The 72089-nt window shown below is 33.6% G+C and overlaps 1 protein-coding gene across 1 annotated transcript; it reads left to right on the forward strand.

Moving 5' to 3' along the window:
* Window positions 1-707: 707 nt before the first annotated feature.
* Window positions 708-35626, forward strand: SYP52 (syntaxin of plants 52). The gene is made up of 6 exons (XM_089821000.1): window positions 708-1034; window positions 3798-3899; window positions 34356-34459; window positions 34541-34641; window positions 34776-34820; window positions 34948-35626. Exons 1-6 carry the CDS (start codon window positions 814-816, stop codon window positions 35077-35079), a joined length of 705 nt encoding a protein of 234 aa, XP_089677126.1. The 5' UTR covers window positions 708-813; the 3' UTR covers window positions 35080-35626.
* The last annotated feature ends 36463 nt before the right edge of the window (window positions 35627-72089 follow it).

The raw sequence follows: 72089 nt of genomic DNA on the forward strand, positions 1-72089 counted from the left end.
CAAATGTGGAAAAGATAAGAATGTAATTAATGCATTGATAAAATTCTTATAAACCAATGTATTTGCAAAGTGTTGAAAATTCTATATTAATATGTAATGAAAATTAATTTTCCCTTTTACTATTTTTACTCTCCACCAATCCCAATAAAGATAATTAGCTTTTTTCATATGCTAAAATCATAGAAAATAAATCAACATTACAAATTTCTGTAAAGACAAAAAAAATATTTATCTGCCATTGGTGGGATGGAAAAGGTAGTTGGCATTCATTTGCATCTGACCGATGCGTTAGTATTCTGCCAACGGCAGGAAGTAATAAATGAACGGTGAATGAAAATGAAGTTATACGTCACATCTTATTTGGAACATTCCATGAAGATATACATAGACTAAATAGAAAATAGATTATTACATATTTTGCCATTGCAATTAAAGAAAGACTTTTTTATTAACCTATTTAGCCGGCGTTTTGATTTTGGGCAAAGGAGCTGGGGCGTCTCGGAAGTTACCGAGAAAGCTCGTGGGGATCGGTATCGATCGAAGAAGAGTGAGTGGTGGTATTGAAAACGATAAAATTATAATTTAAGTTTAAGATAACTCATTCCTTCAATACAATTCCGCAATTGTTTACTTCTTATTTTACGGGTGTCATGCAGGGTCCACATCATTGCAATTTGCATAATACCTATTTCTGTCCGCGGTCTGTTGGAGGGCATGCGTGTTTGTATATGGGTATTCGTGTAGGGGAAAGAGGAAAGGGAAAATAAAGATTCAGGCGTTATTGGAGAAACACGGAGACCCGGGGGAATTGCAATGGCGTCTTCAGGAGGGGATCCATGGACGAAGGAAATGAAAGAGGCGACAGCACTTGCGGACGACATTAGTGCGAGAATTGCAGAGCGGGCATCACTGCCTGCGGCGGGGCCGGAGACCCAGCGCCATCTCTCCGCTCTCCGCCGGAAGATCACTATTCTTGCTACCAGGCTCGACTCCCTCGAATCCCTTCTCAACAAGCTTCCTTCCAGACAACCCATGTAATTCTTCATTGCCTTTCCTTTTATGCCCTTTTTTCATTACAATGTGATTAGCCGCATGCTCCCGACAGAGATCAGACAATTCCCCTTTGCTTCAAATCCAGTGTTGGTTCTACATTTGAAATCTAGAGGAAAGTTAATTCAAACAATGTAGATTTTTTTTGTTAGTTTGATGATCTTACGATAGCACGTAACCAAAGCGAATAGTAGTGGATCAACTAGTTCTTCTGATCCATATAAATATAATGTTGATACTAGAAAGAATTTGAAGATTAGTGATTTTAGTCTTGCAATGGATAATTGAGGAAAACAAGGAACGCCTTTATATAGTTTAAATTCTCTGCCATGGTATTTAAAGGTGAAATTTCTGGCATTTTATTATATACATTGCTGAGGTATAATTCGTAGCTTGTTGGGATTGCCTGGCCAACAGAAACTGGTGTCTAACCCAGGCGCAACAATTTCACCAATTATGAGTTTTGACCTTGGACATCCTGATAATTATGCGCTAGGTTTACTTCCACGGGCTTTATCATCTGACCTCACCATATCTGGAATAGCGATCATCAATTGAGTGCCAAGATAATGTTGATAATTTTTTTAATTCTATTTATTATCCCTTTCCCAGCAGTTACTCACAAAAGCTGAAAATTCCTTACAAGCAGAATTGTGAATCTGGGCATCCTAATAAAATATGCGCTAAGATTATGACCCAAGGCCTTATCATCTGGAATAGAAATTTTCATTTGAGTATCAAGATACCCTTCATTTTGATATTTTGTTGTTTGCTCATTTGATATCTCTTTCCCTAGTACTTGCTCACAAATTGAGTATCAAGATACCCTTCATTTTGATATTTTGTTGTTTGTTTGTTTGATATCTCTTTCCCTAGTACTTGCTCACAAAAGTTGCACTGTTCTTATTATTTGTTGCTTGCTGAAGGCTCAGCTCACAGATTAGCTTTCTTATCTAGTTCTTGATTTTATTCCTTTTATTCATATATCTAACGGGCCTTCTCTTTTGGTAGGAAGGTAAATTTATATTATATTCCAGCTAATAATTCTACATATACCATCAGTCTTTACTTGTTATCTTCTCAAGGAGGATGCTAGTCTGTCAGAATGGCAACCAATAAATGATATTTGAATCTTATGCAAGGACACATACACGATGAACAAAGTGTCTTATAGCAGGACTGGGTAGGAAAAGTATAACTAGGATGTTTCTGTTGGTCAGATTTAGTGTTAGATCCGTTGATTGCTGGATATTTTTATAGATTTAGCCTGCAGAAGGCTTGTTATTAACTTTTAGTTTTTCCTAAATTAGATGACACTCTTTATCCCAACGAGGAATGCGATTGCTATCTTGTACAGATTATGACTATCCCAAATATGAAAATAATTGTTGTAGAAAGGTTCAAGTTCAGTGTAAACAAATTCCTCATCCCACTGAACATCTTGCCTAGAGATTTGCCCTTGCTTTGCTAGTCATTATTGATGTTGAATCAAAATACTCTTAATTTGTTTTGTAGAGTTAATATCATCAAAGTTTACTGCACTTCCTTGGTTTCCAGAAGGATTTATTTTCATGCCTGATCCAGCTGGCCACTTCCATCGGTATAATCCCTTCTTCAATGCACTTATAACTCTTGCCATTGACCATGAATGGCTTTTAAGTTTTAACAACTACCTTTCACATAGTCCGACAACTTCATGAGCAAGGTAAGCATACCCTATATTCATGCCAATGAAGGGGTGAGTGTTGGTGGTTGTTTTAATAGGAGCGCTGCCAACAAATTAATAGTCTGTCTAGCCTGCTCCTTCTATTCGTCTTTATCTTGCATTGTATTGTTTTTGATAGTCAATCCTGACAGGCTTGTATGTGCTGCATGCAAAAGTAAGCAGCACATTACTCAACCCTCCAATTCAGTATTGTGACCTTAGATTGATTTTCCAGTATGGTCATGGTATTTTCTCCATTCCAAATATTTAGATGTTGGTCACATAATCTTTGCCTCTATCTTTTAAGGTTGACGGGACAATTAGTTATTTAACAAGTTGGGTTATTTTTAATTTTCATTCACTATTTTTTCTTTGTATATCCACACTTTTCCATACTTCCTCGTCAAATTTTTTTTTAAATTTTTGTCATGCTTCTTTACTTCAGTTGACTTTTATGAGTTTCTATTGTACCTGGTAATTGCATTATGTTCATACCACAACAATTTTTTAGATATATGATACTAACGAGCAAACATTTTGTGGTCCCATCTTCCCATGACAGATAATGTGGAAATAATATACAAAATCGTACCCGACAATCCTGACTTGTAGGCACAAATTTCTGGCTATAATGGTTGACTTACCACTTTCAGTTCACCTAAGTAAATTTCCAATAACAAAATAGGAGGATCATTAGATATATGAGTGTTACCTCCAAATTGGTTTAGCAAGTTTTGGAAGAAATTGTAGCGTCAGGTACACGTGTAAAACAAGCTATAATAAGAGCTATAGAATCTACCACTTTGAAATGTGGTCTTGATTACATTCAATTTTGAGTTTTAGTGTTAGATTGTAAAAAGTGCTATAAATCTGTTTTCTAGAGTGGGTGCCAAAATAGAATTTGGCTCAGTACCTACCACCTCCAAGCTTTTAGCCTTTTGTAAAGTTCCTTTGATACTTTTAGAATTTATATTTGTGTTTGACATTCTAAGAATATATGTATGCGAATTTTATTTGGTTGATGCTTTGTAATTTTATGCAGATCTGAAAAAGAACTACATCGACGACAAGATGCGCTTGTCAATCTTCGATCAAGAGCAAATCAGATGGCTTCTACTTTGAAAATGTCAACTTTTGCTAAAAGGTGCGGTGGGCTATTTTCTATTTTCTATTGGCAAATTGAGGGTTCTAGAAGGGACATCATGTCAAATTTAAAAGTTATTCAAAAAACATCACATTACAGAAACACAGATTTCCTGACATCATTGCCATCTGTCTGAATTATGATATTCTTTTCCAGCTTATGACACTATATTCATAGTCTGCTAAAAAAAATGGAGCTCTGTAGTCTAAATAAAACATGTTTCTAGAGCAACAGTTAAAATTAATTGTATCCTTTACTAGATTAAGTAGCTGGCTATAAGTCATGCCTTGATATTTCAAAATAGAGATTCAGAACTAGCATACAAATAAAAGGCATCATCTAAAATGCTTTTGACAATATAAACTCATAGACAATGACCAAGAAACTGTTTCTGTCAATCTTCATAAATTCAATGGGAGAGGAATTTAGAAAACAACAAGACATCTCAGTTCGTTCTGAGGGAAAGCATAGAGTCAAAACCATAGTAATACAGGGACGCATCCCCCCCCTTTTTGCCCCACGTCCTAGAGACGGGGATGCACTGGGAACTTGGGGACTCCGTCCCCCCGTCCCCAACGGCACCACCAGATTTTGCTACCTCCACTGAGGATGGGGGGACCTCCTGGTGTGGACTATTTGCAGATTCAATTATTTATGTTCAATGTTCAATGCAATGTTCAAGTATTTACTCTTTTATACCTTTATATTTTATGTTGCAATACATCTTTTCATGACTAGCATTTTAAGTACCATATGTATAGTATATACAACCCCTCCTGTCACCCGCCATCCCCCCACCGTCCCCAAATTAAGGCCCCTCTATCCCCCCATCACAGAAAATTGTCCCCTTGTTCCATCGTTCTACTGTCCCCCAAGGCAGTGTAACTATGGTCAAAACAGTAGCATGACCCTGTCTTGTTTTGTGAGGCAAGAGGATTGTTGCACCCATTTAATTATCACATAGTTTTGAAATGTAGCTCTTCTGCAATAAAAGCTCATGGAGTGTTACTATTACAATAATAGATAAGACGTCTATTATTAGTTAATGGTTATCTTGTAAATATCTTTAGCTTTAGTTTGCTTTCGTTTTTTGCTTTCTCTAGAATAGAATGTTTCTATTCTTTACGATCGTTTCCTAAGGAAACATCGTCTCTTCCTTTTGTATAAATTGACCTTTCGGTCTCTGTTATTAATAAGCAAGTATTTACCAATTACCTTGTAATATGGTATCAGAGCTAAATACTTAAATTTTTTCGGAAAAATTTATAATTTCTTCTTGAAATTATTTGTTTAAATTTTTCCAAAATTATTTCAGCTAATTTCTCCAAAACCCACCTAGGGTTTTTCTGCTTGGAGAAATTCCCGAATTACGGGTCTGCAAATCGCGTGGAAATAGTGGCCATTTTTTGGAGACTCGCGTTTTTGGGGTGAAAATCTGCATGTTTCTGTATCAAATCTTCATGCTCTTAGCCGTCTCAGTCTGTCATCGTGCTCTGGGAAGCAGATTCAACCATTTTTCATCAAGAAATCTGAAGTTTTTTCAAGCTTTTTTCAGCTAGGGCCTTTTTTTTCGAAACCCTAATTTTTGGGGTCGAATTTTTTTTTTGTTTGTAGATTCTTGGTGGGTTTTTCGAGAGCTCAACTGGGTTGTCGTCCGTTTTTTCTAGGTGCCTCGATTTTTGAGCCAGCGGATTCAGAAAACGACAGCAGATTCCTTCTGAGTTTTTCGAGCTCTCTTTTGGGTCATTCTCTGATTCTTCTGGGTCTTCCGTATTTTTGCCTCGAAGAACGTGCCTTCACAGATTTTCACAGTTTTTCATTGAAAAACGTGCCATGGCATCTCTGACAAATATTCTGCTCGAGCATAATTCCAAATTCAATGGTCGCAATTATGGAATCTGGAAGCAACGCATCATCGCAATTTTCGAATATCGAAACACTGAGCAACTTGTTCTGGGTGTTAAGCAGCGTCCGACTTCTCCGGGTCCTGATCAAGATACATGGGATTTGAACAATCGAGAAGCAGTAATGCTTCTCAAACTCTCCGTAGCTGATGACCAGCTTTCTCAGATTCCATTCGGCAAGACAGCGGCCGAAATTTGGACACATCTAAAAGGTCTTCATGAGACTTCCGACAAGAGCAGAGCCTTCTTTCTGAAAAAAACTCTGTTTTCTATTGTCATGGATGAGCGCACCTCGCTCCAGGCACACCTGAATCAGATTTAGGAAATCCGTGATCAGTTACTTGCCATCGGTCGCAAGATGGAGGAAGAGGATATTGTGGTAATCACTCTTTGGAGTTTACCAAATTCCTATGAGCATTTTATCGAGACTCTCAACATCACATCTACTGGTGTTGATCTAAAGTTCACTAATCTCTGCACCCTGCTACTTTAGCAAGATCGGTGGAAACAACAGTTCGGTAGCAGCTCCAGTTCCACCTCCACTGAGCAAGCCTTTGCTACGAAATCCTTTCAGAAGGATAAGGGCAAGTTTCAGCAACCATCTCAGCAGAAGTCTTCTGCTCCAGCATCCGATGGTACCAAAAAGAAGAACATTCAATCCAACTATTGCCACAAGTATGTTCACATGAAGGTTGCATGTCGGAAACGCTTAGCTGCCCAGTCTAAGCAATCAGGTTCGCAACCCAAAGCGAACAATGCAGAGCACACTGAGCAGGTGGAATCTGCCTTTTATGCCTTCATGGCTAAAAGACCCGCAGATCATGTACAGTCATCTGCCTGGTACATTGATTCAGGTGCCTCTCGACATTTCACTCACCGCAGAGACTGGTTTACTGACTACCAGCCTTATTCAGATTCTGTTATCTTTGGTGGTGGAGAAGAGTACACGGTTGTTGGTAAAGGCAACATTCAAATTCAGTCTGTTGGGAGGAAGCTCATATTCCTTGATGTGTACTACGTTCCAGGGATGGAACTAAATCTACTCTCGGTCAGTCAGTTGCTGCGACATTCTCTACACTTGGCAGTCACCTTCAGTTCACATCAGTGCACCATCACTGATCGGGCGACTAAGTCTACTATTGCAGTTGGTCTTGAGGATCATGGTCTTTTCAGACTTACTGATTCTGGTGATTCTCAGGACTTAGCTATGGCTGCTCGACGATCTTCCATCAACTCACTTTGGCATCAGCGATATGGGCACTTAAATGTGCATTATCTCTCACAACTTGCTCGGGATGAGCTTGTTCTTGGTTTGCCAGAGATTCAAACCCAACACCTTGGAGTTTGTGACGCATGTCAGGCTGGGAAGCAACATCGCACACCTTTCCCCAGTGGCGATTCTTGGCGAGCTTCTCAAGTACTTCAGCTTGTTCATGCTGATATCTGCGGCCCTATGGCCACTCCTTCTGTTCTTGGGTACAGGTATTTTTTGTTGTTTGTAGATGATTTCAGTAGAAAAATGTGGGTGTATTTCCTTAAAAAGAAATCCGATGCATTTATTGTATTTCAGAAGTTTAAACCCTTAGTTGAAAAAGAGTCTGGGAAATCTATTATTACTCTTAGATCAGACAATGGGGGGGAATTTTGTTCTAATGTTTTCTCTAGCTTCTTGGATACACATGGCATCCAACGCCAGTTCACCACACCCCACACGCCACAACAGAACAGTGTAGTTGAACGTCGGAACAGGACAATCACCGAGATGGCTCGTTCCATGCTCGAACACAGACATGTTCCGAAGCGTTTTTGGGCAGAAGCAGTTAACACTGCAGTTTATCTGTTGAACCGGTCACCCACAGTGGCGGTCAAAGGTAAAACTCCGGAAGAGGCCTGGTCAGGTCGCAAGCCCAGAATCAGTCACCTGAAAGTTTTTGGCTCTCTTGCTTTTGTTTGGATCCCTGATGCTTCACGCACCGAGTTGGATGCCAAGAGTCAGAAACTGATGCTTGCTGGATATAGCAGTCTTCACAAAGCCTACCGCCTTATTGATGTTGAGACATCTCGTCTCATATATAGCCGCGATGTAGTCTTTGATGAGCAGCAAGGACCATTCATGCCTGTTTCTCCTGTTCCTGATCCAGCAGACCAGCCTATGCAGGTTCATGATTTGGGAGTTCGGCTTCCATTAGGTCCACCTGATGGGAGGGCTCCAGTAGCTCCTACAGCTCCAGTCCTGCCAGTGATACCTGTACAGCCACCTTCGGCTTCTCCTGCAGGATCACCTCGTTTTGAAGATGCTTCACCTGAGTTTGATACAGATTCTTCTGATCAGGATCCTGCTGATCAAGCATCTCCTAGTACTACTGTTGGTCATTCTCCTCTCCGGCCTAAGTGGTGGGCTAAGACACTTGCTGATCTTCATGATGATGAGCTCATTGATGGGAGAACTACTCGAAAAAAGAGCAAAACTATAGATTCTGTTAACTTTGCTCTTATGGCCAACATTCATAGTGTGTTTGAACCTCAAACATATTCCGAGGCTAAAGGAATTCCAGAGTGGGAACAGGCCATGCAATCTGAACACCAGAGCCTGCTGAAGAACAACACTTGGGTCCTTTTTGATCTTCCCCCAGGGAAGAAACCCATTAGCTGCAAATGGGTCTACAAAATCAAATACAAATCAGATGGTACTTTGGATAAGTACAAAGCTCGTTTAGTGGCAAAGGGCTTTTCTCAGCGTCAGGGCATTGATTATGAGGAGACCTTTGCTCCTACTGCAAAGATGAGCACCATCAGATTAGTCTTAGCCATGGCAGCACAGTTTGGCTGGAAGGTCCATCAGATGGACGTAAAGAGTGCTTTCTTGAATGGTGATCTCCATGAAGAGGTCTACATGACGCAGCCTCCTGGTTTCAAGGTTGCTGGTAAAGACCATCAGGTTCTCAGATTGGTAAAAGCTCTCTATGGTTTGAAGCAGGCCCCTCGGGCATGGTACATCAAGATTGATACGTACCTCAGTGATCAAGGCTTCAAGAGGAGTTCTTCAGACTCAAATTTGTACATCAAGACTACTGACAGTGACATCATCCTTCTGGTTATCTATGTGGATGATCTGATCATCACTGGCAGTTTGGCATCTTTGATTCAAGGAATCAAACAACACTTATGCCAGTCTTTTGATATGACTGACCTTGGGCTCATGCATTATTGCTTAGGTGTTGAAGTTTGGCAACAGTCTTCAGGTATATTCATCTCTCAGTCCAAATATGCCAGAGCCTTGTTAGACAAATTCCGAATGCAGGATTGCAAACCTGCATCTACATCTATGGAGAAAGGTCTCAAGTTATCAGCCAAGTCTGATTCTCCTTCCGTTGATGATACTACGTATAGGCAACTAGTAGGCAGCCTCATCTACCTATCTGCTACTAGGCCTGATATCAGCTTCGCAGTCAGCTATATTTCACGCTTTATGACAGCTCCTAAGGCTGATCATTGGATGGCAGCAAAGCGTGTGCTTCGTTATGTGAAGGGCACTTCTGATTATGGACTTCTGTATTCTCGGAGTTCTAATCCTAAACTCAGTGGGTTCACAGATTCAGATTGGGCAGGCTCTGTTGGTGATAAAAAGTCAACATCTGGATATGTGTTCAGTTTGGGATCCGGTGCAGTCACATGGACCAGCAAGAAGCAGCAGGCAATTTCTCTCTCTTCTACAGAGGCTGAATATAGAGGGACTGTTAAGGCAGGATGTGAAGCTGTCTGGCTTCGTCGGATGCTTGGGGATATGCAGATGTCACCAGCAGGACCGACTACTCTGTTTGTTGATAACGAAGGCGTTATCAAGTTAGCACGGAATCCAGTCTTCCATGAACGAACCAAGCATGTGGATGTTCATTGTCATTACATACGACAGCTGGTTGAAGACAGGACTATAGATCTGCAGTATGTTCCTACCTCAGATCAGACTGCAGACATTCTTACCAAGCCTCTTGGTCCTGATAAGTTTGTCAAATTCAGAGGACAGCTTGGTGTGTTAGATAGATTAACCATTAAGGGAGGGTATTACAATAATAGATAAGACGTCTATTATTAGTTAATGGTTATCTTGTAAATATCTTTAGCTTTAGTTTGCTTTTGTTTTTTGCTTTCTCTAGAATAGAATGTTTCTATTCTTTACGATCATTTCCTAAGGAAACATCGTCTCTTCCTTTTGTATAAATTGACCTTTCGGTCTCTGTTATTAATAAGCAAGTATTTACCAATTACCTTGTAATAGTTACGCCCTAAGTCACATGATACGCCAAATTTCAACGAATTTTTACTCTTTTCAAACTTCATCCGAATTTTATGATATTTAATATAAAATTGTTTATATAATAAAATAGTTTTATTTTAAAATAATATTGATTTATTTAGTTTAATTATTTAGCAATGTCAAACTATTTTGACAATTTTGTGGATATATTACTTATATTAAAAATAAATAAATTTATATAAGTTAAATTTATTGTGGATTTTTTTTTCCGAATTTTTACCCTTTGCCAAATTTCATCCGAATTTTATGTTCGACAAACTTGAATTCAAACTCGAACCTTGTGACTTAATTGCAATCTATCAATGTTTTGATGAATTTGATCTATTGTGCTTGCCTTTGGTCTGATGAACTCTAGTCTTATTGATGTTGTGATGAATTTCATCTATTGTGCTTGCCTTTGGTCTTGGTCGATTTTATTTTCTAGCGTTGGTGTCAAAAGTCTCATCTTGATTGACTTGACCTATTTTTATATGAACTTGTATCCTCATGAGTGGATTCACGTCTACCTCACTTTTTTTCTTTTTTCTTATTTTTAGTGGTTTACTTCTTGTTTCTATTTCTTGTATGTTTATTTTTTGGTTTGGGAAGAATTGTCCTTTTCACAACTAGACATTTCATCATGTGTTACTTTTTAATTCCAAGTTTGTTTTCTAAGACGTTCTTCAAAGCTATATGATCAATTGGCTATTAGACCTGATTGGTTCGTTCAAGAAAGTCAGAAGGGTTTTCTTCCCTTTCTAAAGACATGACAAAAATGTTTTAGTTAATGCAGACTAGTCTGTTTCAACAAAATGATCTAGTGAGAGTTATATCAGCAATTAGATGGATAGAAACACACATTGATTGTAGCCAAGATTCTCCAAACATTTAATCTTGTATAATTGTAGTGTGGATAGCACATACATAAATAATTGTTCCTTTACTGTTATTTTCAACTTCAATTCTTCCATTCCATGTTCATATTTGATTTTTTTTTTTGTTATTACCTTAATGCTAAAACTGTTGAAACACTTTACTTTTCATTCTGGAAGTTTAATTGTTAAAACCTAAGTCACAGGATACACCGAATTACATCAAAGTGCGAATTTCAGCGAATTTTTACCCTTTCAAACTTCATCCGAATTTTATGATATTTAATATAATATCGTTATTTATAATAATAAAATAATATTGAGTTATTTAGTTTAATTATTTAACAACTCAAACTATTTTGACAATTTTGTGCATATATTACTTATATTTAAAAATAAATAAATTTATACAAGTTAAATTTAATGTTGATTTTTTTTCCAAATTTTTGCCCTTGCTGAATTTCATCTGAGTTTTATGATCGACGAACTCAAATTCGAATTTGAACCTTGTGATTTGGGTTAAAACACAAAGGGGTGATGGAGACATGCACTATATGGACAACCACATTAGTTTATGCTACAAATAAAAAATGAAGTTACCTTACAATAAGTAATTAAACTTTGCTTAACATGAAAAAACTGAGAGGTGAACAGCTTCCTCATGGAAAAATGAAATTATCAAATGTGAAAGGACAACTTTGTGTCGACTAACTTAAAGCAAAATAAATGTTGAAGTAGCAACAAATCACAATAGCCAATGTTTTCAACTCTCAGTGAAAGTTAACAGTTATCCATTGTTTTTATGTTCAAATTTTAAATTTGTTTAAAATGATTATTGAGCATATTCAAGCATGTTTGATTTGCTATATATTTCCTTCATACAGTGAAAAGCACAGAGAAAAATACTGGAATATCATGCACGTTAAAGTTTAGACAGTTCTCCACCTACAACAGCTATAAGTTATTTCTATCAACTTACGGGTTTAACATTTAACGAACTTCTAGAGGCAAAGGCAGTGGGTCTACCTGTAACAGTATTTAGAAAAACATCTCGGTGGATCCCCACAAAGATTGATTTCTTCACATATTTTATGTGATCACACATTTATTCAACTCCTCATTGCAGAAGCAATATCCCGAAATGAATAAAGTGCTGAGCTACACCCAAGCACAGGCTCTTACTATATTAAGAACGTTGCTAGAGGATTTAATATAAATTCAGTGGTCAGCGAAAAGGTTCCATGTTATTGAGTATGAGCAAGTCTGATAAAGATTGATAAGGATGCCTTTACTCCAACAAATTATGATTTTACATTGCCCTTGATTAGGAGTTAACTGTCTACATATCTTATCATATAATTAGGGTCAGGATCGTAGTAGAGCTGCTGTTAATGGAGGGTTTTGAATGGATTGTTAACTGATTTGGTATGTTATTTTTGTCTATAATTACACAACATTATACTATTGCTATAACTGTTCAATCATGATAACAAATTATTAAAATTATTTCTGGTTATGATTCAAAATGTGACTGGTTGAAGTTTATGATTATTTTAAAACACATAAAGAATAAATCGTAATAGCTATATCAAATGCAGGTAACTGATAACTACCAAGTGACAATTTCGAATTATTCATTGAACAATGCAAATATTTATTTGAATTTATTTAAAAAAGATAAAGAAAATGTATTTGTTCCTCTGTTGGAATTGGCTGCTCCATTCTCTTGACCAGATGCAAAGCTTATTAGGTTATGGCCACACTCCAAGAGGAAATAATATTAGTGATTCAGTACCTGTCAAGGCGAGGAGTTTCAAGATATGTGATGTATTGTTGTTCGACATGCTCTGCATGCCTCTTAACCAACATCCACTTCTGAAGCTTGATCAATCACACAATAGAATTTCCACAATGCAAAATTAGATCCAGGGTTACAAGTATATAAAATCATAGTAGTTTATCAAACAACACACCCGCTAGTTTCTATGCCGAAGGCATTTTCTACATGAAGTGAATAACCCACTTTTTGAAATCAATGTTTAGAATTCAGCAGAAGGATGCAAATACTGTAGAATTAATCTTAACTATATTATCTATATTAATTTAAAAAAAAATCATAAAAAACAAAAAATATGTAGAAAAAGAAAAATCTATTGCTTATTATTTCCTTCTTTTGATAAGAATGTATTTAATTTTTTTTTTGAGAATACTTCATTCTAATTTTTCTTTCTTTAAGGATTTACTTTTTCATTGGATTTACAATTTATTGTAGTGATTTGTCTTTTTATGAAAAAACAAATAATAATTTAAAGTTATTATAATTAATTTAATTTATAATCAATTATCATGTTAAATTTATTGTTTGAGTTCAAAATCTATCTTTTATATTATCTTGTTTCGATAAGAATATTATTGCTATATTTTTTTATTAGGACATTCTATTTTGTTTTTGATTTATTTTTATTCTTCTTATTTTGAGGACTATTTTTTATTGAGTTAAAATTTAATGCCAATTATTACGTCTATGAAATTACAAATAACTGGTCTATGAAATTACAAATAACTGGTAAAAGATATTGGAGTTATAATTTATTATTTATAATATTTTGTCTTTCATAAAATTTTATTCTAATTATATTTGAATTTTTGTTTAATTTATCTAATAGAATAAATTCTATCTTATAACCTAAATTAAACGTTTGAGAGAGAGGGAGAAATCAACTTTTGATTACTCATTTGATGCCAATAATTTAAGGAGAGGGAGAATCTAACTTTTGATTACTCATTTCATGCCAATAATTTAAGGATAGATTGCGTCCTTGTGGGTTTATGCTTAGTGTAGCATATCAATTGATTGTTCTCTCTATTTCTCTTTCTCTCTTCCCCAACTATATTTGTCTCTCACTCTCTCCCTATAGCTCCCTCTCTTATCTATCTACATTTCTATCCTCTCTCTATTTCTCTCCCTGTCCTCCTTTGCATCTGTTTACACACATACACACCTTCTGTAGCTATCTTCATATCTCTCCCAAACACACATCTTTATCTTTCTCTGCCTATCTCAATCTCTTATCTCTCTCATTCACATAAATACTTGCTTCCCATTCCTCTCTCTCTCTCTCTCTCTCTCGCACTCCTCTCCATTCATCTTTCATTTCTCTATCCTTTCTTCTTCTTTTTAGATAACACTTCCTACATTTTAATCTTTTTATCTATCTCCCACCCTTTTTTCTCTTGCACCCTGCTATATTTCGTATTTACAACACTGCACTCACCTTTCTATCCTTGTCTCTACCTCTTTCTATCCTTATCTTTCCCTCTTTCCCCATCACTCTCTTTTTGTATCTATACATTTCATCTTTTTCTAAGTCACGTACACATGCATTCCACGTTTCTCCCTCCCTATCTCTATTTCAATTCCTCTCTCTAAATCTTTCTCTCTGTTAATCATATCTGTCACCTTCTTTCTCACTTTCCCCCCATATCTTTAACTCCATGCCTCTCCTCCCCTCTCTCTAACAAGATTATTTCAAACCAGTTACCGTTTGAAAGTTTCAGGAATCGAAGCATATACAAAAAGCTGCTTTTACTGTACAATTGCAAAATACACCTTGGGGCACATACATACAAAATTTTGAAAGCAAAAACAAATTTTAAAACCATTCAGTCCAGGACATAGGCCTATCTGCCCATTTCAGTCTCTTTCCATCTTGTGTAATAATTATGTTTTAAAGATTAAACATTCAAGCCTCCCAAGGAAGAGGAGGTGCTGCAGGTGCACTGTTGGCTGGAGCAGGTAGTACTGGCTGAGGAGCAACCACTGGAACAACATGAGGTGCTGGCTGGGAGAGTTATCAGAACAACATCCACTGGAACAGACTCATGGGTGACGGGCACACAATCAGATGGAGCTACTGCTGCCCATGGTTGAACATTCTGATTCTGTTTCTTCTTCCTATCTCTGATTCGCTGCAACAGCTGGGCAAAGTTGAAGTCATAGTCAAACTCTTCATTAGATTTAGTATTAAACTCATAGGCAATCTTCTCTCTATTGTAATGTCCCCTTTTTCTGGGACATCAAAAATTGATAGGCCAATCCCATATATGACCTTTGAAGACTTAATACAGAATTATTAAGTCAAGTTTAATTGAAGGAGAGTGAATAAGAGATGAGTTCGCTTGAGGGACAGGGACGAGAATACAGAAGCTGAAGATTCACAGGCTAGGTCTTTTAAGGGAGGAGAAGCTCATTTGGATATGCTTGGTTTATGATTCAGATTTGAGTTTCTCTTTAGAGAGAGTTATTTGGACAGCTTCCGCTTTCATCCAGCTTGAGGATGTAAACCCTCATGCTGGTAGACAGTGGACGCAAACCCATTGTCCGTGGAGATGTCACATCAGGGGTCTCACATGTGCTTATAGGTTCTTTTCTTAGTATTCCAATCTGGCTGTAAAACTGTGTTTAAGATTGGATTTTTGAATACTAGTTATTGTATTGCTGATGTATAATGCAATAACATATTCTACGGTATTTTATGAGAATATTCTAGTTTACAATGTTGGTTTATATTGCATCTTCATATGTTTATGTTTTGAAAATTATATTGAGATAAAATCAGGCCAATATCCATTGGGGATATTACAGTGGTTTCAGAGTTGTGCATCTTGCCATCCTGTGAGGTTATTGATTTTATCAAATCTGGACAAACGAGAATTTTTTTTTTGTTGTTCTGAAAACAACAGGATTTTGAGGTTTCTTGAGGCAGAAGAGCTCAATCTTTGCTGGTGAATTATTAGAAGAACTAGAGGAAATTATATTCTACTGTGAGTTAAATTTGTAGAAGATTACAAAAATACTGGATAGGCAGGTTTTGAAACCAAAGATTAAGGTCAAGGTGGATGTTGAGCTTGTTCAGTTACTCAGTAAAAGTCTATCATTGCAAGAGAGAAAAGTTGCATACGAATACTTCCTTACTTTGGCAGCTTGTAATACAGTAGTCCCTACTATAATAGAAACGCCATCCACTGGAAACCATGAATTTAATGCTGTAAATTCATTTTATGAAGATTCAAGATTAATTGATTATCAGGGAAAGTCTCCAGATGAACAGGCTCTGGCTGCAGCAACAGTTGTTTATGGATATACTCTCATTGAGAGAACATCAGGGTATATAGTGATCAATGTATTGGGGTTGCATGAGTTTGATAGTGTATGCAAAGGGATGTCAGTAATAGTGCGATGTCCGGACAATACCGTAAAAGTTCTTGTATAAGGGGCAAACAGTTCAATACTTAATATTATAGCCAAAAATGTCTAGTGGTAATGAATCAACTCCATCGAATGATATATTTCGTGCCATAGAAGCCATTGACAGGAGGAACATATCCGTCTGAAGTATCAGAATTATTGTGAGATGCCCGGGGTGAGAGATATGAAGCATTGTGAGGGGTCAACAGTGTTAACCATAGGTAGCTTCGACTATTTGGTTGTGAGATCAAAGACTGCTGAGACCAGACACGAGTGAAGAATGGCGACCCATCAGAGGAGGTTAGTCTCACAACGAATGCACAGTACTTCTTCCCAAGGATATTCAAACAGGGTTGCTCGAGGTAAAGAAACAACAACTAAAGTATTGAGGTTAAACGTCGAGGTGTTCGAGAGATGGTAAATTGTGGGGGTCCGACTCAGTATGTTGGTTCCTGGCAAAAGACGCTACTCACCAGGTTCAGTTATCGATTCGAAACAAGTAGACAGGTGTCGGGCCTAAGTCATACTAAAATGCCTGTTTAGGTGTCAGGCTGTAGAAATAGCTAGTATGCCCAGCCTTAGCAAATAATGTGTATTAACGCCTCTGAATTTGTAACAACTGTGTCACTGGTATGCATTGAGTAGATTCTCAGAGAGATTGGATGAAGACGATGCATTCATCAGGTGAATAAAGAAGTGTGAGGGGACTGAGTGAATGTTTATGTTTGGGGAGTAAACAGAAATATAGTACAATTGCTATTGGTCCCAGTTTAATTTCAGTTAGCACAATACTCGATTGAATCCATCTGCAAGGTGTAGATAGAAGTTGTTTCAAATAACAGTATAGCAGGAAGTTTATTGGCGGCCTAGGCATTGGACGTGGCTGTACCAGCCAATAATGTGGGGTCAGTGGGATTTGGTGTCCATTTTCCTGAACTGCAGATAGCTACAAAGGTGTTCGGTTATCACAAGAGAAGCTTGGGCATGACATAAGTATCATATAGGGCTGCGGGTGGTACCAGTAGCAGATGCGGGAGTGTAGTTGAACTCAACCACAGGACGGAAGGAGACACGTCCGCTGAGGAGCAGGTCGTACCTTGTTCTAGTGGTCTGATCATTGCCGGTAGACAGGAACTTGAGGACATTCAATCGACTTAAACCACGGTTTTGTAAACAGCCAACACACTCACGGAAATATCAGGTATATTCTCATAATGAAGTGAATACTCAATAGAGAAGAACAGAGTGGTGTCAGATCTTGTAGAAGGTATCTTGAGGGCTGTGAGGACAAAGTTATCAAAGAAACTGAGAACAAAAAACTATCTACAGCAGCTAGAGAATCAGGTTATTATAATCAATAACAACCACAGAAAACATTATTTATGACAAGGACTTGGTTCTAGATATTGTCTGTAAGGAGAGTTTGGATCGTATCATTTGCAAAATTATATACTAAGACAACACTGGTGCAGGGAAGGAAAAAAAATAAAAAATTGGCAGATTGTTGTTTGAACTTAATAATTGGGCGTATAATTGCTGTTGGAAGAAATACTAGCAGATCTGGAGCATTCTCAGAATTAACCAGATAATCCATTTTGGTGAACAGTGGTTTTGAACCAAATCAGCAACTGAAAGGTGTGTAACCACTAAAAGTTAAGGGGACTTGCATCACCTAGATTACTATTGCTAATAGCGTGAGTCAGGAGGAGAATGGATAACTGTTGTGTAGGTCACTAGTATACTTTTGAAAAGATGTGAGAAATATTAACTGTGAGCTGCCTTGCAGCTTACCTTGTTGAAATTAAAAGCAAACTCATTACTGTCCATGTAATTTGTCTTGTTTGGGCATACCTGTGTAATCTGCTTTCGCAAGGGAAAAACTTATAATTGATCTCTCATGGCAATTTGAAACACACCAACAGTAAGCAAACAGTGTTAGCTAAATTTAAACACAGGCACTCAAACTTCAACAGTCACTACAGAGGGAAATACATTCTTTAATCAAGCAAAAGCACACGTAATTGAAGCGGTCATGGGAAGTCTGAAAAATCAAGTGTTTTCTTTAGAATTAAATAACACCTTTAATGGTGACCAGAGAAGAAACTTGCAGAAAGAAAAACAATTGGGTTGGCTATACGTACTAGGGTTGCAACTAGAACATAGAGAATCCTCAAATGATATTCTCTCCAAATTGGAAGAGATAGAAACATGACCAATGTAGAGCAGGCAGCTTGTAGGCTTGTGAATTGGGCTATACAATCTTCAATGGTTACCTTGGTCTAACCCAAGTTTATGGAACATCCACATAAAGATGTGAGGCTTGTAGTTGCCTCCTTTTTTAAGTAGGTTATGCGAATAACATCTCCTACAACAACCTACAATGATGTGGTGTTGAAGAAAGTTTTGCAGCTGATAGTGAAGAACTTGGAGGGTTTACATGATGACAAAGACCTTGCTTTTGACAAGAGGGTTCAGATTTTGAATATTATGGCAGAGATAGGGTTATTTTATATTATGATTGACCTTGAATGCAACGATTTAATTCTTGTTAGAATGCTTCTTGTTCGAAATTAGGAGCTACCATTCAAGAAGTGTAAAGACTCACATGCAGACTATTATATCATCAATTTTTGAAGTAGATGTTGAAATTTGCAAGAGGTTGCAGTCAACCTTGTTAGCCTTTTGGAGAGGGGAACATAGATATTCAAAGTCCCGTCTAAGTTGATGATCTCATCTGTAGCCTTCAAGCTTGTGGAGGAAGTAATTAAGCATAGAATCAACAAATTTCAAGATCGCATGACAGATAGTGAGCTAATCTCCATGGGTTTGCTGGTTAAAGGGATTCCTAAGAGGCTTTATGGGAATTATAATAGTGAGGAGGAAGTTAAAGTAACTCAGACCCATGATGGGAAGAATACGGGTAAGGAACATACAGGTTACTACGTTGGTGATTTGGAGGTTAGCCTTGACAAACATGTTGATGAGGTGGATTCTACTCGAAGTAAGAGCATGTTGAAATCTTTGAATGAGGAATGTTTGCATAAGAATGATGTCACAACAGTAGCTTTGTCTTTGCATTCAGATCAAAGGAGCAAGGAAATTGAGGCTTATGATTATATTCTTGAGAGGTCTGATGAAGCATGTGTTTCTTATACACATAATATAAATTTAGAGGAACAATCCAAGATGACACTGCAAGACGATGAGGTGCATCAACATGATAATAATGAGATGCATGCCTTAAAGAACCAACAAAAGGTTTGTGGAGACATGGTTGTGGCATCTTTGGTACGTTGTGAAAGCACTCACCGGATGGTTGAAGATATCCATAGGAAGGCTCAAAAGGGAGTGAAAGGAGATTTGCTTGTTGATGATTTGCAGGTAGTTGGAACAACCCTTGAATCTATGAAATCAAGCTATTTATGTTTGCTTTTCGACATGATTTATATTCTTAAGGTTGTTGGAATACATGTCGATTAGTTGAGTAAAGAAAAGAATGAGATTATGGAGCTCAACAGGGAGTTTAAGTATGCTCATGAGACATTGGATGATACACAAACGACTCTTCAGGAAGCAAAAATCAGGTTAGGATCACAAATCAATCTCGAGAGCATGAGAGTAAAGAGAGGCAGGAGTTTTTTCAAGAAGTAATTAATAAACTTGATAACATTTTGTAGACTTATGATTTGGATAGTTGTCCCAAAAGACCGAGTACCAAAACTTCAGATCACATTCAGCTTGCAGACAACCTTTTGTTTGAAGTAGATGCTGATTGGATAATGGAAAATCTGCTATTCGAGTCCGGTGATGGCACACTCTTTGATTTTGGTCAGGAGTTCCAGATTGATAATTGTTGCAACCAAGAGGTTGCTGCCTTGACAGAGGGACATAATGCTGATTACAAATCAGCCTTGGATAGAGATGTGGCGAGCAGTATAGCTAGAGTGCATATAATGAGAGGGGCAGTGTTGTGGTTGGCACTTGAGTAGCTGGAGTACTCCACCCACTATGGGCACAAAGCAGCAAGATAGTACAGATAGTTGGGAAGGTGGATGGCCCTTTTGTTTGTGGGATCCAGGAGGAACATTCACATGGTTCGTACTATTTCCAGGAATTGGTTGGCACACAGTTGAGTTCCCACAATTATTTGACCATAGTGGTGCTTGTGATCTCAATTGGCGTGAGATTCTCAGTTGGATTGAGGATCTTCTTGTATATGATGGTAGCACACATCAGGTTGTTCTGGTTGAACATGCACATGGGATGATTTGGGATCCTGGCATTAGCACACTTGATGTGTTGTTATTAGAGGAAGACGGTGACTGGTTTTGTAGATCTCAGTCTTTCATTCATAACACAGCAACACAAGTTGTTAAAGCATTATTCATGATGTTGATATCGGACCCCGATATCATGGTTGCATGCTTGCAATTGTTTGAGGGCGGGCAAACAATCTTGAGAGGGGAGGACTGTAATGTCTGCTTTTTTTGGGACATTAAAAATTGATAGGCCAATCCCATATATGACCATTGAGGTTTTAATACAGAATAATTAATTGAGGTTTTAATACAGAATAATTAAGTCAATTTTAATTAAAGGAGAGTGAATAAGAGATGAGTTGGCTCGAGGGACATGGACGAGAATACATAAGATGAAGAGTTAGAGGTTGGGTATTTTAAAGGAGGAGGAGAAGCTCATTTTGATATGCTTGGTTTATGATTTAGATTTCAGTTTCTCTCTGGAGAGAGTTATTTGGAAAGCTTCAGCTTTCGTTTAGCTTGAGGACGTAAACCCTCATGCCGGTAGACAGTGGACCCAAACCCATTGTTTGTGGAGACATTACATCAGGTTTCTCACATGTGCTTACTGGTTCTTTTCTTAGTATTCCATTCTGGTTGTAAAATTGTGTTTAAGATTGGATTTTTGAATGCTAGTTATTGTATTGCTGATGTATAATGCAATATCATAGTCTACTGTATTTTATGAGAATCGATTGGTTTACAATATTGGTTTATAATGCATCTTCATATGTTTATGTTCTGAATATCGAGAAAAAATAGGCCAATATCCATTGGGGATATTACTTCTATTTAGGACTGCACCACATTCCTTAGCATCTTCAAGAGTTTGTGCTCTTTGACTTTCATTACCACGGTAACTTGCATAGAAATGTTGCCAGATATGAGTCCCCGCAAAGACTCAGTAAGAATCCTAGCCCTACCATAGAAAATATTATAATTTCTAAGCTTCCAATGTGCCAGAGAATATGAAGAGAAAGAATAAACCACAAGATATTGCAATGTTTATCAATTCCCAAGCATTTTCTAGATATAACTTCCTAGTTTCCAACAGAGAAAAGTTTCCATTCAAGGAGAGGCCAAATATAACCCAAGTGTACCTAGCAAATACACATTCGAAGAAAACATGGGAGATGGATTCATTTCTAAAACAAAATGAACAGATATTAGGTTCCCTATTGGGCTTCTTAACTGGCAATCTATGTAGGAGGTGGCTCCACATGAAACAAATGATTTTGGGCTCAATAGGGGATTGCCCAAGTTCAACAGGTATGTGGTCCAATTAGGATACTCAATGTTGAGACTCCATTTAAAATTCAGGCGATCAAAAATCTCATTGGTACTAGCTAGAAGTTTATAAATAAATCTAGCTTTGGTGTCACAAAGGGGGGTGCCATGAGACCACTCCAGCAAGGACAACCTATCAACAATATCACTGCAAGTCCTATCAACAGTATCACTACAAGTCCTGGGTAGTTTAAGAGATTGATAGCCTTCCTTCAACACAACATAGGTTCTCGAGTGAGAGATGGGAAGGTCAAATTTACAAGATCCTGCTAACTGATCAATTCCCTATTTTGGATAATATCCTTAAAGGAGCTAGTGCTCAAAGAGTCCCACTTCCTTGCTGAGAAACCTCGGAGTATGGCAAGAGGTTTGTCTTCGTTATTGAGATTTCACCACATAGACTTCTCCCAACATATATTATTATTTTGGACAAAAATCCCATTTCCAAAAATCAAATATTTCTTTCCCAAGCCTTCCATATAGCCTGAACATTGGACCCCATGACGCTCAGCCTCAACTTTCCAGAGAGGAGATCATTCAGATGCAGCCTTTCAAAATCTTTGCTTGAGTGTGTATAATTCTGCCAATATTACTCCTAATCAGAACCTTCAAAAGTTCATTGCCCTGTGTGGCTTTTATCTACCCATTTGACTGGTAGAGAAATTCTCTGCCATTTCAAATCTTTCAGACCAATCCTCCTTGTTCCTTACTCCTAATACACCAATCCCATCTTATTGCATGCCCTTTCTTGCAAACCTTACCATTGGACCACATAAAGTCTGATAATTTTCTGAACATAATTAATTTGACGAGTAATACACTGTGCAAGATGACAAAATCTTCTTATAGACCTTTACTATCCCTGCTAAAGATAGGAATCCGTTATTCCATTTATTCAATTCCCTTCAATTTTGCTCTTGACCCACTCCTACATTGCTTTTAGATTAGGATTCATGGAGGAAGGGATGCCAAGGTATCTAGCATGGGGGGTTGGACCTCCCCAGTTAAGATCAAAGTTCTTACACCACATCAGTGGATTCTCCTCCCAACCAACAAAATGGATTTAGTTATGGACACCTTACTACCTTAGGCAGAACAAAGAAGTCCAACTTAGCCATGAGATGCTTAAGATTTCCCTCTGTCATCTCAAGAATAATAGCAATGCCATCTGCAAACTGAATATTGTACAATACCTCTATGTTGGGTCACAAGATACCTTTTGACTCTAGGAGAGATAGAGTCATCTCTGAGAATGTAGATGTAGCCTGCAACAATGACAAATAGAGCTGGGGCAAGGGGATGTCCTTGCCCGATGAATTTGGAGAGGGCAAAGGATCCAGATCTAACCATTGATTTCCACAATAGGCAAAGGATCCAGATCTAACACCATTGATTTCCACAATAGTCATTGCACCATTCATTAGTGCAAGAACCATATGAGTTTAGGAAGAATGTTTTCTAGTCTCAGAGCCAACAATTCAGCTAGGATCTTATACGAGACATAAAGTTAATAATAAGAGTCTTGTCTCCATCTTTGGAGATGAGTTTGATAAGACCCGAGTGTATTAAATGTTTCATTTATGACACAATTTAATTACATTTAATTTTTTTAATATATTGTATGCTTCATTTATCACGTATTCTAATTTTATCTTTTCTTTTGTTTTACTTTTCGTATCATTTGATTAAAATTATATTGCTTTCTTTTCATTTTTCACCTTTCAGTAGTAAGTTGTGTAACACGTGTTAATAATTGAAAGTGGTAAAAAGTAGTCCAACACAACATGTTAATAGTGTTATGGAGTGGTTACAATCAAAGTTTGGGATAATGATATTATAAGGTATTTAGGTGGATGTAGATGTTGGCATTTATATAATTAATTATACCAGGATTTGTATGTATAAAGGAGGATGATTATCATTGTAGGATATATGTGTGAAGTATGATATTGTTTATAGGAGTGGCTTCTTCCTTAAAAGAGTATTGTAAATGGTCCACTTACAACTCTTGTGTCATGTGAGATATATCTTCTGCAATATATCATTTCTATCATTATATTTAAAGTTCTTTTCAAGTTGAGTCAAAGCATGATCTTGGCGTATTGAAGGCAAGCCATTTTTCTTGAATATTGTCCTACTCCTTAGTTGTCTACCGAATTTTAAGAGTATAGCCAAGAAGACTTTAGAGTTTTTCCTTTGTGCAGAGCTAACCCTCCCTTTGAATAGTTTGTTACATGGCGTTCAGTTTTTAATAGGCCAAAGGGATCCTTGAGGCGTAAGTTGCCAATTCAAATTTATGCTCGAAATTTGTTCAATTTTTTTGCGGTTGTTTTGAATTTACTTTGATTTCATACATAAAAAAATATACATATACACACATACATATATACATACACACATACATACATACATACATACATACATACATACGTATGTGTGTGCAATAGAAAATAAGTCCATACACCACTATGCCAATGGTAAAGCAACATAGCAAATTATATTACCATATATATTAATGTTTTAGTCGAAATGACATAACAAAATGCTAAAATACACCACATATTAATGTTTCAATTCAAGAAATAATAATGTCAACATTAACAATCAGCGGCGCTGATAAAAAATCAGTAAATATGCCATCATCCTCTGGCTATGGCAAATTAGAAGCACAAAAAGTGCCACTAGCATTACTACTAGCAATGCCAGTCTCCAAAGAAACCTCAATAGCACTAGGTAGCTCATGATCATCATCATCAACTGCATTTGCATCAAGGTGGGCAATTGGATCTTCGAACTCCACACACTTCAGTTCAACATCCCAATGCCTTGCCTGTCTTTTTTGTAGGTATTGTCTTTGTGTGTTAGGAGCCTCAATTTTGAATGCATATAGACCAGGTCTTCCACCTTTTTAGAATGTAGTCTATTATCTTTTATTTAGTGGATGAAGGAGTATGTGCTCGAGTTCCTCTCGAATGATGGTGAATTAGCAACCAATCAAGATTTTCAATTTTTAAATCAGAGGGTTAAGAGTTTTGAATAATTTTTTTAACTATAAACTAAATATTCATCAACAAGAATGTAGAAATTAGAATCTTAAGAGTTAAGACTTGTGATAAAAGCTAAAACTTTGATGGCAGTGGGTTTTTCCATTTCTCCATGATTTTCTATAAATCCTTGAAGAGTGTTTCTTTAGGATCTTGCTCTTTCTCATTTATGAATTTTTAAATATCCTCAGTCATGGAGTCTATGTCATTATATACCTTACTCAATCAAGGCCCATCCAAGTCAATGTGTGGGATCATGTTCAATATAGGCTTAGTGAATCTAATGAGGTTCTCAGCACGATCCCACCAAGAGTCATGTGGGATCATGCTCAATATAGGCTTAGTGAATCTAATGAGGTTCTCAGCACGATCACCAAGAGTCATGTAGTATCATTAATACTAGATTGCCTTCATGCACTTCAATTTGATAGTCATTACCATTCTAGACAATGCCTCTTTAACCTTCACAAGACACCTCAAAACTATAATGTTGGAGGCAAAATGAGTCTTAGTGCAACCTAATTCAAAATCAAAACAATAATAAATCAAAATCAAAATTACAATCGAAAATATAGAAATTTACTAACCTAGAGTCTACAACATTTTTAAATTTTAAAATAATTTAACTTACCTTGAAGAGCTTCAATCTCGAGCATTGTCTAAATGTGGCTTGTGATCTATGGTTGTTTTTGATGGACATTTGGACCTCCTTGGCACCTTTGTATTTTTTTTGATCTACCCAATTTTCTTGCCAATTTGTTGCAGCATTAGGTTGTGTGGGTGGACAATACAAGGTATTCAAAAAATTTATTTGAAGCACTCCTCATCTAATAACCCGACAACCCTGCAATTCTTGGCAGTGTCTATTATTATCTTACCATTGTTTTGAGGGCCAACTTGCTCAATGGCTTGGATGAGAATGTTTGCAATGAGTAGATCTTCTTTCACTTCCCCTTCACACCCACTGGTCTCAAAAACATTGCACCTGTCCCAGGCATTGCAATAACATTGACCAAAAGGTGATTTCTTGCATCTTTCCATCAATTAGATACCATGGACACACCTACTTTTCGATCCATGAATCTTGAACACGCTTCAAGGAAGCCTGTACATATTTCACCTTTGTCAAATTAAGCGGTACACACCTCATAATCCAGGTCCTTGGTCCCCTTTGGATCCTCATTTATTTATCTCAACATTAAATGCCAATCCATTTGCATAGATACATCCTCACAATGCTTTGCTTGACAATGTCTCTAGCCTTATTGTGAAATGACATTTCCAAGGGCCCCTTTGCTCTCTTATTCGTCAATGGTTCTTGACAAACACACAAGATTGAATGGCCCTCTGCGGGTTGTTCACTTGACTGGAAACTGAAGCCATAGAGCTTGAGGCCTTTCGTGCTTTTTAAAAAACTTCTAGGCCTTTGGAAAGGGCAAACAATTAGATTCCCAGCTGGTTTGTCTGCTTGTTTTTGCTCTTCAATATATTTTAATATGAAATGGTTTGCAAGATTGGTTTTAGGTGGAGGCTGCCTTCAACTCTTGGCTTGCCAGGATAAAACTTGATGCCTATTTGAGTGATAAACCACAAATTTGCTTTCACTCTTCAATAAGAGTTACTATATTTCTCTTTGCAGTGGCTGCAAAGTGCAAACCCAAACGTAACCTCCTTCACTTGGCATTTTCTGAACCATTTCCACATAATTTCATAGTGGAGAGCTTGGGTCTGTTTTGGACTGCAAGCTCCCAGTGCTAGTAACACTTGCCATTCTATGAATCTATAAACAATATACAAAACAACAATTAAAAATGAAACCATTAAATAAAACTAGAGAGTTATTTTAATTTTGTAAAAAAAATGCAAATAAAAATTAAAAAACACACAAAATCAACAAAAAAACTTACCTCTTGTGTTGAAATCTTCTTCTTCAATGTCTTTGAGGAGTTCTCCAAACTTGCAACCAAGTAGGGATAGTTTGCAAACAAGCTTAGAGCATGCAACAATCTCCTTGCAATACTCCTTTAGCAATGGCAACCAAACATAAAAGTTCAGCTATGGAGGCAAGAAGTTTTCTTTTTCATTCCCAAATGATTTTTGTTTTACCTCTTTGACATTTTTAGTGGTCAATTTTAGGGTTGGAGCGTCGAATTGACTATATTAGACAAAAAAAATTGACAAAAAGTAAAAAAATGATTTTTTTGGCCAAAGTCAGCCTGGGTCTTGCAGCAGTTTTGAAACCATGAATTCTTCAAAATTCTGCCTGGGTCCGTCTGACAGACCTTGGGCTGAATTTACACCCCTGCAGTAGACTTTGGAGCGAATGGATCCAATTCAGACTCTTTGCTGGACCAGACCTGACATTGCAGCTGCTAGGAACAAATCCGGTAACATAGCTTGAGGCACAAGTTCGGGTCAGCATGGGCCAATGCTGGAGTAATACTTAATTGCTCTTGGTCCTGGTGTCATTTCCATAAAGGAATTGGAGGAATCCAATTTGGAAGTGAAATATGGACCAAGTAGTCTGTTGTCTCAATATATCTTTTGTAAACACACCAGCAGGGACTAACAAAACCTCATTTTTGTAGTTTATTTATAATGGATCAAAATTTATGGTTTGTGGCTAACCAAACAAAAACAGAGTTTAGGGGATCCAGAAGTTCATTCAAATTTTTATTACTGATCAACAAATCACAGATCAAGGGGCCTGTCGGAAGTAGAGAGAAGGGAGTTGTTGGAATTCTTAGGGTACAAGGCGCCAAGATGACTTTCTAAATGACTGTTAAAACATCTGAAAGGGAGTTTGTAGTATCACATTTGCAACCAGGTACCAAGTTTTACTAAGATGGGAGTTGGTGTAAACTACTGCCAATAATTTGGAAATAGATTAAGGATCAGTGAATGGGAGGGATGCTGTGAGATGAATCCAGATCTCTGTTATTGTAGGGCTGGAAGTAGGATAAAAATTAAGGCCTCATTCTGAATTTGAAGAAGCTGCAAAGCATGGTTTACATGCTTGGACTTGACTAAGACATTGAAGACCCCAATTTTCTTTAACTTGGTAAAAGCTTTCTTGTATACTCAGCAATTTAGAAAAAGTACTTAAATCCCTTTAAAAAACAGTTGCACATATTTGTAGGGTGTTGTAAGGGCACATTTTTGCAGTTTAGGGCATGTTTTCCAGTGGTCATGTTTCCTAACCAATGAGAATTAGGACACATGACGTGGATAGTGAAATTTCCAGTTTTTGCAGTGTTTTTGGGTTCTTTTTACCGAGATTTTCCCACATTTTGATATTGGCAAGTTTCTGCAGGAATTACTCATTTCTGGATTTTACTCCCAAATACTTGCCCAGTCTGAGTGCTCATTGCATATGCTAACAGTGCTCCAAACAATAAAAAATTCAATGATCAACCTGGACAATGGCTTGTTAGTCATATTCAGATCCGAGGGATGATAGGAAGAACCCTTTGGGAGGAAAATTGTTATTAAATTATTTGAGACTTCAAACTATGATTGTCGATCATTAGTCCAGTTAGATAGTTTCTGCACCACAGATCACCCTGGAGGAACCTTCTATATCAAGCTTGTGCACATGTTAGTTCCCATAATCCAAAAACTTGCAGGACTTGTGAGTCCAATGGTGATCCGACTTGACTCGTCATGGACTTGCGAGTCGAGTTCATCACCAGGACTTGCAAGTTGAAGGCATGGACTCATGCGAGTCCTTGCGTTGGACTCTTGCTGCTACCTGGACATGCCCAACAACTTATAATTTGATTTTTTTTCCACTTTTAGAGACATTTGAGTTCTTTTTGCTTGGTCAAAACATGGTTTTTAGAGCGACTCGATGAAATGGAGGATGACGAAGACAAGGACTTTGATGTTGAAGAAGAATCAACTCATTTAAATACCTCAAGTCCTACTAGTTAAATGGGTGAAAAAGTGAGTAATTTCAGGAGAGAAGAGGAGGATATAGTCTTTAGTTTGCTGTTTTTCACATTTGAACATATCATTATATGATCTAATTTTGTAAATTTTTGTAAACTTATGTAGCTGTTATACATTATATGTAAGTGTTTGAGATTCATATGATGTGTAATGTATCAATTATGGCTCTTATGTTCTTTAAATGCATTAATTTATTTTTGTTTTTCTGCATAGTTACACCACCTTGGGGGACAGGGGGATGGCGAAACGGGGGGGCAAGTTTCTGAGATGGGGGGACAGAGGTGCCTTAATTTGGGGACGGTGGGGGGATGGAGGGGGGACGGTGGCGGGGGATAGGAGGGGGTGTGTATATATATACATATGGTACATTAAATTGCTAGTTATCAAAAGATGTATTGCAATATAAGATGTAAAGAAGTAAAAGAGTAAATACTTGAACATTGGATGGAATTGGAACATTGAACATTGAACATAAATAGTCAAATCAACAAATAGTCAACATCGGGACGTCCCTCATCCTTGGCAGAGGTGGCGGAATCTGGTGGTGCCGCTGGGGACGGGGGGACGGAGTCCCAAAGTCCTCGGTGCGTCCAAGTCTTTGGGACGTGGGGCAAAAAGCGGGGGGGGGGGGGAGCGTCTCCATGTTACTATGTTTTTATGTGAAACTAAGGTATTTTCATTTGGCCGAGTCCTTTCGCGAGTCCAAGTCCAAGTCCAATATTTTTGGTTTGATGAGTTGTGGTGAGTCTAAGTCAAAAAAACTATGGTTCTTCTACCATTTACAGGCTATGTGGTTCTGTTCAGGGCACAGATTAACAGCCAAGAGATGATCCTCTGAGGGAGCTTGCTGTTGATTTCTGAAACTTAGACAAGGAACATCAGAAGGGAGGAGATGTTTAGTCTGACAAGGTCACTGAAGCCATTGCCCTTGTTAACAGGCAGCTTCTGGGACTCAAATTCTGGCTTCTTAATGTGCCATGGATAGGATCTTAGACTCTTAGTCTTATGATATGTGAAAATATTGATTCCCACTAATTTTGGGGTTTCTAAAGTTGACCATGCTTGTAGAACCATCTCTTTGTTGTTTTCTGTGAGCTTTTAATTTTACAAAGAGGGAAATAATGCTGCTCAGAAATAATTGCTTGCCTTTTGAAGCCTTTCAGGATCAAGATTATCTGCCTTCAAATTAGTCAAAGCCTACCAGAATTTTGTGAAGCGTCTTCCTTCATTTCTAAAGTTTGTTTCTCAACAGGCATGTGGTGTATTGTTTATACAGTGCCAGCTAAAAAATTGAATTATATCAAATCGTCAATAACCTTGATACTGATTTAATTGTAAGATATGAAACCAAAGTTACTGATTGTTTCTCATTGTCGCTGAAACCAAAATCAAATGACTTGGGCTTAGGGATTACTGAACAAAGTTCAGTATGCAACTAGTTAAGAGCATTGTATTTAAATATTTAGAGTTTGTACCTTCCAAAAAGGATGGAAGTATAATATTAAAAAGTTTCAACTCATTACTAAACAAAAATGCAACAGAATAATTCCATCATATTGAAATATGCAGAACCTTGCAATGAAATGCTTGGGATGCTCCATCACATGCCACATCCACCATCACATAATGACATAAGCTAATCTTAGTACTAAAATGTATAGCAGATAAAAGACTGCACTAGTGGGTAGCTTCCCTATAAGAAAACAAAGATGAGACAAAAATATCTCTTCCCCTGCCAACATATGAACTACAAGAAACCCACAGGTCATTTATATGGACAGTTTTAGAAGTTTGAATTTTTATTGTTTCTCCTATAAACACTTAAAAAAATTTGATAAATATGAATGGATGAATGTGGACTATAGCATAAAGAGTTTGAAACGGAGTCCATGAAACAAAGGGTGCTTATATTTTCCCCTTTTGAACTTGCGAATATCTGAGCGCATGAATTTGATCACTCAGTTTTTGACAATCTGAAGTTGTCTATTTTTTGACAGGTTTTTAGCATGATGTGAGATAGTCTCTAGGATAGATTCAATGAGCCCAGAAAAAGTTGGTTATTGTTAGCATTGATTGATGATATATTGCAATTGGATGTTTAGATGACACTTACACTCATAGTTCGCAAACTCTCCTAGTACTGCCCGAGTTGCTGAGTACTTCGTTTTTTTGCTGGGTGAGTACTCCAAGTTTAATCACGTATTTATAGACACAAAAAGTATGGGTAAAAATGTTGATGCAGGTAAAACTGTGGTTAAAATGTGTTTTCCTCATGCTTTTGCTATAAAACCGTGCATTTTCTCTTTCAATATGTCAGATTTTAATTTAATACATTGTGTAACTGAATTACAAAACAGATGTTTCTGTAAGAGATTTTGATCTTTTAGTTCTTTGTAAGGAGTTTTTCTGAGATTTTGCTGCATTGAAAATTCTGGGCTTGCCAAGTACTCTCCAAGTCAGGGTCTGTAAACTATGCTTACACTAGTTGGTTGTCCACTCCATAACGACCAAATTATGTTGAACCTACTATTTGTGTTAGGTTATCTTTCTGTTGAACACAATAACAATTATTAGTTTTAAAATGTTTTCCTTTGCATCTCCATTTGTGGTTTTAAGGGTGCATCATCCCTCGGTTGCCTCTTATTACTCAACATCCTCAGAAGTCAATGATTTTGTCACCAGGGAGTGATAGCACAAATTCCTACTTTATCCAAGACACTTCTTTGGTGTCTTATTGGTTTCTTGGTACAAGTTCATCCTTCCGCTCCTATGAGATATCATATTTTGTACAAAGAACAGAGAGGTGTCCACAAATTGCCCCTCCCTACCTTGGAGGAGAGAACAGCCTGGCACTATGCTACCTTAGATTCTGTATTCAAGGATTTTTACATACATCCTATCTGTCTTGATGGTCATCCAAGGCATTATGCAGGCTCTTTTGCAAGTTTTAGCATTATGTACTTGATTCTTAGTGTTACTGTTCACATTCACAATACAAGGCAAGAAGTTTACAGTCACATACTTAACTATGTTCTTTTTAATCCAATTCTACAGTTTTCTTTATATTTTGATTCCTCTTTAGTAATATGCTTGTGCATCACTAAAACATGTGAACACTACAATTGATCCCCTCAAATTTATCAGGTTCCAGATCAATGACATGATTCATTTTTTATCATTCTGGCATGAACGTTCTATTTATTAAGAAAATTCTCAATATTTGAGTAGAAGCAGGAGCATATTGTCATATTTTTCACATGGCTGCCCTGGCAATGATGTTGTTTGTCGCTTACGAGATAGGCTGATCACAAAGTCACTCGAGACAATGCTAGCCTATAAAACTAAATTCTAACATTTAAGAGTTGATATGAGGGTTCCAAAATAATTTTTTTGTTAAATGCATTTCTAAGATCAGTTTGTTCTTCTCCATGGACCGGCAAGTAAGTTATAAGGACAGAGGGATTAGAAGCTATATATAGATTAGTGATGCTAAAGTAGCCTTTGTTGATATTAGAATTAAGCATATTATGATTAATTACAGTCAGCATTGTAAGAAATCATAAGCACAAAAAACTTGCCCAAGACATTATCCAGACGCTTTACCAAGATATGGCATTATATACTTCACTCTATGGATTCTGTGTTTACAACAATTATAAAGAAATAAATGGATTTTAGTTACACTATCTGCTCTGTTCGTTTACAATTCAATTCTGCAACCATCTTTATATTCAATTTGTTCTTTATATATGTTTGTGAATAAATATGACATACCAATGGTATAATTGGTCGAGTCAAACCAATTGAGTTCCAGATCAATAACATGCTTCATTTTTTATTCCCTTATTCTGGCGTCAGCATCCTATTTACTGTGTAATTCTAAGATTTTGAATAGAATTATGATTGATTTCTGTCTTGACTGCCATGGCAATTATGATATCACTTATAAGATGCAGGCTGCTAACTAGGTCAACTGAGCTACACCAGCCTAAAACTCACATTTAAGAGTACTATAAGTTCTCGTAAATGACCCTTATTAAATATACATTGACAATGAGACTGTCATTCAATATGGACTAACTATGCACTTGCTGCTAGCTAGCCAGGCAGGCCACATCTCCTTTTTGCTCTCTTAACTGACAATAAAGAGGTGGGGCTAGCAATTAGCAAGCTAACCCTCTTTTTGAAAGTCAAGGACGGAGGAATAAGGAGGCAGTCTGTAATAGTGATGTTAGCACAGACTTTATTGATGTCAGTGTTAACTGCTGTTCAAATAACAATCATAAGTACAATTAACTTGACTACTAATTAAATTGAAAATTGCAACTACTTAAATAAGAACACTGTAGAGCATGACCATGCTTTGGTAAAGGTAGTAGCATTTTGTTTTGGAAAATCTTGGATAGAGGATGTGATTATGAGATTTATTCTCATTTATCTGGAGACAAAATGCACAGATACTTTCTACATGACTGTTAATTAGTTGGTATATTAGTATTGAGTCTTGACCATGACAACCATAGTGTGGTCACATGTAATATAAACTGATAATTACCAAGATTTTTAGTTCTTAATAGTCCTGCAAAATATTTATTCAGTTGAATTCACGAACATGAAACTCGTTATAATTTGTGATTGATCCAAATCAATTTGATCAATAGCTTGACAAACATTGACAGCAACGTTGACAATACTACATTTACATGAACAGTTGTGAAGCCCAGACAACTTCTTTAATGCACATACCTAATCGTCAGACATTGGTAGAGAAGTACAATCTGGGAATTTTCTACAAGTATCTACAGCCTGAATGAAGCACAATGCTTTTCCACCACAAGAATGGCGTGACACGTGATAAATTAATTTCCACATCATAGAGCTAGGATGAATGAACTAAACTAAGTACGTTGTTGAGTTACTACTTCAAATTAATTGCTTTAGTTTGTAATGGATACACAGTATATTTTTTGGTAGTCACAACTCAGGGAATATATGGTCCTTTATGAACCATGATTAGTTTGTTTGAAATGTGTAATTCTTTTTGATTATTGGAATGGTACTACTCCACTAATTCCAACATCACAAATGTTAGTGGAATGGTACTACTCCACTAATTCCAACATCACAAATGTTGAAACAGTTACACATTCATGCTCCAACAAAATCAGCTACTGCTTTGACCTAACCATTTTTATATTTGCAAATCACTATCCTACTTCTACAACTCATTTCTCTTTTCTGTTTCCTGAAACTCCTTTGATTGGAGTCCGCTGTCTTTGATGAGACACTTTGACATTTAACAAACCATCACTCTGCTGCAGGAACACATCAAAGTAAATATTAGCGGACACTACTGATTGCAATATTATAATAATGAAAACTATGAATGAGTTCACCTATATAGTATGTACCATACTGTTATTGCGTGTGGGGTAGTTGTTTCACTGAGAATGTTGGTTAATGAAGTGGCATAGAAAACCTTTGCATTTAAATATGATGGTGATTGTTGAATATAACACAGATGGTTGTGGTTTTCCTTATGAGTTTATGTTTTGCAGGGATGATTTGCTTGGCCAAGACAGTAAACAGCTTTCAGAAATAAATAGAACCTCTGGACTGGACAATTACGGTCTTGTTGGACTGCAACGACAAATTATGAAGGGTATAGGTGTTAACAACTTTTGTTTGTATTTTGTCATTAATATTGGTGATGCACCTAACACCGTACACGAATCTGGAGCAGAACAAGATGAGGGTCTTGAAAAACTGGAGGAGACTGTAATAAGCACGAAGCATATTGCATTGGCTGTGAATGAAGAGTTGGACTTGCAGACTCATCTTCTTGTATGATCTTTTTGCACTTAATTGATTTCATTTTGTGGATTTGATTGACTTGCATGTATAGAACATATTCACTAAGGGTTATAATGTTGAGTGGTATTGTTTATTTCTCATGCCACCTCTTAATTCTTGAACAGGACAGTTTAGATCAAGATGTAGATGCAACTGGCTTCCGACTGCAGGTTTGGTTGATTTTCAAAATTTGTATTAAAAATTAAAGTTCTTTTTTACTTAATAGTCTATAATCTTCAAGTTTTGTATCATTATTGTGTCTGCATAGTGTAAACTCACTTTTCTTAAATCATACAGCGTGTACAACGTAGATTGGCTGTGCTGAGTAAGAAAGCAAAGAGCAGTTGCTCATGTATGTGCTTGCTTATGATGGTTATTGCAATTGTTGTCCTCGCTGTGGTGATCTGGGCACTAATCAAGTTCTTGTAACTTGGGGAACAGCTAAACGTGTTTGTTTGTCTCCTGACAAAGTGTGTATATTGTAAGCCAGGGGGAGAGTACGTTTTTTTTTGCAATTTGCTTGATCTCATGTGTGATTAAGGTTGCCCCTTATTTGTTCAGTTGCTCGGTCTGTTAATTGTATTTATATATTATAATTTGAGAGTCCTTTAGAAACTGTTTCTATATGATTCTTACATTTGACAATGGCTCCCATAAAGCCAGTTTGCTTGTGCAATATCTGTTCATGTTTCAGCTAAGTTATTTGGTATAATTTATAATTGCGATGCTTGAAGATGCATCCATGATCCCAGGCAATTACAGCTTGAAGACTATTAAGCGTTCAAGAATAGTATCTGATAACCTCCCAGAATGCTAGGAAGTGCAGTATAGCTATAATGTTTTTGATATTCTGTCTGGTTCGTTGGACATTAACACTATCTTCGAGGCTTTAAATTGTACTTAGAATTTTACATTGGAGTTTTATGGTGTAAACGTTATGAAGCCAATAAATTTCCTTTGGCTTTTTCATGTTAAATGTATTCCTATCAGGAAATAGCCTATAAACCATCCTCTAAAACCATTTTAACCAGTCAGCCACCCTCTAGGGAAAGATGCATGATGGATTTTGTTAAAAGAAAAGTTTTCGTCGGTGAAAACTATTAGTCACATTTTTGGTCAGGCACAGGATCACTGCAATTTAGAATGATAATCTTTGGAGTGCTTATGAAAAAGACTGTTTTTTCATCAATATTTCACATCATTCCATCATACATCATCATGATAGATTTAGTATCAACTGTGGGGACTATGAGCCACTGTGAGGATGAGAAATTATATGATAACAAATGATTCTCACCTTAATGATGGTTCATGGAGTATGATCTGCAACATTGGCGCATAGAATTAACACAATTTTAAAGTCATGAATGAAGGGACAGATGAATGACTAAAGAAGGGACTGATAAATAGTAAATGATTATACCAATCATTGGGTTTGGTCATAGACGATAACTTTGAACAGTTATTTTGAAGAAAATTTTGTTGGTAATCCTCAATTTTAAAATTGTTTTCTATCATATGGTATGGCCATTAGTGGAGTCCTTGGGGAGCTAAAAGGGGCAATAGAGCTATCGTAAGTAACATATAGCCCTTAAATACAGGTTGTGGATTTGACATGAATTTTGGACAACACGTTTAATTTATTGAGGGAGTTGATTGGCTTAAGAAAACTTCATTTCGATGATGCATGAATATTTGTATTCCGGAAGTGCATTCTTATCTAATGGCATTTTGACATCAATTATTCTGGGAACCTTTTGTATTATAGTTCTTGTCAGCATAGTAATAAAAAAATTCTTTAATTGCAGCATGTGTCATGGATAGGTTTTATGGTAGAGTTATCGAAGAATCGATTGTAAGGCCAAAAAACGTTTTGAAGCTTTATGTTGTATGTGCTTGTAGAGCTTATAGCTATTCTTTGAAATTGCTTCGTTTTTCTCGTCTGTTGCTTTACTCTTGACCTTTCTCCGATGCAATGGAAATTGTTAAACGCATTCCATTTCAGACCTGGTAAACAAATCGAATTTGGTTTGTGTTTGAAGTAGCGTGTGAGCTTTGGAAAATGATCACTTTCAAGATTTGATGTGGAATTGTTAGTAAGAATTTTTTAGAATTTAGTAATATTTATCATCTCTTTTGGGTAAGGAAATAACCAAAAAAATTATCGACTTAAGCTCACGCGTGCTTTTTTATTTGGGGATAAATTGGAGTTATTTGCATGATGGCTTTACTCAAGGTTTCGAATTCTATGATGGTGACATTTATGTTTCACATGACCATTGTGTATTGACACAATAAAATATTAATTTAAATCATCATAGGTAGATGAGATTCTTTGAAGAGATTTGGTCATTCATCATCATGATGAGAAATATAAGATAAATAAAATATTTAATCTAACATTATAGATCAATTCAAGAAAACTCAAGAACAATAGTTGATATTTAAATTTTTTTCATCTTAATATGTGAATTGTTAATGCAAATTAAAATAATTTTAAGGTCCTTAAAAGAATGAGTATAATGAATTATTCACGAGTGAATGGCAAAGGTTTTTTACATGGACACAAAAGTGATTAATAATAAATAATTAGTGGTCATGTAATCATGTGATAGTTGATAATATCAAAATTTGTTTTTGTTAAACTTTTTATTTATTTATTGTAGTGCATCTTAAATGGTTTCCATTTTATGTTATGGACATTAGTGTAATGCTTGGGGAGATACTTGCTTATGATAAAGCAATTAATACATTGTTTGGTTAATATAACATCTTTACAATGTGTATGTAATCCTATATCTTGAATATCTTTTCATTTTTGGGCAACAAAGCTTTTAGGAACTTTCTTGTATTGTAATTCTTGTCAACAAATATTTAGGCAATGATTATGATGACCTAAATCCTTAATTGTAACATCCTAAAACTCGTGTAATTATTTGTTTGAATCCATTGTTAGATTGTGCTTGGAGGTGCTTAGATCCACTTGAGATTTTTAATAGTTTACTTAAACTTTTAACCATATGACGGTACTTCTTTTTGTATTTCCTTCTTTTAACCATATGACAATACTTCTTTTTGTATTTCCTTTTTATCATTGTTTAAATGTTTAAATTTGTTAGTGTATAAAAGTAATTTGTTTTTGAAAATTTGTTGGTAAGTTGTATTTTATTAATTTCGAAATATACAAGGTAAGTTTTTTAGTTTTAATTTTTACTTTTTAAGAATTATCAAACATAAGTAATGTACTCAATTTTTTTAAAGAAAAATATATCTTAATATAAGACATAGATATGTTGAAAATAACTAAAACTAGGATCATTCAATTAAAAAAAAAAACTAAAATAATAGAAAGAAAATAATATAGTATTGAATAAGTTAAAAAATTAGAGATTGATATGTAATCACCACACATGTTTAGATAGTAACAAGTCTCATCAAATTTAATTGGATTGTTGTCATTAGAATAAAAGGAAACCAATAAAGAAACGAATTGGAACACATTAAAAAAAGTAGTCTTAACAATTAGGAATATTTCACAAGAGTAATACAATACTTGCATTAAAAAATATTTATATTTTTTCAATCACATGTTACATATTTAAACATTGGTTCATTTTTTCTTTTAGGAGTTTTCTCTTGGGGGTTTATTAGTAATGTTTAATAATGCTTTATGCAAAAGCCTAACTCTTTTTCTATCAAACCTAACTATTTTTCTATCTCAAAACACTTGGATTGGGTTGCTTCAACTCCTTCAACTCCTCTGCAATGTCGCCTTAAAGACAAATTTTCAACGACGGACAAAACTTGAATTCAAAAACTTTCTATTTACATTGATTTGATAGAACATTTGATTTACTATATGAAGTTCAACTCAATTGATCTATGACATGAAATAGGGGAGCAAAATAAATTTTAAAAGTGAAATATTCATAATATTATGAAAAAGGCAAATGCCATTTTATGTTAATTATAATGAAATAGGGGAGCAAAATAAAATTTAAACGCAAAATATGCATATTATTTTGAAAATAGCTAATGCCATTTTACGTTAATTATAATGTGTAGAGAGGGACACAAATATCAAAATATAATTTATTCATCACTCAAATTTCTAATAAACTTTAATTTATCAATCGAGTACCTATTATAACTTAAAAGACATAGCAAAACTTAATGCGCAACTAGCTTAAGAGATTTCTAGTTTATGAAATAGAAATCCAATCCTTTCTTATCTTTGGTTTTTCTTTTAATCTACTCACACGATCATCAAAGGCCCCATTCAAGAAGGTCAAATCGCTATAATCAAATATTGGTTCCTCTCTAAGTCATTTAGTGTTTTTTTGTAAAGTCTTTCATTACATTCATGATATAGCATTCTAAGCGCCTATGTATGTATGTATGTATTTATGTATGTATGTATGTGCGCGCACACGCACACACGCACGCACACATGCACGCACACATGCACACACCCACACGCACACACACACACACACACACACACGCACGCACTCACGCACACACGCACGCACGCACGCACGCACACGCACACGCACACACGCGCACGCACACACGCACGCACGCACGCACACACGCACGAACACACACGCACACACACACGCACGCACACGCACACACGCACACGCACACGCACACGCACACGCACACACGCACACTCGCAGACTTGCACATGCACATGCACATGCACGCAAGCGCACACGCGCACCCACGCACCCACGCGCACGCACACGCGCACTCACACGGACACGCACAAACACGCGCACCCACGCACACGTGCACATGCACACGCACACGCACACGCACGCACCCATGCGCGCACACGCACACACGCACACACACATGCGCACCCACGCACGCACACGCACGCACGCACGCACGCACGCACACACGCACGCACACGCACACGCACCCTCACGCACCCGTGCACGCACACGCGCACGCGCACACACACGCACAACACTCACGCACACACGCACACACGCACACGCACACACGCACACACACACACGCACACATGCACACAAACACTCACACGCAAACGCACACGCACACGCACACGTGCACGCGCGCACACAGACACAGACACAAACACAAACACACGAAGTTTGTTTCTTATTTTATTACAATTCTAAATCATAATTGCATGATACTTGAATGAAAACTCATAATTGTATATATTATTCTATAATTGATTGTATCCTTGGCCAACATGAGTTGCTGTTGTTTTTTCACACTACAAAATCATTAAAAAAAAAAAACTTGTATAAGTTGGATGCATTTTTTTCTACTTTTGTATCATCTAGGTGAAATAGATCCATGTATCAAATTCTAATCTCAAATTTACTAATGACGTATTTTTTTTTCTACAATCATTTGTAGCATCTACGATTTGGCCAAGTCCATCATTCTATCTACACAAAACTCATTGATGTTGGTCAAATCAATTTTAATTTGAATAATAAGTTCTCTTTCTTTCTTAATGATATATTTGGCTTGAATTAACATCAATCAGGACAAAGCAATTGACAACAAAAATGATTTTACTTGTAATGCTTCACCAGGGAACCGAAGAGAACAAGACAACTATTAAGGGTTAAAGAGGATTTTTTGTTGTTGTTCAGGATTAAAGTGAAACACATCCATTCCAATGTAATTACTTTTAACTAATTTGATAAATTTCATTAAATGAAAAAATTAATATTTAACATTAACTAGACAATCAAGTCCTCATATGTCCTCGATGTCGCTACAAGCAATGCATACATACACGAAAATACAAAAAGACCATCATAAACATATGAACAAGCTTGAATTATGAATAACTAAATTTGGTGTTACAATCATGTGAGATATGTTAGAGTAAATGAATTACTCCCGGCATGGTCAACACAGACCAAATAACTCCCAGAAAGACATTATAAACACGTGTAGTCGCTCAGTCATTTTTCTTGTTGTCCAACCTCTTTTTCCAATTATATTTCATTAATATTATTTCTACTTCATATTGTACATTTATTACATTTTTCATTATAAATAGAAAACTGTTGAGCTTGGGATATCAATGCTCATTTTATGAGTAATGTGCTATGCTTATGAGTTTTTTCATGGTATCAGAGCCATGAGTAAAGAATTTCGAGTGTCCTTTTTTGAGCTGTTAGGGTTGATGCTATTTGAGACGTGGAAGACTATAAGTGTTGAAGAAAGGAAGATTTGTTGCTGCCATTCTTCGAAGGAGAAAGATATGAAAGGTAGATTTGTATTTGCTAAAGCCAACAGTTGACTTTCTTTTTCTCATAGGTATGCATTGAACACTAACCAGTATAAAAAATAAAATCTTGGAGGAACAAGGTATTGTGTGGAGCATTATTATATTGCTAAAATTCCCTCTTGTGTTTGGAAAACAATTTGAATTTGAATGTTTTATGTGTGGAGATCTTTTATATGATTGTTAAAGTGGTTGATAAGAATAGTGAAAAGTCGTAATTTCTTTGAAGTGAAGAGTTTGACAAAGCCATAAGCTCTTTGTTTTGAAGTCCTTGTTTGATTGGTTCATAATAAGGCCAATATCAAGTCGTGGTATTCGCTAGAGGTTTGATGTTTATGTGATTGTGTGCATGTGTGTTGGTATTTAATTGGAATTTAACTATGGCTGCTAGTGAGATGGCTAATATTGTGGTTAGCGAAAAACTAGATGGTGCCAATTATGCTAATTGGAAATGTGAGATGGAGTTAATTTTACAAATGAAAGGTTTATGGGAAGTAGTTATAGAAGGAAAACATACATATTAAAGTCAACACAATAAATGGGATAAAAAGGATATGAATGCACATGCTACACTTTTATGACAAATTAGTCCAGGGATTAGACCTCAATGTTCAAAGTTTAAAAACAACAAAGGAGATTTGGGAAACTTTGTAAAACATGTATGAAAGAACAAATAAGTTAAAAGTAATGGTATTAAGAGGCAATTAACTCATTTGAAAATTAAAGTAGGAGATAGCATGAATGATCATATTGCTAAATTGAAAAATTTAAGAAATCAGCTTGCAATGACAAAAGTTGAGTATGATGATGATGAAATCAAGAGTTTTAATTGGAAGTCTTCTAGAGGAGTATAATAATTTCATTTGTACTTTGGAATTGAGTGACAAATTTGAGAATATAAAACTGGAAGAAGTATATGGTGCTTTGTTGAATGAAGAAAGGCGTAAAAGATTTACAAGTGAGTCTAATAGGAGTTAAGCATTTGTAGCTAGAGGAAAATACAAGAATTATAATCAAGGAAGATCATATCAAAATCAAAGAGCTAACTAAGGGAATCAATATATAAATAATCAAAGACAATGGACTCAACAAAGAGATAATCAAAATCGGCAAAGTTATCAAAGGCCACAAAATAAATGGATATATTGTAATATATATTGAAGAGCTCTATTCTTTTGCTGCTATTTTTCGCTTTCAGGGTTTTTGACATTCTCTTGCTGATCTTCATGTTTGGATATCCAAGCATTGGGAACCAATTTTAGTCCATGATGTCCACATCTTTCTGAATGCTAAAGGATTTTTCATAGTAAAGTTTGAAAGTGCTAAAGACAGGAAGACTATTATGTGTGATAAAAGTTTTTCATGGCAGGACAGATATCCACTATGACCAAACCGTGGCATATGGATTTTGATCCGCTTATAGAATCCTTTAACAAGGTTCCTATCTGGGTTTGGCTTCCGAATCTCCTGATGCATCTCTGGCTAGATTCTATTTTCGAATCTATTGGGGATGCTATCGGTGATTTTTTATATGTGGACTCAGACACTTCGAGTCTTCTCCATTTGACGTGTGCACAAATTCTTGTAGAGATGGATATTTCAAAAGGCCTTCCAGAGAAGATTTGTTTGGAATCCTTGAGGGGTTCCTGGATCCAAATGTTGGATTACGAAGGTATCCCTTTTCACTGTAGAAAATGTCATATGACAGGTCATATTGTTGCTTGTGTTGCTGTGATGATGAAATCAAGGCGACCACCTTCCTAGTGGTCAAGGGCCTCTTCTGAGCACCATACGGTGGTTAAATCCATGGATGCGCCCCTGGAACCTGTGGATGACTCTCCCCTTGCGGATGATCCCCTTGCTGACGATCATTCGGTGCCAGTGGTAGCGGAGGAAGTCTGGACTTTTGGTCAAGACCCTATTTCGTCTCCTATCCCCACCCTTGTATCAGATGCTCTTCCTAGTCTTGTTGGGGGCCAGTCGTCTACAAGCTCTCCTAGGGAGAATGTTGTTGCTTTTGTCTCCCCTAGGTTCCACTGTTCAGTTTCTTCTAGGGATTGGATTGTTGAGGCAACAAAGGTGGAGGATGGTTGGACTATGGTAAAAAGAAAGAAAGCCAAGCCCTCTCCTCCTCCTTTAGAAATGAACCTCTGATTGTGCAAGGGAGGCTCTAAATCAAAGGGAAAATCATGAGCTCCCTTGTAGTGATTGGTTTTTTGGAGGCTGATCTCTCAGTTCGATTTTTAGCCTTCTAGCTGGATGTTTGGTTTTGGCTGGTGATAGGCTTTTCTATCACCATGGTTACCCTTTGGCTGGGGGGTGACTGGTTCCTTTTTTTTTGCTGTACTTTTGCATCTATGCTTATTGAAAATCTTTAGACTTGTACAGGGTTTTAGGCACCCTTCAAAACCTATTTTTCTTAATCAAAAACTTTAAAGGAGAAAGTACTCTCAAATGTTACAAGTATGGACAAGAAGGGCATAAAAGTGATCAATATTTTAAGAAATAACAAAGGATATTTAGTCAAAGGAGGCAATCAAATTTCCATTCAAGAAGAAGGTGATTATCATATAATGATAGCTTCTTTGGTTACTCAATGTGATTCAAATAATGCACAATATTGATTCAGGAGCTAGACAACATATGGCTTGCAAGAAAAACATCTTTAGCTCTTTTGAAGAAATAAAACGTGCAAAAATATTTCTTAGTGATGATAGTTCACATGACATAGAAGGGATAGGTACAATTGCAATGAAAGGAAACAATAGTAAAAATTTGGAAATAACTAATGTGAATTTTGTACCTAGGTTGGCCAATTTTTTTCTTTTAATGAGTCATATAACTCAACATGGTTATAAGCTAGAATTTTATTTAGATAAGTGTTTAATCAAGAAAATTAATGATGGATACAAAATTGTGGCTAGAGGAGTTGAGAATGATGGAATATACAAATTTCTAGCAAGTGTTGATAAGAAGGCTTATATCACTACACAATCATCCTTAAGTGAGTTATGGCATTTAAGATATGGTTATTTAAATTATCAAAGATTGGAGACACTTTCAAAAATGAATATGGTTGATGGATTTCCATGGATAAAATGAACACAAATGTGTGTGAAGGATGCATGGTTGGTAAACAACATAGAGATACTTTTGAGAGCTCTACATGGAGGGCAATAAAGAGTCTAGAACTTGTCCATAGTGATTTGTGTGGTCCTATGAATCCAACATCAAAGGGAGGAGCTAGATATATGTTGACATTTATTTATGATTTTTCAAGGAAAGTTTGGGTTTACTTCTTGAAAAAAAAGGATGCAATGTTTAATACATTTGAAATGTTTAAAGCTCTTGTGGAAAATGAAAGTGGGAATAAGATTAAGTGAATTAAAATTGGCATTGGTGGAGAGTATGTAAACAATAAGCTCAAATCATTTTGTGAGTATCATGGTATCAAGAGAGAAATGACTATTAGATATACTCCTCAACAAAATGACATTGCCAAAAGGAATAATATGACTTTAGTAGAAATGACACCTTCGTTTAATACAATCTAAGAATCTTCCTTTGTTTCGATGGGTTGAAGCAGCTAATACCGCATGTCATGTTTTGAATAGATCTCCCACAAGTATTTTGTAAAATATTTTTCTCAAAGAAACTTGGAGTGGAAGGAAACCCAGTATTGAGTATTTTAGAGTTTTTGGATGGGAAGCCTATGCTCATGTACCAGATGAGATTAGATAAAAGAAATTTGATAATAAAAGTATTACATGCATCTTTGTGGGGTATGATGACCAAAGGAAAGGATATAGGTTGTATGATCCTAGTGTGGAAGATGTGTTTACAAGTAGGGATGTCAAGTTTAATGAGGAGTTTGATAATGTGCTAAAATCCTCTCCCATTCTCCAAGTTTTCATAGATATTCATGAATCTCCCAATGATTATGAAATTGGTGAAATTTCTAAGGAAACCTCTGATATAGTTGAAGAATCTAGTCCTCCCCTAAAGACCAAAAGTATTCAAGATATTTATCAAAGGACTCATCAAATTAATTATGCTTTAAGCCACCATGATGAAGACCAATGATCCTCAAACATATGAAGAGGCTAAAGGAAAGCACGAATGGGAACAACTTATGCAACATAAGTACGATTCCTTAATACATAATCAAACTTGGGAACTAGTAGAGTTGCCAATGGATAAGAATGTGGTTAACAGTAAGTGGGTTTATAAGACTAAGTTTAAGTCAGATGGGAGCATTAAAATATACAAGGTAGTCACAGAAAGAGGGAATTGACTACACAAACGTTTGCCTTGGTAACGAAGATTAGTATTGTTAGGACTATTGTTGCATTGGCAGCTCATTTCAAGTGGTCTCTTCACCAAATGGATGATAAGAATGCACTTTTGAATGGTGAAATTAATGAAGAAATCTATATGACTCAGCCACAAGAATTTGAAATTCAAGGAAACGAACATTTGGTTTATAAATTGATGAAGTCTTTATATGGCTTAAAACAAGCTCCAAGGGCTTGGTATGCTAAAATTGATGAATATTTTCAAATTCAAGGCTTCCATAATAGTCCTCATGACCCAAATTTGATGATGGTGATATCATAATTATTGTGCTTTATATTGATGATCTTATTATCATAGGACATAACATGGATCAAATCAATAACATGAAATTAAACTTGCAAGATGCAATTGAGATGAAAGATCTTGGTTTTCTACACTATTTCCTTGGCATAAAAGTATGGTGAAAGGATGATGGTTTTTATCTATCTCAAAAAAAGTGTGCTTTAAACTTGTTGAAGAGGTTTATAATGGAAGATTGTAAGAGTGTGTCTACTCTAGTAGCTCCAGGATTAAAGTTAGACAAGGACATGGAAGGTGAAGATGTTGATCCTACCTTATATACACAATTGGTTGGTAGTCTTGTGTATTTAACACACACTCGTCCATATATAGCTTTTGTACTTAGTGTGGTTTTTTAGATTTTTGAGTTCCCCTAAGGTCCCACATTGGACACTAGCTAAAATAATTCTAAGATATACGAAATGGACTTTAACAATGGGTATCTTTTAATTCATCTCATGGAGATCTTCCCCTTATTGGTTATTTAGATTATGATTAGGCAAGATGTGCAGATGATTGTAAGTCCACTACTGGTTACGTTGTCTATCTTGGTGCAATAAAGAGAAGTATACTATTGATCTATCCACTACAGAAGTTGAATATACTACAACAAATGAAGCAATGAAAGAAATCACTTGGCTATGAGCTATTCTATTAGTCCTCAAGAAACATCATACAAGGCCTACTTTACTTCATTTTGACAATCAAAGTGCCATCTCATTGCGAAAGAATTTGGTATTTCATGCTTATACCAAACATATTGAGGTATATCATTATTATATCATGCATTTGATCTAGCAACAGGTGATTCATCTACAATATTGTAAAACAGAGGACCAAATTGTTGATCTCTTCACAAAAGCCTTATGTGAAGCCAAGTTTGTATCTCTTCAAATTTTTTTAGGATTATGAGAAGTCACTTGACTATCTCATGGTTGTCCTTGAAGGGGGATTCTTGTGCATTCCAACCATTTTTTTTAGGAAATAAATGGTTGTAATGGGTACCTAACAAGGCTTTAGGCCAGGACCCATCTTTTATAGATTATGGGGGGATATTTAGATAGTTAATATATGGTTAGTGAAATTAATTTAGGGTGGATGTTAGAGTAAATTGATTACTCCTGACATGGTCGACACAAACCAAACAACTTCTAGAAAGACATTATAAACATGTGCAACTGCTCATAGCTATTTTTCTTGCTATCCAACTTCTTTTTCCAACCACATCTCATTAGTATTATATCTAATTCATATTGTACATTTATTAAAATTTTCATTATAAATAGAAAACTATTGAGTCTGGGATATCAATGCTCATTTTCTAATAATGTGTTCTATTGTGGTATGTTTATTAGTTTTTCAAGATAAAGATTACGTGATCATGTGGATGACATACATTTTGTTTGACTCCTTTTACATCACAACTATATCATGATACATGTAAAAGGAGTAAAACAAGATTGATGTCCTCCACATGATCAAAGGAGTAAAAGGAGAAAGATAACATGATCATGTGGAGGACATACATCTTGTTTTACTCCTTTTACATTAGAACTATATCATGATACATGTTTAAATGATAATATATAAGTAATCATATTCTTAAAGTGTAGCTTTAGTAGAAGTGAAGAACACATTATACTAAGTATATGAATTTGTGTTTGTCTCAATATTATATATATTGAATTCTGTTATACATTTCTAAAGTAATTCATATACTCTCTTATCTTTCACACACACGCGCGTGCATGCGCACACACACACGCACATGCACGCGTGTACACACACACACACACACACAATGTAGTATATAAAATCATGAAAAGTCCATCAAAATGTCTTGATTTTTATCAGCTTATTAACAATTGAATCAGTGGCAGTTTAACTTATAATGAGAGTATAGTCCACATAGGGACATGACTCTCCCTTCAATATCTATATGGATCGACTGCTAAGTAAAGTATATCAATAAAAGTGGCAATGCTCCTTTCTCAACCAGAACAAACAAATAAATCATCAACAATCATAGTTTGCATTATTTAGTATAAAATTGGAGTTAGAAAATTCAACATAGTCAGAAATATATTCAGGTTAATATCTCAGAACTATTATTATCATTTGAAGATATATTGCTACTGATCTCTATTAGAGATCCATCGACTTTTACATGGTATCAAAGCCACCCTGATAGAGAAATTCACTCAATTTTATAACAGATTTAAGACAATTAAAATATCTTCAATCTAAAATGACGGTGAATCATGTAAGACTAGATGATAGACTTGAAGGGGCCTCCAACTTTGCAACATGGAAAATATGAGTAATGATTATTGCATGAGAAATGGAATTAGAAGGATATATAAAGGAAAATAAATCTATGCCGGAGAATGATCCAAACAAAACAACTTGAAAAAGACACAAAAATAAAGCTATGAAGAGTTGGTATCTCTATCTATTGTTGTCTATAGTGTTAAACACTTAGTCATTTACAAGGCAGAGTCATATGGTCATCACTGCGACCGAGCTACTCTATATAGGTTGAGTCATGTACATAAGTATGTATGTACTGAGCTCTCTAGGAGCTGAGTAAGTGTATGGTCATCGAGTATTTTCTATACAAATTGTGCTCAACATTGGCTAAGAAGTTTCAATCATACAAGTACCAAGTTACATAGTATGTGCCGAACACAATACAGATCGAGCAACAACAATGTCATCTGTCAAAAAATGTAAAGGCCGAGCAATGCAAAGTTTACATAAAATTCATAAATGGTACAGATTTTGAGGTAAATCTTTTTCAAGCTGACATGGAAGGAACATTTAATAAACGTAGAGGTTGTTACAAATATTTTTACATGTTTATGACATGGATCACATATCCTTATGCTTTGAGATCAACGATTTAGATGGAGAGGCTACTTATGGAAACATTTGGAAAACTCTTTATGAAACTCTTTAAATAGAGAAGATCTTAACCTAGATTGTGTGGCATGGAGACAAAAGTAGTGTGTGTGCGAACAAGGAGAAATATGTGAATAGTGAAGTGAAAGATCGAGATCATATCAGAACTCAGTGAAAGTGTTCAGTTATCTCTTAATAGAGCAAGTGACCTAATTAGAGTAGTGAAAGGGAAGAAAAATAATATTAGATTAGAGGAGAGGATCATTTAGTAAGGAGAAGACTTGAAATAAACTTACAAAGCATACTGAGAGTCAGAAACTGAATCGATTCTAACCAACTTGAATTAGGACACTAGTACATTATAGGTCAAATTTTGATCAATTTGGGTAGGGAGTTGTTCAATATTTTTTTTTGGTTTTTATGTTTGAGTTGGTTGAAATTTTGACCAACTCAGGTTCATAATCAAAAAAAGAAAATTGTGATTCATTATTTCTTAGATTTCACATTGTTTGTTTTTGGCAGCAAAATTTCATTCAATATTCAAACTGCATCAAGATCTCAATCATATACATTATTACCAAGATTTTGGGCTATCACAATCACATATCTACTTCAGATTGGGATTGGTTTAGAGTATATCGCAGAATTTATAACTTACAACACATATGCATATCATTAGGAGAATCGCCATAATCCTAATACTCTGCTTGTATTGATTGTAACAACATATTAACGAATTGTTGATCTCTAATTTCTACTCTCAATTTTGTGTTATTCTGTATTTTTGTGTTATTCAGTACTTGGGATATTTCAGATAAGCATCTCTTGGAGCTTCACACCAATTCCTATCCTTCTCTCAATAGTGTAGTTATTTCATTTTCTCTCTTTTGGAGGGGGTTCTTATCCCATGTGGTTTTCTACTTTTCTCCTATTATAAAAGACTATATGTTTGTCTATGGGTACCTCATTAGGCCTTGTAGTCAAGACCCATCCATGCATCCATTATTAGGGTTCTAAACTATCCATATCGGTACCTACCCTAAAATTATGTAAACAAATTTATGATTTCTACCCTAAATTTCTTCTTAGAACCCTAATTTTTGGTTTTATTTTCTGCATGCAAGAGGTATTTGAATGAACTGGTTGGGGAGTTTATCATTTATCTACCTTGTAGTGAGGATCAAAGAAAATTTAGCTACCGAAGAATTGGAATTCATCATCAAGAGTGCAGGTGGAGGTATTTCTTTCACTTTCTTTTGTTTATCGAATTTTCAAATTTTGTTTCTAGTAGTTTCCAGTATCATGATCTTCTCTTGCACAATCCTTTCTTCATTTTGATTACATAAATGTTTTTGGTGAAAATGCTAACATGGTTGACCAAAAGAATGTTTTGGTATATGTTGACTAGTTGGGTAGTGATTAATTTATTCTAACAAATATTCTATCAGGTCTTGTAAATTTTTTTAATATCAATGTTTCGAGTAACAATCAATGATTATTAATTTTGCTGATTCAAAATGAAATTGCATTAGTGCTGTGAACTGTGTGAGAGTGTTTCTCTGTTTAGGTGGGTTGAATAGACTGTGAGCCCCATAGGGCACTTGTGAAGGAAGATTGATATCTAAATATATAGTCAATGGTTTTGTGAACTGCGTGAGTGTTTCTTTGTTTAGGTGGGTTGAATAAATTGTGAACCCCATAGGGAACTTGTGAAGGATGTTTGTTATCTAAATATATGGTCAATGGTTTTGAGGTCTGTCAGACCATTCAGGAAAACTAGCCTAGCTCCATTCATTAATTTGGTCTATCTGATGATTACTAATTTACCCCTTATCCCATGAAATGAATGAAATCCAACAACTAAGCTCCTATATATTTCAAACATATTAAACTCTTCGAAAGTGAATAGGCTAGTTTGTTAAGTACTGGTGCAAACAAATAGGAACACAAAACTAAAAATACTAGAAAATAAGTCTTAAAATGACTAAACTGCAACTCAACTTATTGAATGTGAGAGTTGAAAATCATCATAGACACTCAACATTGTCCTACCCTTCTCTAAGTAACTTTAAACCTTTTAGTATTGGTTCATAGGATGGAGTTGTTAAACTTTTGGTTTTCAATTATCTTATCTGTATTAGGCATTTCTTCCTTAAACATGGAAAAAGTAAAATTTCATTAAAACAACTTTCTAGAAAAAATGTGAAATTTCAATGCAAGTTTTATGGATTGAATTGTATATATATTTATAATCCATATGTTTAAACTAATGGTCAATGAATTATCATTAAAATGAGAAAATAATGATTACTAAATAGTGAGGTTCATATCCATAATTCTATACTCATTATTTCCTCATTTTGATGATGGATATTAAATATAATTCAAAACATAGATTAAAAATATATTTAATGATATGATTGATCTTCAGAGAAAATATGAAAAAAGTTATTCTAATTGGAACCATAGTTTTAAGAAGATAATAAAATGATCTGTGTCTTATACTAAAAGAGTCCAAGTTGTGCCTTGTTGATGCCGTGAAAAAATAGAATGACTTTTCAAGAATAAAATTTTGTTAGGACTTATTATTAAGAGCCATATGCAAATATACTCTTATTATATTGGCTACAAATATACTTAATCATTGTCCATGGTATCTTATAGTAATGACTCATTATATTAGTGAAAACAAATTGACACTTAATAAGGAAACTCTTTTTATTAAAAATATCATATTGCAAAGGAAAATATATTTGCAAGAAATAACTCTTTCTTGCAATCTTGTGTGTTCTAGCTATGCCTTTTTTTGAATCTCTCTACCTTAGTAATTTCTAGCTTCATAGGGCTTCATAGTAAATCATGGCTTCTCTGTGATCTCACATGTTTTAATTTTATGGATCTCACTTATTTTTGCAGATATTGTATTCAGCTTATGGATCTAGTTTGTGTTTACATCAGATGATTTCTGTTAGTGTCATGGTTACAATTTGAATCTTGGATCAAAATCAATGACGTCTACTTTTATGCCCATAGTATATTCTTTGGTTTCTCATCACCATCTTACTCCATAGTTAACCTCCCTCCCTTTTCACCATCCGAGTAGACAACCTTCACTAAACGTAAAATCACATTAGAGAGGATCCTACATACATTCCAAAGTTTGATATTCCTATAGAAATAATCATACCTTCAGAGCACCATGTGTATTTATTAGTTTGACCACAAGGTTTGGACCAATGATTCTATCAAAAAGTGAAATCAATTTTGCATAATTTGGCTCTTCATCAAATTTCAAATTTACCACAAACCCAAGAAACAGTTTGAAAGGTTGTGGAAAAAAGAAATAAAAAATATATGGTAATGTGGCCATGTGGTCTTTATCAAGCTACTCCAGTCTTTTAGTTAGAGAATATTGGTAGGCTAGACATTTAACCTAACATGCCCTTGTTTGTGGCCAACCTAAAATTGGTGTTTTTCCTAAGATTTACAAGATTGCCAATTATAATAACTAATGTCTTATATGGGATTTTAATTTAATTAGATGGTGTGAGAGAGCTCAAGAAAATAGTTCACTTGTAGTTATTAGAAATTAAGCTCTTTGGCTTCTTCAAGTTGAGAATCAAAAAGTTTTAGCATCATGCCAGATTTCCTTATCTAAGACCACGATACTCGCAATTTATATAGATCAATGATTTTGAATGAAAGCTACACATTGAACTGTGATAGCAACGGTATAATCTTTAGAATGAGGAAATAATATAATATTTAGAATGAGGTTTAAAGAAAAAATAATCTTTATGAATATTACTGTGATCATGAGGGATGAGTTTTTACATTTTACAATTTATTAAACATAGGTCAATAAGTTTTTTTGAATCATAATTTAGAACTAAAAGCTATACATTATTTAAAACTATATAAAAACTATATAATTTATATCTTATCAAATAATTTATATATTATATGAAAAATTAACTTATGCATTATATTATCATTAGCTATTACCTTTATCTTTGCACCACTTTAGACAATCTTTTTATATTTATTTTATAAGTTGTAGTTCATTCGAAGTTAGCAACAATACACAAATCTGCAAAGATAATGGTCTGTGATTTGATGTTAACTACTGACACAGGACAAAGTATATTTGCATGTATTTGGGATTAGGATTTGACTGAAAATCATACCATCTTCATCTAACAAAAAATTGCACAAAGACTCCTTTCCATATTAACTAAGCTAGGCAAAAATGGTGGCTCTAACCAACCTAGTCTAGACAGGAATCCAACGTAGGAGTGCAACAACTTAAAAAAACATAATTACGCATGCATGTGGTTGAGTTTAGGGTTTAATTAGTTTGGGTGAATTTTTTTAATAGAAAGTTCTTGACAACCTTTCTTGAGTCACCATAATTTCTTGTAGGGTTCTATGTTTTTTTATGTGTTAGGTAGTGTTGGCCAATTAATTGCGTAGGAGGAGATTAAAGCAGACGCAACAAGTAGAGGAATTTTGCAACACTTAGCAACTAAATTTGAATTACACCTTGCTAAAAATTTAGGTGTCTTGTAGAATACTCTTAATGCAGGTACAATATGTCTTTGTGCTCAACTGATATAATTTTGTTCAGACTCCCTATATTTTAGATTACAAAATGAAGAATGCTACTGTGAGTGAACATTGTGACATTCAATCACAAATATCATGTCCAGTTGAAAATTCTTTAGTAAAATTCTTGTGACCACCACTTAAAAAGAACACCCAACTATTAAATCATATTTTGTAACTTCAATTTTATAATTTCAGTTGGGTTTATTTGCTATTTATAATTTATTGATTATAATTTTATAGTCCTAGTTGGTGTATTATTTATTTATTTATTCATTTCTTTTGCAGTCAAATTTCTACTCTCATTTGTGCTAGGAGGAGATTTTTTCAAAGGAGATTGTGAACTAGAAGTCAGAAACAAGATAGGCGTAAGAGTACCTTCCACACGACACCATTTAATGGTCTGTGATTTGATGTTAACTACTGACACAAGATAAAGCATCTTTGCATTTATTTGGGATTAGGATTTGACTGAAAATCATGCCATCATCTGACAAAAATTTTCACAGACTCTTTTCCATATTAAGTAAGCTAGGTAGAGATGATAGCTCTAACCAACCTACTCTAGACAGGAATCCGATGCACGAGTGCAACAACTTAAAAAAACATAATTACGCATGCATGTGGTTGAGTTTAGGGTTTAATTAGTTTGGGTGAATATTTTTAGTAGCGAGTTCTTGATAACCTTTCTTGAGTCACCATAATTTCTTGTAGGGTTATGTATTTTTTATGTGTTAGGTAGTTTTGTCCAGTTAATTGCGTAGGAGGAGATTAAAGTAGACACAAGCAGAGGAATTTTGCAACACTTAGCAACTAAATTTGAATTACTTCTTGTTAAAAATTCAGTTGTCTTGTAGAATACTCTTAATGCAGGTATGATACGTCTTTGTGCTGAACGGATATATTTTTGTTCATACTTGCTATATTTTAGATTATAAAATGAAGAATGCTATTGTGAGTGAACGTTGTGACATTCAATCACAAATATCATGTCCCGTTGAAAATTATTTAGTACAATTCCTGTGACCACCACTTACAAAGAACACCCAACTATTAAATCATATTTGTAACTTCAATTTTATAATTTCAGTTGGGTTTATTTGCTATTTATAATTAATTGTTTATAATTTTATATAGTCCCAGTTGGTGTATTTTTAATTTATCTATTCATTTCTTTTGCAGTCAAATTTTTGCTCTCATTTGTGCTAGGAGGAGATTTTTTCAAAGGAGATTGTGACCTAGAAGTTAGAAACAAGATAGGCGTAAAAGTACCTTCCACACAACACCATTTAATGGTATGTGATTTGATGTTAAATACTAAGATAAGACAAAGTATCTTTGCATGTATTTGGGATTAGGATTTGACTAAAAATCATGCCATCTTCATTTGACAAAAAATTTCACAGACTCCTTTCCATATTAAGTAAGCTAGGCAGAAATGACAACTCTAACCAACCTAGTCTAGACATGAATCCGCGCAAGAGTGCAACAACTTAAAAAAACATAATTACACATGAATGTGGTTGAGTTTAGGGTTTGATTAGTTTGGGTGAATATTTTTAGTAGTGAGTCCTTGATAACCTTTCTTGAGTCACCATAATTTCTTGTAGGGTTTTGTATTTTTTATGTGTTAGGTAGTGTTGGCCGATTAATTGCGTAAGAGGAGATTAAAGTAGAAACAACAAGTAGAGGAATTTTGCAACACTTAGCAACTAAATTTGAATTACTCCTTGCTAAAAATTCAGGTGTCTTGTAGAATACTCTTAATGCAGGTATGATACGTCTTTGTGCTCAACGGATATAATTTTGTTCAGACTCACTATATTTTAGATTACAAAATGAAGAATGCTACTATGAATGAATGTTGTGACATTCAACCACAAATATCGTGTCCCATTGAAAATTCTTTAGGACAATTCCTGTGACCACCACTTACAAAGAACACCCAATTATTAAATCATATTTGTAACTTCAATTTTATAATTTCAATTGGGTTTATTTGCTATTTATAATTTATTCATTATAATTTTATAGTCCCAGTTGGTGTATTTGTTATTTATTTATTCATTTCTTTTGTAGTCAAATTTCTGCTCTCATTTGTGCTAGGAGGATATTTTTTCAAAGGAGATTGTGATCTAGAAGTCAGAAACAAGATAGGCATAAGAGTACCTTCCACACGACACCATTTAATGGTCTATGATTTGATGTTAACTATTGACACAGGACAAAGTATCTTTGCATGTATTTAGGATTAGGATTTGACTGAAAATCATGCCATCTTCATCTGACAATTTTTTTCACAAAGACTCCATTCCATATTAAGTAAGCTAGGCAGAAATGGTGACTCTAACCAACCTAGTCTAGACATGAATCTGATGTAGGAGTGCAACAACTTAAAAAACATAATTACGCATGCATGTGGTTGAGTTTAGGGTTTAATAGTTTGGGTGAATATTTTTAGTAGCTAGTTCTTGATAACCTTTCTTGAGTCACCATAATTTCTTGTAGGGTTCTGTATTTTTTATGTGTTAGGTAGTGTTGGCTAGTTAATTGCGTAGGAGGAGACTAAAGCAGACGTAACAAGTAGAGGAATTTTGCAACACTTAGCAACTGAATTTGAATTACTCCTTGTTAAAAATTCAGGTGTCTTGTAGAATACTCTTAATGTAGGTATGATATGTCTTTGTGCTCAACAAATATAATTTTGTTCAGACTCGCTATATTTTAGATTACAAAATGAAGAATGCTACTGTCAGTGAACATTGTGACATTCAACCACAAATATCATGTCCCGTTGAATTTTTTTAGTACAATTCTTGTGACCACCACTTACAAAGAACACCCAACTATTAAATCATATTTGTAACTTCAATTTTATAGTTTTTGTTGGGTTTATTTGCTATTTATAATTTATTGATTATAATTTTATAGTCCTAGCTAGTGTATTTGTTATTTATTTATTCATTTCTTTTGCAGTTGAATTTCTGCTCTCACTTGTGCTAGGAGGAGATTTTTTCAAAGGAGATTGTGACCTAGAAGTCAGAAACAAGATAGGCATAAGAGTACCTTCCACACGACACCATTTAATGGTCTGTGATTTGATGTTAACTATTGACATAGGACAAAGTATCTTTGCATGTATTTGGGATTAGGATTTGACTGAAAATCATGCCATCTTCATCTGACAAATTTTTTCACAAAGACTCCATTCCATATTAAGTAAGCTAAGCAAAAATGGCGACTCTAACCAACCTAGTCTAGATAGGAATCCGATGTAGGAGTGCAACAACTTAAAAAACATAATTATGCATGCATGTGGTTGAGTTTAGGGTTTAATTAGTTTGGGTGAATATTTTTAGTAGCTAGTTCTTGATAACATTTCTTTAGTCACCATAATTTCTTGTAGGGTTCTGTATTTTTTATGTGTTAGGTAGTTTTGGCTAGTTAATTGCGTAGGAGGAGACTAAAGCAGATGTAACAAGTAGAGGAATTTTTCAACACTTAGCAACTGAATTTGAATTACTCCTTGTTAAAAATTCAGGTGTCTTGTAGAATACTCTTAATATAGGTATGATATGTCTTTGTGCTCAACAGATATAATTTTGTTTAGACTCGTTATATTTTAGATTACAAAATGAAGAATGCTATTGTGAGTGAACGTTGTGACATTCAATCACAAATATCATGTCTCGTTGAATTTTTTTTAGTACAATTCTTGTGACCACCACTTACAAAGAACACCCAACTATTAAATCATATTTGTAACTTCAATTTTATAGTTTTTGTTGGGTTTATTTGCTATTTATAATTTATTGATTGTAATTTTATAGTCCTAGCTGGTGTATTTGTTATTTATTTATTCATTTCTTTTGCAGTCAAATTTCTGCTCTCACTTGTGCTAGGAGGAGATTTTTTCAAAGGAGATTGTGACCTAGAAGTTATAAACAAGATAGGTGTAAGAGTACCTTCCACATGACACCATTTAAACACTATTTGCGACCACACAATCATGTGCTTCTGAAGACTAATCTACTCTGCAATATTGGGATACGTTCTGTGTGAGTGAAGTTTGTTTTTTATTTTTATTTTATTTTTTAAACTATAAATTTCGCATTTTTTATTTCAAAAACATTTTTCTTTTTCTTTATTACAATCACAAAAAATAATGATTTACTAAATCTCTAATCATCTAATAAGAACAAGTAAACATAATTATTGTCATAATTCTATTTTGTTTTTAGCATCAAAATAAATTTTTAGACTAATATCTCACATATTGCATACAATTTCTAGTATATTTTATTAGTTTAATTGTGCTAAACCAAGGAATACATTTTTATTGAATTTAAGATGTAGCTCATAGCTTAAAAATATTTTGACATCTATAAATTTTAACTGTTATTATTAATATATATATTTTAAAATTTAAATTTAATATTATATAATATCTTAACTTTTTGCTTGTATTTGAATACTGTTATTTTTTGAAGAGTTCATTGAAAATTTAGTTAATTTGTTTCATCCTTGATGCATAAATGTTTAGAGGGTATGATATCTTTTATAGTGTGCAGATGGGCTATTGATGTGTATTTTTTATTTGTATAAATTTTAAGTTTTGCTTGATATTTTAACGTAAATTTTAACATATGTGATTCTTTAAAAAAGTTTTATGCTTATATATGACATGACAATATATTTTATATTTTACAAATATATATTTATATATGTGCTAGTAATGAATTGACTTACTTTTTAAAGATAGTTTAAAAATATTTTTGTACTTTTAAAACTAAAAAAATAATAGTTGATATGAATTTTTAATTTGTATATATTTTTAGTTATCAAATTATTTTAAATTTAATTTGATATTTTAAGTATATTTTGAATGTAATTTTTAATATATGTCAATTTTTATGTTAAAGTTTTATTTATGATATTGTATTTTGTATTTTACATATGTATACACACATTAGAGAGGATCCTACATACATTCCAAAGTTTGAAATTCTTATAGAAATAAGCGTATCTTCAAAGCACCATGTGTATTGACTGGTATGAAATAATCATACCTTCAGAGCACCATGTGTATTTATTGGTTTGACCACAGGGTTTGGACCAATGATTCTATCAAAAAGTGAAATCAATTTTGCATAATTTGGCTCTTCATCAAATTTCAAATTTACCACAAACCCAAGAAACTATTTGAAAGGTTGTAAACAAAAGAAACATAAAATATATGGTAATGTGGCCATGTGGTCTTAATCAATCTACTCGAGTCTTTTTGTTAGAGAATGTAGGCATGCTAGACTTTTAACCTAACATGCTCTTGTTTGTGACCAAGCTAAATTTGGTGTTTTTCCTAAGATTTACAAGATTGCCTATTGTGATAACTAATATCTTATACTAGATCAATGCAATTTTGATTTGATTAGATGGTGTGAGAGAGCTCAAGAAAATAGTTCACTTGTAGTTATTAGAAATTAAGCTCTTTGACTTCTTCAAATTGAGAATCAAGAAGTTTTAGCATAATTTCAGATTTCCTTATCTAAAACCACAATATTCACAATTTATATAGATCAATGATTTTGAATGAGAAGTAAACATTGAACTGTGATAGCAATGGTATAATCTTTAGAATGAGGTTTAAAGAAAAAATAATCTTTATGAATATTACTATGATCATGAGAGATGAGTTTTTACATTTCACAATTTATTAAATATAGGTCAACAAGTTTTTTTGAATCATAATTTAGAACTATATAAAAAAATATACATTATTTAAAACTATATAAAAATTATATGATTTATATCTTATCAAATAATTTATATATTATATGAAAAATTAACTTATGCATTATATTATCATTGGTTATTGACTTATATCTTTGCACCACTTCAAACAATCTTTTTATATTTATTTTATAAGTTGTACTTCATTCGAAGTTAGCAGCAGTACACAAATCTACAAAGATAATGGTCTATGATTTGATGTTAAGAACTGATACATGACCAAGTATCTTCATGTCATATTTGGGATTAGTATTTGACTGAAAATCACCCCATCTTCTTTTTACAATTTTTTTCACAAAGACTGCTTTCCATATTAAGTAAGCTAGGTAGGCATGGCAGCTATAACCATCCTAGTCTAGACAAGAATCCACCACCATAGTGCAACAACTAAAAAATAATAATTACGCATGCATGTGGTTGAGTTTAGGGTTTAATTAGTTTGGGTGAGAATTTTTAGTAGCAAGTTCTTGATAACCTTTCTTCAGTCACCATAATTTCTTGTAAGGTTATATATTTTTAATGTTTTAAGTAATGTTGGCCAGTTAACTGCATAGGAGGGGATCTAAGGAGACGCAACAAGCAGAGGAATTTTGCAGCACTTAGCAATTGAATTTGAAATACTTCTTGCTAAAAATTTAGGTGTCTTGTAGAATACTCTTAATGCAGGTAAGATATGTCTTTATGCTCAGTAGATATAATTTTGTTCGGACTCACTATATTTTACATTACAAAATGAAGAATGCTATTGCGAGTGAATGTTGTGACATTCAACCACAAATATCATGTCCTGTTGAAAAGTCTTTAGTACAATTCCTATGATCACCACTTACAAAGAACACCTTATTGTTAAATTATATTTGTAAATTCAATTTTATAGTTTTAGTTGGGTTTATTTGCTATTTATAATTTATTCATTATAATTTTATAGTCTTAGTTGGTGGATTTGTTATTTATTTATTCATGTCTTTCGTAGTTGAATTTCTATTGTCATTTTCACTAGGAGGAGATTTTTTCAAAGGAGATTGTGACCTAGAAGTAAAAAACAAGATAGGCATAAGAGCACCTATCACACAACAACATTTAAGCACTATCTGCATCCACACAATCATGTGTTTTGAAGACTAATCTACTTTGCAATATTGGGCTTCGCTCTATGTGAGTGAAGTTTGTTTTCTATTTTTATTTATTTTTTAAACAATAATTTTCACTTTTTTTATTCAAAAGCTTTTTTTTTTTACAATCACAAAAAAATAATGATTTCCTAAACCTCTAATCATCTAATAAGAACAAGTAAACATAATTATTGTCATAATTCTATTTTAATTTTAGTATCAAAATAAGATAATGGACTAACATCTCACAAATTGCATACAATTTGTAGTATGTTTTATTAGTTTAATTATGTTAAATGAAGGAATATATTTTTATTGAGTGTAAGATGTAGCTCACAACTTAAAAATATTTTGACGTCTATAATTTTTAAGTGTTACTATCCAATTTTTTATTTTTATTTTGACAATAATATTTTAACATTTTGCTTGTATTTGAATATTCTTATTTTTTGAAGAGTTCCTTGAAAATTTAGTTAATTTGTTTTGTCCATGATGCATAAATTTTTGAGGGTATGATATTTTTTATAGCATTCAAATGGGCTTATTGAAGTGCATTTTTTATTTTATAAATTTTAAGTTTTTCTTGATATTTTAAAATAAATTTTAACATGTCATTCTTTTAAAAAGTTTTATGCTTATATATGTTATGATATTATATTTTATATTTTACAAATATATATTTATATATATGCTAGTAATGAATTGACTTACTTCTTCAAGATAGTTTTAAAATATTTTTGTACTTTTAAAACTAAAAAAATAATAGTTGATATGTATTTTTAATTTCTATAAATTTTAAGTTTTCAAATTAATTTAAATTTTATTTGATATTTTAAATATATTTTGAATGTAATTTTTAATATATGTCAATTTTTATGTTTTTGATAAGGTAAACAGGTTTTAAGGGATCCTGAAACCCATAAGTTTAATCAACAAGAAAGGCTGAAAATAAGCGAAAAATCGCCCAGCCAAATCATAATCCTTACGGCTGAAAATAAGCCCAAAGGCCCAGCCCGAAACAGCTGCCCATTAAAAAGGCCAGAGAACCAACCAGAAAAAATGAAAACCAGACAAAAAGCCAAAGCCAGGAGAAACAAAAACCAAAGGACAGAGACCAAACCTAGCAGACTACTTCTCCATCTCGAGCATGGTCTGGGCAGCTTCGGCGCACTCTTGTTGCTCTTCTACCTTATGATCCTGGGCGTTCGTCAGATCCTGCTCCATAGTGCTGTCAATTTTTATGTTAAAGTTTAATTAATGATATTATATTTTGTATTTTACATATGTATGCGCACATTAGAGAGGATCCTACATACATTCCAAAGTTTGATATTTCTATAGAAATAATCATACCTTTAGAACACCATGTGTATTTGTTGGTGTGACCACATGGTTTGGACCAATGATTCTATCAAAAAGTGAAATCAATTTTGCATAATTTGGTTCTTCATCAAATTTCAAATTTACCATAAACCTAAGAAACTATTTGAAAGGTTGTGGACAAAAGAAACATAAAATATATGGTAATGTGGCGATGTGGTCTTAATCAAGCTACTTGAGTTTTTTTGTTTGACAATATGGGCAAACAATACTTTTAACCTAACATGCCCTTGTTTGTGGCCTAGCTAAATTTGGTGTTTTTCCTAAGATTTACAAGATTGCCAATTGTGATAACTAATGTCTTATTTGGGATTTGTATTTGACTAAAAATCATGCCATCTTCATCCGATTTTTTTTTTCACAAAGGCTCCTTTCCATATTAAATAAGCTAAATAGGCATGGTGTCTGTAAACACCCTAGTCTAGACTGCAATCTGGCGTCAGAGTGCAATAACTTAAAAAACATCATTAGGAATGCATGTGGTTGTGTTTAGGGCTTAATTAGTTTGGGTGATCATTTTTAGTAGCAAGTTCTGGATAACCTTTCTTTACTCACCATAATTTCCTATAGGGTTCTATAATTTTTATGTGTTAGGCAGTGTTGGCCAGTTAACTATGTAGGAGGAGATTTAAGAAGGTGCGGCAAGCAGAGGAATTTTGTGGCACTTAACAATTGAATTTCAATTATTCCTTGCTAAAAATTCAGGTGTCTTGTAGACTACTCTTACTGCAAGTATGATATGTCTTTGTGCTCAACGGATATAATTTTGTTCAGACTCACTATATTTTAGATTACAAAATGAAGAATGCTACTGTGAGTGAACATTATTACATTCAACCACAAATATCATGTCCTGTTGAATTTTTCTTAGTAAAATTCCCATGACCACCACTTACAAAGAACACCCAACTATTAAATCATATTTGTAACTTCAATTTTATAGTTTTAGTTGGGTTTATTTGCTATTTATAAAGTCAAATTTTTTCTCTCATTTGCACTAGGAGGATATTTTTTCAAAGGAGATTGTGACCTAGAAGTCATAAACAAGATAGGTGTAAGAGCACCTTCCACATGACACTATCTAAGCACTATCTGTGACCACACAATCATGTTCTTTTGAAGACTAATCTACTCTGCAATATTGGGATACGCTAGATGGTAGTGAAGTTTTTTTTTTAAAAACAATGAATTTCACATTTTTAATTCAAAAACATTTTTTTTTCTTTTTTACAATCACAAAAGAATTAACAATTTCCTAAATCTCTAATCATCTAATAAGATCAAGTAAACATAATTATTGTCATAAATCTATTGTAGGAGTTGAGAATCTGACTCCGATAATGCGCCAAGATCACCTGCAGTGCAAATAGCTTGCTGAAGAGAAACCTAGGGAGCAAAGAGCTTTAAGCAAATACTGCACAAGAATATTTCACAATAGGAAATTAGAATTGCTATGTGAAAATGGAATGAATTTACAATGAGAGAGAGACCACTTATAAAGGCCTCATGGAAGCTTGTAGAACAAGCTGGAAGGAGGTAGAAGATAAGGATGACAACTCAACACACATCCATAAAAGGTGGAAAAGATAAGTATGCTAAAGGGAACAAACTCTCGTGTTGTCAACAACTAACCTCAACATGCATTAAATACTAAGTATTAAATAAATGTATTAACCTAAGTAAGCTTAAGTAAATAGAATAAATAATTAACAATTAATTAATTATTTACTCTAACATCTATTTTATTTTTAGAATCAAAATAAATTTTTAGACTAATATCTTACAAATTGTGTACAATTTGTAGTATGTTTTATTAGTTTAATTATGTTAAACCAAGGAATATATTTTCATTGAATGTAAGATGTAGCTCATAGCTTAATTTTTTTTTGATATTTACAAATTTTAACTGTTATTATCTATTTTATTTTTAATCTTTTAATTTAAGTTTAATATTATATAATATTTTAACATTTTGCTTATATTTGAATACTATTATTTTTTGAAGAGTTCCTTGAAAATTCAATTAATTTGTTTCGTCTCTGATACATAAATGTTTAGAGGGTATGACATTTTTTATAGCATGCAGATACGAAATTGATGTGTATATTTAAGTTTTGTTAGATATTTTAACGTAAACTTTAACATATGTCATTCTTTTAAATAGTTTTATGCTTATATATGATATAATATTACATTTTATATTTTACAAATATATATATATATATATATATATATATATATATATATATATATATATATATATATATATATATATATATATGCTAGTAATGAGTTGACTTACTTTTTAAAGATAGTCTTAAAATATTTTTGTACTTTTAAAACTAAAAAAAAATAGTTGATGTGTATTTTTAATTTGTATAAATATTAAGTTTTTAAATTATTTTAAATTTTATTTGATATTTTAAGTATATTTTGAATGTAATTTTTAATATATGTCAATTTTTATGTTAAAGTTTACTTTATGATATTGTATTTTTTATTTTACATATGTATACACACATTAGAGAGGATCCTATATACATTCCAAAGTTTGATATTCCTATAGTCTAAATAATCATACCTTTAGAGGACCATGTGTATTTATTGGTGTGAACACATGGTTTGGACCAATGATTCTATCAAAGGTGAAATCAATTTTGTATAATTTGGTTTTTCATCAAATTCCAAATTTACCACAAACCCAAGAAATTGTTTGAAAGGTTGTGGACTAAAGAAACATAAAATGTACGGTAATGTGGCCATGTGGTCTTAATCAAGCTACTCGAGTCTTTTTGTTGGAGAATATGGGTAGGCTATACTTTTAACCTAAAATGCCCTTATTTGTGGCCAAGTTAAATTCGGTGTTTTTCCTAAGATTTACAAAATTGCCAATTGTGATAACTAATGTCTTATATTGAATCAGTGCAATTTTGATTTGATTAGATGGTGTGAGAGAGCTTAAGAAAATAGTTCACTTGTAGTTATTATAAATTAAGCTCTTTGATTTCTTCAAGTTGAGAATCAATTTTTTTTAGCATCTTGCTGGATTTCCTTATCTAAGAACATGATACTCACAATTAATATAGATCAATGATTTTGAATGAGAACTACACATTGAACTATGATCACAATGGTATAATCTTTAGAATGAAGCAATAATATAATCTTTAGAATGAGGTTTAAAGAAAATCTAATCTTTATGAATATTGTTGTGATCATGAGAGATGAGTTTTAACATTCCATAATTTATTAAATATAGGTCAATTTTTTTTCTTTTCTAAATCATAGTTTAGAACTATATAAAAAAAAAATTTATTTAAAATTATATTAAAACTATATAATTTATATTTTATCAGATAATTTATATATTATATGGAAAATTGATTTATGCATTATATTATCATTAGCTATTAACTTATATCTTTGCACCTCTTCAAACAATATTTTTATATTTATTTTATAAGTTGTACTCCATTCAAAGTTAGCAATAGTACACAAATCTACAAAGATAATGGTCTGTGATTTGACATTAACTATTGAAACAAGACAAAGTATCTTCGCATGTATTTGAGATTAGTATTTGACTGAAAATCATGCCATCTTTATTTGACAAAATGTTTCACAAAGTCTCCTTTCCATATTACGTAAGCTGGATCGGCATGGCGGCTATAACCACCCTAGTCTAGACAGGAATCCGATGCTAGATTCAATAGCTTAAAAAAACATAATTGCACATCCATGTGGTTGAGTTTTGGGTTTAATTAGTTTGGGTGAGAATTTTTAGTACCGAGTTCCTGATAACCTTTCTTTAATCACCACAATTTCCTGTAGGGTTATGTATTTTTTACGTTTTAGGTAGTGTTAGCCATTTAATTGCGTGGGAGGAGATTTAAGCATACGTAACAAGCAGAGGAATTTTGCAGCACTTAGCAACTTAATTTGAATTACTCGCTAAAAATTTAGGTGTCTTGTAGAATACTCTTAATGTAGGTATGACATGTCTTTGTGCTCAGTGGATAATTTTTTTTTTCAAACTCACTATATTTTAGATTACAAAATGAAGAATGCTACCATGAGTAATTGTTGTGACATTCAATCACAAATATCATGTCCCATTGAGAAGTCTTCATTACAATTCCTATGACCACCACTTACACATAACACCCAATTGTTAAATCATATTTGTAACTTCAATTTTATAGTTTCGGTTGTGTGTATTTGCTAGTTATAATTTATTCATTATAGTTTTATAGTATTAGTTGGTGTATTATTTATTTGTTTATTCATTTCTTTTGTAGTCAAATTTGTGCTATTATTTGCGCTAGCAGGAGATTTTTTCAAAGGAGATTGTGACCTAGAAGTTAGAAACAAGATAGGCATAAGAGCACTTGAACCACACAACACCGTTTAAGCACTATCTACGCCCACACAATCATGTGCTTTTGAATACTAATCTACTCTGCAATATTGAGGTATGCTCTGTGTGAGTGAAGTTTTTATTTATTTATTTATTTATTTTTTAAACTATAATTTTCTATTTTTTAGTTCAAAAACATAATTTTTTTCTTTATTACTATCACAAACAATAATGATTTCCTAAATATCTAATCATCTAATAAGAATAATTAAACATAATTATTGTCATAAATCTACTTTACTTTAAGTATGAAAATAATTTTTTAGACTAATATCTCACAAATTGCATATAATTTGTGGTGTGTTTTATTAGTTTAATTATGTTAAACCAAGGAATATATTTTTATTGAATGTAAGATGTAGCTCATAGCTTAAAAATATTTTAACATCTATAATTTTTAACTGTTATATCAATATATTTAAAAAAAAAAAATTAAATTTAATATTATATAATATTTTAACATTTTTCTTGTATTTGAATACTATTATTTTTTGAAGAGTTCCTTGAAAGTTTAGTTAATTTTCTTCATCCTTGATGTGTAAATGTTTAGAGGGTATGATATTTTCTATAGCACGTAGATGGGCTGTTAATGCTTATTTTTAATTTGTATAAATTTTAAATTTTGTTGGATATTTTAATGTAAATTTTAACATATGTCATTCTTTAAAAATGTTTTATGGTTATATATTATATGATATTATATTTTGTATTTTACAAATATATATTTATATATACGCTAGTAATAAATTGACTTAATTTTTTAATATAGTTTTAATTTTTTTTTTACGTTTAAAACTAAAAAAAAAAGTTGACATGTAATTTAAATTTGTATAAATTTTAATTTTTTAAATTATTTTAAAATTTATTCGATATTTTAAGTATATTTTGAATGTAATTTTTAATATATGTTAATTTTCATATTAAAGCTTTATTTATGATATTATATTTTGTATTTTACCTATGTATACATACATTAGAGAGGATCCTACAAACATTCTGAAGTTTGATATTCCTATAGAAATAGTCATACCTTCGGAGTACCATTTGTATATATTGGTCTAACCATAGGGTTTGGACCAATGATTTTGTTAAAAGGTGAAATCAAATTTGCATAATTTGGCTCTTCATCAAATTTCAAATTTACCACAAACTAAAGAAACTGTTTGAAAGGTTGTGGACAAAAGAAACATAAAATATATGGTAATGTGTCCATGTGGTCTTAATCAAGCCACTCGATTCTTTTTGTTAGAGAATATGGGCAGGCTAGACTTTTAACCTAAGATGCCCTTGTTTGTGGCCAAGCTAAATTTAGTGTTTTTCCTAAGATTTACAAGATTGCCGATTGTGATAACTAATGTCTTATACTAAATGAATGCAATTTTGATTTGATTAGATGGTGTGAGAGAGCTCAAAAAAATAGTTCACTTGTAGTTATTAGAAATTAAGCTCTTTGGCTTCTTCAAGTTGAGAATCAAGAAGATTTAGCATCATGCTAGATTTACTTATCTAAGACCATGACACTCACAATTTATATAGATCAATGATTTTGAATGAGAACTACATATTGAGCTATGATAGCAATGGTATAATATTTAGAATGAGGCATTTGTATAATTTTTAGAATGAGGTTTAAAGAAAAACCATTCTTTATGAATATTACTATGATGATGAGAGATGAGTTTTTACATTTCACATTTTATTAAATATAGGTCAACAAGTTTTTCTGAATCACAATTTAGAACTATATAAAAATATAAATTATTTAAAACTATATAATTTATATCTTATCAAATTATTTATATGTTATATGAAAATTAACTTATGCATTATATATCATTAGTTTTTAACGTATATCTTTGCACCACTTCAAACAATCTTTCTATATTTATTTTATAAGTTGTGCTTTGTCCAAAGTTAGCAGCAGTACACAAATCTACAAAGATAACGGTCTATGATTTGACGTTAACTACTGACACAGGAAAAAGTATCTTCACACGTATTTGGGATTAGTATTTGATTGAAAATCATGCCATCTTCATTTGACAATTTTTTTTCACAAAGTCTCCTTTCCATATTAAGTAAGCTAGGCCCCTAATCTAGAAAGGAATCTGGTGCTGGAGTGGAACAACTTTCAAAAAACATAATTACACATGCATGTGGTTGAGTTTAGGGTTTAATTATTTTGGGTGAGCGTTTTTAGTAGCGAGTTCCTCATAACCTTTCTTTAGTCACCATAATTTCTTGTAGGGTTCTGTATTTTTTATGTGTTAGATAGTATTGGCTAGTTAACCAAGTAGGAGAAGATTAAGAAGACTCGACAAGTAATGGAATTTTGCAGCACTTAGCAACTAAATTTGAATTACTCGCTAAAATTTTTGGTGTCTTGTAGAATACTATTAATGCAGGTATGATATGTCTTTGTGCTCAACGAATATAATTTTGTTCAGACTCACTATATTTTAGATTACAAAATGATGAAAGCTACTATGAGTGAATTTTGTGACATTCAACCACAAATATCATGTCCCATTGAAAAGTCTTTAGTACAATTCCTGTGACCACCACTTACAAAGAACACCCAAGTTTTTTTAAATCATATTTTTAACTTCAATTTTATAGTTTCAATTGGGTTTATTTACTATTTATAATTTATTCATGATATTTTTTTTGTCTCAGTTGGTGTATTTGTTATTTATTTATTCATTTATTTTGTAGTTAATTTTCTGCTATCATTTGCGCTAGGAGGAGGTTTTTTCAAAGAAGATTGTGACCTAGAAGTCAGAAAAGGCTTAAGAGCACCTTCCACACAACACCATTCAAGCACTATCTGCACCCACATAATCATGTGTTTTTGAAGATAATATACTATCCAATATTGGGATATGCTATGTGTGAGTGAATTTTATTTTTTTTATTTATTTATTTTTAAAATTAAATTTTCAATTTTTTTTAGTTCAAAAACATTTTGTTTTTTTTACAATCACAAAAAAAAAAAATTTCCTAAATCTTTAATCATCTAATAAGAACAAGTAAACACAATTATTGTCATAAATCTATTTTATATTTAGTATCAAAATAAATTTTCAGATTAATATCTCACAAATTGAATACAATTTGTAGTATGTTTTATTAGTTTAACTATGTTAAACGAAGGAATACATTTTCAATGAATGTAAGATGTAGCTCATAGCTTAAAAATATTTTGACATCGATAATTTTTAACCGTTATTATCAAATTTATTTTTTTATTTTTTAATTTAAATTTAATATTATATATAATATTTCAACATTTTGCTTGTATTTGAATACTATTGTTTTTTGAAGAGTTCCTTGAAAATTTAGTTAATTTGTTTCGCCCCTAATGCACAAATGTTTATGGGGTATGATACTTTTTTATAGCGTGCAAATGGGCTATTGATGTGTATTTTTAATTTGTATAAATTTTAAGTTTTGCTTGATATTTTAATGTAAATTTTAACATGTGTCATTCTTTTAGAAAGTTTTATCCTTATATATGATATGATATTATATTTTGTATTTTACAAATATATATTTATATATATACTAGTAATGAATTAACTTACTTTTTAAAGATAGTTTTAAAATATATTTGTGCTTCTAAAACTTAAAAAATAGTAGTTGATATGTATTTTTGATTTGTATAAATTCTAAGTTTTCAAATTATTTTTAATTTTATTTGATATTTTAAGTATATTTTGAATGTAATTTTTAATATATGTCAATTTTTAGGTTAAAGTTTTATTTATGATATTGTTTTTTGTATTTTACATATGTATACACACATTAGAGAGGATCTTACGTACATTCCAAAGTTTGATATTCCTATAGAAATAATCATACCTTCATAGCACCGTGTGTATTTATTGGTCTGACCACAAGGTTTGGACCAATGATTCTATCAAAAAGTGAAATCAATTTTGCATACTTTGGCTCTTCATCAAATTTCAAATTTACCACGAACCGAAGAAACTATTTGAAAGGTTGTGGACAAAAGAAACATAAAATATATGGTAATGTGGCCAGGTGGTCTTAATCAAGCTACTCGAGTCTTTTTGTTAGAGAATATTGGCAGGCTAGACTTTTAACCTAACATGCCCTTGTTTGTGGCCTAGCTAAATTTGGTGTTTTCCTAAGATTTACAATATTGCCAATTGTGATAACTAATGTCTTATAGTGAATCACTATAATTTTGATTTGATTAGATGGTGTAAGAGAGCTCAAGAAAATAATTCACTTGTAGTTATTAGAAATTAAGCTCTTTGACTGCTTCAAGTTGAGAATGAAGAAGTTTTAGCATCCTGCCAGATTTCCTTATCTAAGACCACAATACTCATAATTTATATAGATCAATAATTTTGAGTGAGAACTACACATTGAACTTTGATAGCAATGGTATAATATTTAGAATGAGGAATGATATAATCTTTAGAATGAGGTTTAAAGAAAAATAATGTTTATGAATATTACTGTGATCATGAGAGATGAGTTTTTACATTTCACAATTTATTAAATATAGGTCAACAAGTTTTTTTGAATCATAGTTTAGAACTGTAGAAAAAATATACATTATTTAAAACTATATAAAAACTATATAATTTCTATACTATATGAAAAATTAACTTATGCATTATATTATCATTAGCTGTTAGTTATATCTTTGCACCACTTCAAACAATCTTTTTATATTTATTTTATAAGTTGTACTTCATTTGAAGTTAGCAACAGTACACAAATATGCAAAGATAATGGTCTATGATTTAACGCTAACTACTGATACAGGACAAAGTATCTTCCCATGTATTAGACATTAGTATTTGACTGAAAATCACACCATCTTTAGTTGACTAAAATTTTCATAATGACTTCTTTCCATATTAGGTAAGCTAGGCAAGCATCGTAGCTATAACCACCCTAGTCTAGACAAGAATCATAGCTGTAACCACCCTAGTCTAGACAAGAATCTAACGCCAGAGTGCATTAGCTAATTTTTTTTTTTTTACGCATGCATGTGGTTGAGTTTATGGTTTAATTAGTTTGAGTTCACATTTTTCATAGCGAATTCCTAATAACCTTTCTTTAGTCACCATAATTTCCTGCAGGGCTCTGCATTTTTTATGTGTTAGGTAGTGTTGGCTAGTTAACTATGTAGGAGGAGATTTAAGAAGATGCGACGAGCAGAGGAATTTTGTACCACTTAGCAAGTAAATTTGAATTACTTCTTGCTATAAATTTAGGTGTCTTGTGGAATACTCTTAATGCAGGTATGATATGTCTTTGTGCTCAATGAATATATAATTTTGTTCAGACTCACTACATTTTAGATTACAAAATGAAGAATGCTACTATGAGTGAATGTTGTGACATTCAAACAAAAATATCATGTCCCATTGAAAAGTCTTTAATACAATTCCTCTAACCACCACTTAGAAAGAACACCCAACTTTTAAATCATATTTGGAACTTCAATTTTATAGTTTCAGTTGGGTTTATTTCCTATTTAAAATTTATTGATTATAAATTTATAGTCTCAATTGGTGTATTTGCTATTTATTTATTCATTTCTTTTGCAGTCAAATTTCTACTGTCATTTACACTAGGAGGAGATTTTTTCAAAGGATATTGTGACCTAGAAGTTAGAAACAAGATAGGCGTAAGAGCACCTTCCACACAACATCATTTAGGCACTATTTGCACCCACACAATCATGTGCTTTTGAAGACTAATTTACTCTGCACTATTGGGATACACTATGTGTGAGTGAAGTTTTTTTTTTTTTTTTAAATTTGTTTTTTAAACTATAATTTTCACATATTTTTATTCAAAAACATTATTATTATTATTTTACAATAACAAAAAATAAAATGATTTCCTAAATCTCTAATCATCTAATAAGAACAAGCAAACATAATTATTGTCATAAATCTATTTTATTTTTAGTATCAAAATAATTTTTTAGACTAATATCTCACAAATTGCATACAAATTGTAGTATTTTTTATTAGTTTAATTTTGTTAAACCATGAAATATATTTTCATTGAATGTAAGATGTAGCTCATAGCTTAAAAATATTTTGATATTTATAATTTTAAACTATTATTATCAATATTTTTTAAATTTAAATTTAATACTATATAATATTTAAACATTCTACTTGTATTTGAATACTGTTATTTTTTGAAGAGTTCCTTGAAAATTTAGTTAATTTGTTTCATCCCTGATGCATAAATATTTAGAGGGTATGATATCTTTTATAGGGTGCATATGGGCCATTGATGTGTATTTTTAATTTGT

Source organism: Cupressus sempervirens, chromosome 3 (assembly GCF_028749045.1).
Source record: "Cupressus sempervirens isolate cs-2001-9-10 chromosome 3, ASM2874904v1, whole genome shotgun sequence".
Lineage (NCBI taxonomy): Eukaryota > Viridiplantae > Streptophyta > Pinopsida > Cupressales > Cupressaceae > Cupressus > Cupressus sempervirens.

Coding starts and splice junctions, on each gene's coding strand:
- SYP52 (XM_089821000.1), top strand. CDS start 814: ATGGCGTCTTCAGGAGGGGATCCATGGACGAAGGAAATGAAAGAGGCG. Junction 1,035..3,797: donor CTTCCTTCCAGACAACCCAT/GTAATTCTTCAT, acceptor AATTTTATGCAG/ATCTGAAAAAGAACTACATC. Junction 34,821..34,947: donor CAACTGGCTTCCGACTGCAG/GTTTGGTTGATT, acceptor TAAATCATACAG/CGTGTACAACGTAGATTGGC.